The 72,089-nt window shown below is 37.3% G+C and overlaps 2 protein-coding genes across 2 annotated transcripts; one reads left to right on the top strand and one right to left on the bottom strand.

Moving 5' to 3' along the window:
* The first annotated feature begins 12,651 nt into the window (after positions 1-12,651).
* Positions 12,652-41,363, top strand: LOC582800 (low affinity vacuolar monovalent cation/H(+) antiporter). Its single transcript, XM_782738.5, has 20 exons — positions 12,652-12,813; positions 14,360-14,568; positions 15,988-16,096; positions 16,990-17,106; positions 18,405-18,466; positions 23,262-23,426; positions 24,064-24,177; positions 24,518-24,595; positions 25,205-25,304; positions 27,006-27,082; positions 29,033-29,097; positions 32,357-32,546; positions 33,119-33,271; positions 33,622-33,687; positions 34,855-35,011; positions 35,803-35,951; positions 36,468-36,562; positions 37,455-37,533; positions 38,801-38,909; positions 39,788-41,363. Exons 1-20 carry the CDS (start codon positions 12,732-12,734, stop codon positions 39,880-39,882), a joined length of 2,271 nt encoding a protein of 756 aa, XP_787831.4. The 5' UTR covers positions 12,652-12,731; the 3' UTR covers positions 39,883-41,363.
* A 3,471-nt stretch (positions 41,364-44,834) lies between these two features.
* On the bottom strand, positions 44,835-49,109 carry LOC105444748 (C-type lectin mannose-binding isoform-like). Its single transcript, XM_030988887.1, has 4 exons — positions 48,959-49,109; positions 47,522-47,671; positions 46,552-46,742; positions 44,835-45,092 (listed from the first exon to the last, which is right to left on the bottom strand). Exons 1-4 carry the CDS (start codon positions 49,107-49,109, stop codon positions 44,847-44,849), a joined length of 738 nt encoding a protein of 245 aa, XP_030844747.1. The 3' UTR covers positions 44,835-44,846.
* Between the last annotated feature and the right edge of the window lie 22,980 nt (positions 49,110-72,089).

Raw genomic sequence — 72,089 nt, 5'->3', positions numbered from 1 at the left:
TACAACGTTGTTTTACATTTTCAATTATAATTTCCTAGTTTTATTCACTCTCTACAGTCCCGTACTATCCCTTTTTCAGTCTGTAAACAACTTTGCAGCACGAAAACAATGATGAACAGGGTTTTACTTCTCGTATAAATTTATTAGAAGCGCCCTATGTCATTTTGCACGAAGTGATACAAAGGGCCTTTCAAATTTAAGTCTATTGAAAGCATTCCCCCACCTAGCCTGTATGACCGAGCAGAATCATTTAGTGCTCAACAATAAAAATCCACAGTCTTGGCTAAAGAGGTCCATTATTTGTTTGTTTATTTAGTTATTTTATTTAATGGACATTTTACAGTATTATTAAATATCAGGTATATTGGATGCTCTGTTTTAAATACAGTCAAAATTGTCGAGCAATGAATTACATCCTGCTTCTTGTCCTCAAACCATATCTTTCTGGTTTTTAAAACGGTATCATTTGAATTTCCATTTCCAAGCATTATTTTGAACTGTCCCGAAATTGTTTTCCTTTCTTTAAATGAGACTACAGCCCCAGTCTAAAGTGCTTGTCCTCCCAGACAAGGACAGAGAGCCTCTTCGGTAGGTTTAGGGACAATGCATCAAAATAACGCGGTCATTGTTGCAATGTCAGGAATGCTATTATTACCTCCTCTTTGGTAATCCTCGCATTTGACCAAACAAAAGTCGCTCAATGAAGGGAGGGTCAGGTTTGTTTTCAATTCACTAATTGATGCCATGTCAGAAAGAGCTGAGTAGTTTGTTACGTAACTATTCAAAAATTGCAGGTGCAAGCTATTGAAAACAGAATCGAATAGCCAAGCTTCCCTATTCATTGGTGCCCTGTTATAGAATTCGTAGCATATACTGAATTGAATAGACCCGTGTTCTATTCATTATGCTATGTGAGGGCAGTGGCCTCTTGTCATATCACTTTAAGTTTAAGTCAGCAGTTTGCAAATTAAATGAAATAAACATAAAACCTCACTATTATATCAGTAATATCAGTAACTGAAAGAAAAAAAATACGGGCAATCTTGACAACATCGGACTACAAAAATAATGATAATAATGCATCCCGAAAGCGTCAAATCAGTAAATCGGCACATTTTGTAAAGTCATTAGCATGCAGAAAGTGTTAACAACAAAAAGCGAACCAGTTATCACGGTGAGGCAAAATGGTCTTGTGGATAAAAGTGATCACTTCACAATGCAATGTACTCGGTTCGAGTCTCAGTTTCTCCTTTATACCCCATGTTATTTTTTTTCTTCTTCACTCCATAAAATTGACTTGTCATCTCCTTTTTAAAGGGGACACCCCCCCCCCCCATCAACAAAGAAAAAAATAATATGTAATACTCTTTCTTTAACAAGCGACTCTCTGAATTAGTCAGAAAACATCTTTTGCTACATCTACAACAATATAGTGTAAGTATGAAGAATACATTGAGATTATCAATGTGACACTTTAGTCTAGTGGTATAGGCAATCGCCTGATAACTGGAAGGTATCGGGTTCGACCCCCAGCTGTTGCGTTTTTTTCTTTTGCTACATCTACAACAATAAGTATAAGTATGAAAAAAAAACATGGAGATTAGCAATGTGACACTTTAGTCTAGTGGGTAGGCAATCGCCTGGTAACTGGAAGGTATCGGGTTCGACACCCAGCTGTTGCTTTTTTTTTTAATCTTTGAAAAAGAAAAACTGATGTTAAACCCATTTTGATCTCACTCAAAGTCCATATTTATTGCTATTCTCTTAATTGATCTATACAATGAGCTTGCAATTAACTTGTAAGCAAGGTAAAGTATTATATTTACGAAGTACAAGAAGGACAGGAATTCTGTTTTATCTATTTATCAAACATTATTACATTCAATACTTTTTCAGTCCCAATGAGAGAGAGAGAGAGAGAGAGAAAGAGAAAGAGAGCCAGAAAGAGACAAGTGAAGGGAACCCAATACACCTCATCAGTGTAATAAAGTCTGATGATCTTAATCTACATACTTACAAATAATTCAAATATTTCGCCGGGCAGATATTATTATTTATAAAAACAAACCAATTTTGGAGTTTTATAATAAATATTATTGTTGTTGTTGTTGTTGTTGTTGATGTAAAACAATGAGAAAATAGGGACCTTTTACGGGGGGGGGGGAGCAATGTATAAAAAAAACTACAGGGGAGCCTTGGGATTTTTTTTTTTGGGGGGGGGGGGTACCGGCGCGGACTCAGGATTTCTTAGGGGGGCCCAAACTTGAAATCACTTTTAAATTTAGTGTGCTGAAATAAAAAAAAAAAATCGTGCCGGCCGATATTTCACTCAGTGGTAGAGGGGGAAGGGGGGGGGGGGGTAGAGAGCACTATTGTTTGGCCCTCGAAAATTTGAAAAATAACCCCCCCCCCCCACATTAATCGCCAGGGGGTGGGGGGGGGGGTCCCATCTTGCCCGCCCCCTCCTGGATCCGCTGGCAATCGACAGCTAGCTGGCAATCGACAGCTAGCTGGCAATCGACAGCTAGCTGGCAATCGACAGCTAGCAGCGTAGCCTGGCGGCGGTAGCGGGTAGCCCCAAAGCCATGTCCATTTAAAAACTAGATTCAAGAGCCTCTTATTGCTAGGTTTACAACGTTGTTTTACATTTTCAATTATAATTTCCTAGTTTTATTCACTCTCTACAGTCCCGTACTATCCCTTTTTCAGTCTGTAAACAACTTTGCAGCACGAAAACAATGATGAACAGGGTTTTACTTCTCGTATAAATTTATTAGAAGCGCCCTATGTCATTTTGCACGAAGTGATACAAAGGGCCTTTCAAATTTAAGTCTATTGAAAGCATTCCCCCACCTAGCCTGTATGACCGAGCAGAATCATTTAGTGCTCAACAATAAAAATCCACAGTCTTGGCTAAAGAGGTCCATTATTTGTTTGTTTATTTAGTTATTTTATTTAATGGACATTTTACAGTATTATTAAATATCAGGTATATTGGATGCTCTGTTTTAAATACAGTCAAAATTGTCGAGCAATGAATTACATCCTGCTTCTTGTCCTCAAACCATATCTTTCTGGTTTTTAAAACGGTATCATTTGAATTTCCATTTCCAAGCATTATTTTGAACTGTCCCGAAATTGTTTTCCTTTCTTTAAATGAGACTACAGCCCCAGTCTAAAGTGCTTGTCCTCCCAGACAAGGACAGAGAGCCTCTTCGGTAGGTTTAGGGACAATGCATCAAAATAACGCGGTCATTGTTGCAATGTCAGGAATGCTATTATTACCTCCTCTTTGGTAATCCTCGCATTTGACCAAACAAAAGTCGCTCAATGAAGGGAGGGTCAGGTTTGTTTTCAATTCACTAATTGATGCCATGTCAGAAAGAGCTGAGTAGTTTGTTACGTAACTATTCAAAAATTGCAGGTGCAAGCTATTGAAAACAGAATCGAATAGCCAAGCTTCCCTATTCATTGGTGCCCTGTTATAGAATTCGTAGCATATACTGAATTGAATAGACCCGTGTTCTATTCATTATGCTATGTGAGGGCAGTGGCCTCTTGTCATATCACTTTAAGTTTAAGTCAGCAGTTTGCAAATTAAATGAAATAAACATAAAACCTCACTATTATATCAGTAATATCAGTAACTGAAAGAAAAAAAATACGGGCAATCTTGACAACATCGGACTACAAAAATAATGATAATAATGCATCCCGAAAGCGTCAAATCAGTAAATCGGCACATTTTGTAAAGTCATTAGCATGCAGAAAGTGTTAACAACAAAAAGCGAACCAGTTATCACGGTGAGGCAAAATGGTCTTGTGGATAAAAGTGATCACTTCACAATGCAATGTACTCGGTTCGAGTCTCAGTTTCTCCTTTATACCCCATGTTATTTTTTTCTTCTTCACTCCATAAAATTGACTTGTCATCTCCTTTTTAAAGGGGACACCCCCCCCCCCCATCAACAAAGAAAAAAATAATATGTAATACTCTTTCTTTAACAAGCGACTCTCTGAATTAGTCAGAAAACATCTTTTGCTACATCTACAACAATATAGTGTAAGTATGAAGAATACATTGAGATTATCAATGTGACACTTTAGTCTAGTGGTATAGGCAATCGCCTGATAACTGGAAGGTATCGGGTTCGACCCCCAGCTGTTGCGTTTTTTTCTTTTGCTACATCTACAACAATAAGTATAAGTATGAAAAAAAAACATGGAGATTAGCAATGTGACACTTTAGTCTAGTGGGTAGGCAATCGCCTGGTAACTGGAAGGTATCGGGTTCGACACCCAGCTGTTGCTTTTTTTTTTAATCTTTGAAAAAGAAAAACTGATGTTAAACCCATTTTGATCTCACTCAAAGTCCATATTTATTGCTATTCTCTTAATTGATCTATACAATGAGCTTGCAATTAACTTGTAAGCAAGGTAAAGTATTATATTTACGAAGTACAAGAAGGACAGGAATTCTGTTTTATCTATTTATCAAACATTATTACATTCAATACTTTTTCAGTCCCAATGAGAGAGAGAGAGAGAGAGAGAAAGAGAAAGAGAGCCAGAAAGAGACAAGTGAAGGGAACCCAATACACCTCATCAGTGTAATAAAGTCTGATGATCTTAATCTACATACTTACAAATAATTCAAATATTTCGCCGGGCAGATATTATTATTTATAAAAACAAACCAATTTTGGAGTTTTATAATAAATATTATTGTTGTTGTTGTTGTTGTTGTTGATGTAAAACAATGAGAAAATAGGGACCTTTTACGGGGGGGGGGAGCAATGTATAAAAAAAACTACAGGGGAGCCTTGGGATTTTTTTTTTTTTTTTGGGGGGGGGGGTACCGGCGCGGACTCAGGATTTCTTAGGGGGGCCCAAACTTGAAATCACTTTGAAATTTAGTGTGCTGAAATAAAAAAAAAAAATCGTGCCAGCCGATATTTCACTCAGTGGTAGAGGGGGAAGGGGGGGGGGTAGAGAGCACTATTGTTTGGCCCTCGAAAATTTGAAAAATAACCCCCCCCCCCACATTAATCGCCAGGGGGTGGGGGGGGGGGGGGTCCCATCTTGCCCGCCCCCTCCTGGATCCGCTGGCAATCGACAGCTAGCTGGCAATCGACAGCTAGCTGGCAATCGACAGCTAGCTGGCAATCGACAGCTAGCTGGCAATCGACAGCTAGCTGGCAATCCCAAAGCCATGTCCATTTAAAAACTAGATTCAAGAGCCTCTTATTGCTAGGTTTACAACGTTGTTTTACATTTTCAATTATAATTTCCTAGTTTTATTCACTCTCTACAGTCCCGTACTATCCCTTTTTCAGTCTGTAAACAACTTTGCAGCACGAAAACAATGATGAACAGGGTTTTACTTCTCGTATAAATTTATTAGAAGCGCCCTATGTCATTTTGCACGAAGTGATACAAAGGGCCTTTCAAATTTAAGTCTATTGAAAGCATTCCCCCACCTAGCCTGTATGACCGAGCAGAATCATTTAGTGCTCAACAATAAAAATCCACAGTCTTGGCTAAAGAGGTCCATTATTTGTTTGTTTATTTAGTTATTTTATTTAATGGACATTTTACAGTATTATTAAATATCAGGTATATTGGATGCTCTGTTTTAAATACAGTCAAAATTGTCGAGCAATGAATTACATCCTGCTTCTTGTCCTCAAACCATATCTTTCTGGTTTTTAAAACGGTATCATTTGAATTTCCATTTCCAAGCATTATTTTGAACTGTCCCGAAATTGTTTTCCTTTCTTTAAATGAGACTACAGCCCCAGTCTAAAGTGCTTGTCCTCCCAGACAAGGACAAAGAGCTTCTACATAATAGACTACGCTATTTGATATGAATATCATTTGTTGTATTTCGATACCATTACGTCATCTTTCCTACGCCTGCCCGGCATGCATTTCGAGCAACTTGCACGTTTCTATCGGTAGCGTATGAAGGTGCTAGGCTTGATGAACATGAATAAACATGATTATATGACGTCACGATCCGTCATCTTTATCGCTCAGCTTGCGTTGTGCAATGCAATAGACTGCGGTACAGTAGTTATGTAGCATCCTTATTGATTTACTGATCATTTTCGTAATATGTGTAATTTTCTAGAATTTCAGTCAGTGTTCTTGCTCCAGCATTGCACAAGCCTATATAACCAAAAGATGATATGGAACTGTGAACGACTTCAAAATAAAAATTCATAGAATTAACGATAGATATTATTCTATTGATATATTATAGAGGTAGAAAATCTAATGACAACCTTGCTCTAAATAATAAAATAGATGTTATTTCTATAGAGAGAAAGACATGTAAAAATTTAGTTCCTTGGTGTCTATATCAATGAAAAACTTGACTGGAGCGAACATGTAAAACACATCGTTACATAAATCTCCAGAAATATTGGCATACTGTATAGAGGGGGGGGGGGGGGGTCGTGACCAAGCTTCCCCACTTTTTGTTACACTGAAATGCTTAAAGTTGAACTTCAAAGAAAATCACAAATATGTCAACTAATGTATGACTAGAAACTGGTAAGCTAACAGATGGCCATCGTACAAGTTTTAGGTCAACTACATATCGGGTGATTTATAAAAATACAAATACAACCACCGGCATAGCAGCTGGGATATACGAGAGATTCGCCGGAAAAATAAAGATGTTTTAATGACGTCACTATATGGACCAATACTGCCCAAGCAGACGACATCCCATAGAGAATGAACATAATTGCAAAGCTTTTATTTGTCAAATTATAATGAGTTTAGTGTATATAAATGTGATGGCATGTCAAACCATTCAAAAGGGGATATGACCCGATTCCGATAACTAAAATCTTTTGCTTGTAAATACACAGGATAGGGGTTAATTAACAGTCAAAGAAACCAGACTTTCGAATTGAAAACCCCCGGAACGATGTTGAGGACGGCATTTGTTCCCTCTTGAAACGCCGAACATACCGCGGTGTGTCCAGCTGAATATTCAATGGCGTCTTATTTGTTTACAAGCGACAAATTCCTTTATTTTTGTATCGCTGCATTTGTCATCAAAATAAAACCATGTGCGGGGTTAAGAGTGAGGCAATAGATTATACATTTAGCCTGACGGTAGTGGAGTAAGAGAAAGAACTCAAGAAAAGATGAAAACACAGGCACTGAAAATGTGTGAGATGTCATGGGACATCGTCTGCTTGTGCAAGTCATGTCCATACTGTGATCTCACGCATCTCAGCAGCGTTCGGGGAGCTCTTCAGGTGCTATGACGGGGCTGTATTTAAGCGTTTTATAATTTATAATAATCATTATTTCGAATGTTTCCAAGCATTGAATTTTGATAACCTTGTCGAATCAACGTTTCAACTTTGCAATAATGAAATTAAGTTAGTTTTTAAAATCAATAAACATCAACTTTAATGAAAGGTTCGATGATAATTCCTCCAAATTGCCATAGTGTGTCACGGGGGTCTCAGCCATGTAGAAAATACTGTAAGCATGCGTGATCACGGGTTTTCGAGACACCCCCTAAACGAGGATTTCTTCTGAAGCCAAAAAATACCCTAAATGAGGATTTTGCGTGTTTTTTTCCCCCTGACTTCACACCTTAAATTGGTATTTTAAAAAAGTGTACTGCTAAACAAGTATTGTAAAATTGAATCACCTTGAATATTTTGAAGTGCTATAGTAATTACCATTTAAGTTGTTGACAAAATGTGGAATAAAGATTGCGCTTTTGATGATAAGTTCCCAATGAATCCAGACAATGATGAGTCAGTGACCTCGCTGTGTGGTCTAATCCCTTCTGGCCCAGTAGTGTTGACGGTCTTTAACATTGGCCGAGCCAATCTGCACTTATATTACGAGATCTCTTTACACTTATTTCCGTATTTTATTCTTCTCGAGTTTCTTAGAATCTTACCTAAAGACTATCACTGACAGTGCTATAGTTGGCCGATAACCTGTGCTCACAATTCTTCTCCAAGCGGAGGAATTAATTGAATAAGAAGAAGAGGGCAAAAAGAAGCTTAAGAGAATGAAAATATTTTTTTTTAAATGACAGGAAAAAAAGTCAGAGACCCGTATCACATAACAAACTTATAAATCGGAAAAAAATTGCCGATATAGTTAAGTGTTGTAGAAAACATAATTTATTAATTACTTTTATTGTTGATTGAGGAGAAAGAGGTAGAGGTATACTCCGCTGTCAGGGGCAGCTTATACTCTTTTAAAAAGGGCCTATGTGAGGGGTGACCTCCCCAAAGCCGACTCACCGATAGTTTTAAAGCTATACTGCCCCCGGCCATAGCCCCCTATTTTTTTTTTAGGAATTCATTGCCATATTGTGCTTTAGACCCCTTTGCCTTACATCAACAACAACCACAACCATAACTATTATGTAACTGCAGTATGCAACATTTGAAAACATGATTAATATGTGACTTTCCCGCCCGCCAAAATATTTAAATCAATTGTCATTATGTGGATTAAGTTTCTCAGCTTACTTGACTTTATTCGATTCATGTCGTGTAATTGCAAACAAGCCTCCCCCCCCCCCCGGCCTCTTTATATAATGTCTTTTAGTATACATTAATACAGCAAAACCTTAGTAGGGAAATCCATTCTGATTGATATATAGTTGGTTTTAGAAGAAGCAGTACAATGAGAAAAACAGGTTTGTGAAAGTTAAGGCGATTAATCAAACAAAAATTGGCAACTCCGTGAGGATACTTTTGAGCTCTCCTCCCCTCATCCCTGTAATAAATAACTTCAAAATTCAATTCACCCAATATTATTAGGTTTCTATACAGCGCTCAAAATACACGGGGGCGGTGGGCGATTCGCCCCCGTGAGCTACATAAACGCCCCCGTCAGGTTGCTCACGGGGGCGATTGCAAAATTAAAAATCGCCCCGGTGGAGTTATAAAATAAAGATTATCTTTTCTGTTATAACTTTAACACAATATTGAGTTTGAATTTTCAAACCTTAAACCAATGAAATGGAACTAAGATTAGCGTGCAACATTTCTCGTTTTATGAGTAGGCCTATTATTACCGTTTCAGCTCGCAGTGCAGTGCCGCCGTCAGCAGTGGTTGTAGGCCTATCGCGCAAGGGCAGAAACATGGTCGGAGAAGTTTTTCGTTGTCAGCAAGAAATGAACCTCGACCAGTAAATCAATATTAGGGACTTTTAGATTTGCACGTTGAGAACGTGGACTGCAACGTGTGACCTCCTTTTAAGGCACTGCCAGTGCTTAAAGGGACGCCACATGACTTGTGACTGTCAGTGCCTTAAAAGGAAGTAACACGTCCACGCAAATCTAAAAGTCCCTATTGAGAAGAAGAGGAAGACCAAGATGTCGTGGAATGATATGGTAACATGGGCAGATCTACGGGGGGGGGGGGGGGGGGGGTAAGGGGTTTAACCCCCTCCTCCCACCCCCGGCCCCCTTGGGCTGCCAAGTGAAAATGTGATATTAAAGCGGGGGGAGGGGGATGCTGGAGAGGAGGAGAGGAGGACTACTAATCTATTTTATTTTTTTCAGTGAAGCGCCGTTTTAGCATGACTTTCTGTTTAACTCTTACTTTCACCTATTTCAGATAACCCTAAGTTTTTGGTTGCTGCTTTATATGTAGTTGATAATGCATGATTAAAATAAAGAGAGAGAGAGAGAGAGAGAGAGAACCACCATCATTTTGCAATGGTTCAGGGTTCGTGTAATGTACATTTGAAACCATTTCTTAGCGTCTCAACCCTAACAAAATAGCAAAACTATTTTTGAGGAAAATCATTATACTGAATTAAATAAAGAATAATAGCTTTATATTTGATCATACTAATACTGATACGGGCTAAAGACAATGTGGTATTTGTATAGAGGTATTTCAAAATGACATTCTGATAATCAACATTAAATTTTTTTCTGGTATCATATGTATATACGCATAATACAACTGATCTTTATGATTTCTTAACGTGACATAGCTTCTTCTCCCCCTGCAAACAAAAAAGAAAACAAGGTTATTTAATAAAAGGATCATGCGACATAATCATTGTGATTCAAATTGATGCAAGGATTTCTTTTCACCAGAATCTTCTTTGTAAAAACGACTTTTACAAATCTCAGCCATGCAAATCTGCCACTGTGTTGTAAGATCACTTTCAGATTAGGAGAAGTGTATTCTTTAATGAGTATTTTACATTGAATGGAACGTCTCAACGCAGTAAGCATGGCAGAGATTTGTAAAAGTTGTTTTTACAAAGAAGATTCGGGTGAATAGCAGTGCTTAATATTCGCATCAATTTGAATCACAATCATTGTTTGTCGCTTAATCCCTTTTAATGACCTTGTTTTCTTTCTTGTTTGCAAGGGGAGAAGAAGATATGTCACGTTAAAGACATCATAAAGATCAGTGTTGTATGCGTATATATTATATACACAGGCCAGTAACAGCTATGTAGCTTGTAAATTTGTAAGAGGGAAAATGCTGATTGAAATGATAATGATGAAATAGCAAATAATTGAGGAGTATCATAGGTACCAATTCAATGGATATTTGTATAAAAAAGAGCCCCCGTCAGTACTAAAAGAGCCCCCGTAAGAAGGCTCACGGGGCTCTTTTTTGGGGGGGGGGGGGGGAAGAGCCCCCGTGGACAAAAAAATAATTTGAGCACTGTTTCTATACCACAGCCTGTATAATATGAAACAAACCTTTCCCGTCATAAACTTTAATTTTCTATGTTATTGATGACGGTATAGATTTGTTTCACACAGGGGTTGTATATTAGAAACATGTTTGCAATTAGTATGATTGATTTTCTTTTAAAGGAAAAATAAAAAAAATCTGATTTGTTTTCACTCCAGGGCAAATGAGAGCTAGAGAACCTCACAAGATTATGTCACAGATCTGGTTGACAAATTTGTGTTTGATTGATCTCAACTTCTCTGTCCTTTTAAGCGAAATCAACACTTATTTTAAGTTTCGTTTCGCCGAGGAATTCTATAAATATCATAAATTATCTCTACTAGAATTGAACAATAAATCTTAATCTCTCGTTGACATCTAATAGTTAAAGGAAATAAGTCAAAGTCCGAAGTGAAAGTGAAATAAAGTGTCATCGAAACGTTATTTATCAAAAATAGTTAATAATAATAACTTTGACATGATTAAAACGCAGCTGTGCTAACCATAACGAAAAGGCTTCTCCGACCTAACTAAACAGGGAACGGTCCCGCATTCATTATGCCTCAATTAAATCAATCAATTTCAAATACAAAAGAAGCACGTGCTTAAAGGTACTATGAGGCTGTTCACACCGGCAGAGATAGCGCGCGCTAGACCGCGCTATCTCTGCGGTTTGGAAGGTACAACGTCGTTTCGGTCCGCCCAACAGCGAGCCACGGCGAGCCAAAACGGCATGCCACTGGAGCACCTCTTAGGGGTGGTCCACGAGAGATAGCGCGGTCTAGCGCACGCTAGAAAAAAGGGGGTGCTACGATAGACCGCGCTATCTCATTGCGGTGTGAACAGCCTCTAAGTCCTACTTGCAGGCCAAAAAATGAAAAGGTTAAATTCTCCCGGCATTTGAAAAATAATATTAACTTCCCTCAAAACGAAAGGGCTTGAAAAATTCTTTTTGTGGGGGAAAATAAACCGTTAGTTGTCGAATCGACTTTAGGGATTGCAATCCTTTTAGTAAGTAGTCTGATTTTCAGACCCGTGTACCGAATGGTGTACGTGTTATGCTGTACAAAGATTGTTTAATAGTTGGCAATTACAAGAAGTGGGGCATTGATGTAGACAAATGCTCGTGTAGCCTACCCTTAGACAGCTCATTTCATGTATGTTATTACCAAAGAAAAATGAAGTCAGTCAGTGACTGCAGTCACTCAATTATAGACGGCCTGACAGTGAACTGTGAACTAACACGTACGGGTTTTAATTGCATGAGTTGAATACTGCTTGGAGACTGCTAACGTTTAAATTTTACAGATTATATTCATAACTCCTGCAAAGTACTTATACAGAATTTGATATTGGCTGCAAATGGGACATGGTACCTTTAATCACCCCTCTCAAAATAGGCATAGGCCTAACTTATAAGCCTAGAATAATATGTCCGGGGACGCCGTCTGAAATATTTCCAACAGTCTAGAGTCCCCAAATCTATGAATAGGTTGTAAAACATATTTTGATAATAATGCATATGGTGTCCAATATACCGTCTGCAAATCCGGCGGCCACGTTCAGGGACCGTCTCAAAGTTATGTTGAAACACCCACTGGGCTCTGTAGTGACAAATATAATCTGATCCCCAAATTTCTATGTCAAACATTTTCATCACCCTATATTTTGTGTGTGTGTTTTCAATAAATGTTTTTGTCTACCCTTGTTCACCTGATTCCCTTTTCATAAACCTTCGCATTTTACTGGCCACCTGCATTATTATAGAAATTCAAGTACTTCATATCAAAGAAATTATCAAGTCGAGGTCGAAAGCATTTCACTCAAACAAATAATATGTAGGCTAATAAATGCGTCCGCTATATACATTAGCAGACGATAAATAGCAGACGCCATCTCAACTTAACCTATCACGTGATCTAACTAATCACATGATACTAAATTCACGCTACACAGCTACTTGAGATGCTAGATGAGCACTGCGAGGGGACTTTTCACGTCTAAAGTCAGTTTAAATCCCCTTCAAGATGTCGTCAGGAAGAGTCAATGATAGTGTTGTGCGTCACGATGCTGATGTTTTACAGATGGAAGATGGGGCTGAGCATGATGGTAAAGTTAAATAAAATATAAAGAATAGAGACAATTCTCAATACCAACTTCTCTGTATTTTTCTACGACTACGAGGCAATGACAACAACGGGAACCAGCGGCACCGCCTGCCGGAGCTCGGGTGTACTGATGCCACGAAGTTCTGTTTTGAGCTCGCGCTCGCGGGCGCTGGCCAACATATAATCTTACACTCGTGTACACTACTTTTCCTTTGGCCAAAGTTTGGTTTATAAATATCAGAAATACTCCACAACATGAAATACCGAAATTATTGTTGTCTTGTGCTTGTAGTCAATGTATTTGACTGTGTGTGATTTTAAGGTACTTTGTCTTTAGATCTAGATCTAGAGTAAAGGAGCCGGTTTTCGGCCACTAAAAACAAAATCCTATTTTTTGGACCCTTTACTTCCTATTTATTATCATTTTTTGTTCAAATCATGAAGCAAATATTATTATTATTTAAACAAAACAAGAATCCCAGAAAAAAAATCCCGAATTGCCATGACAATATTCATTTCAATTTTCACTGTTTCGGAGTCAGTTTTCGGCATAGCGTACCAGTTTTCGGCCGCATGTACAAAGTCAATAGGAAGCACGCGCCGTGCGTTTCCGCGCTGATCTATAGCACTAGCGGGCGGGGCAGATATCCCACGCCGGAGCTCCCCGGAGCTCGCCAGTCCGAAAACTAGTACTGCGGTGATCGGATATTGGAATCTGAATTAGACAGAGATATCGTGTGAGCGTTGCGGTGTGCGGCTGCATTGATTTAATACATGCGATGAGATACTTTTGAGCTTGCGACTAGCACAAAATCGGGCTCTAAATCTGAAAAATACTTGAAATAAAGCTCATTTTATGGAACCCATATTTCTTACAGACACGCGTAAGATACTTGATTTTTCAGATTCGGGTAGCGGGACCGCCGATGACATCGCTAAAATGTGATATTTTAGGATATATTTTTCATTGCAAATGTGGTTCTTCAGTGACACTGGCATGATATGGTATGTGTGGGATATGTGTTATGCTATTATATTTTACCTTGCATCCAACCAATCGGCCGAAAACTGGAGCTAGCCGATTACCGGCTCCTTTACTCTAGTTTTAGAGTTTAATCTTTATTTTACGTTTTTTAACCAGGCAATAACATTTAAATTTTAATTCGTAATTGTCATTGCAAAAATATCGAAAACAAACAGAAAATCGCAAGCTTGCTCCTCCCACAAATATCTTATAGCATTGAGTGAATAGAGAACAGCGATAGCCAATCTGAGCTGTAGGGCCCATGTCGGCTAGGCCAGGCGCCAACTTTATGATAATGAGGCTGACATCGGATGAGCGATCTGCGCATGCGCTAAATGTAAGCTAAAGTTCTTCGTATATCACCTAGTCTGGCTTTATTTGGCTTAATCGTCATGTAAATGTAAACAATGTGCAATAAACGGTACGGTAGGGCAGAAATTTAGTCATTTAAGTATTGCTTTAGACCTGGTTCAACTTTGCCTGTACCTTTATAAACAACCCTTTGATTTGTGTTGCTATACAGGAGATGGTCTTTCATGTTCCTCGGTCCACTCCCACCAATCAGGACCAGTCCCAAGCCCCAGTCGCCAGAACAGCCATGGAAACCCTTCATCCTTCCTCCGTCATCGAGCGAGGTCAAGGACGAATGAAAAGACAGAGGAGGAGGAGTTTGTGTTTGTTGAAGCGCCAGAGAATGAGGTGGAAGCCCAGAGGATGGAACAGAACTATATGGTTTGTATTAGTGAAGAAATCAGGGAGGGGGAGGGGTCGGTGGGTGTGTTTGTGTAATACACCCTTTCACGGTTACAAGAGTGCCATTTTAAATTACGAGTAAACAAACTTGTAATTTGAAATAGCGCACATGTCAGTATGATGTAAGCGCGCAGCCAGGCAGTGACGCTACAATATATGCGCATCTGAAAACATTGATGGAGCAATGTTTACTCGCAAATTAAAATGGCGGCCTTAACCCTAATAAGGCCCAGGGGGGGGGGGGGGGGTATTCCCCTCCGCGTTTTTTCTGATTGTTTGGGTTCACATTCGGATGGTGCCCCGCCGCTCGCTGACTTTTTGTGTTCGAGTCTTGCGCAACTTTTAAAACAATTTTTTGAAAATCAAACTTACAGTTACAAAGTCATGTGACCTTTTGTCCTTGCATGTTAGCCGGAAAATCGCTCATTTTCGTGATTTGTGTACAAAACATGGAGTTTTTCCTGAAAGAGGTGAATTTTATGATCTTATTTGCATAAATTACCATAAATGTGCAATATCTTGAGCTAATTTGTCGAGCTCGCATTTCGAGTTTCAAGGTCGAGTCTCGAGCTGATGAAGACGCGATTTGTAACTTCAGAATTATTTCGTAATAATTTGGCAATGTCAAGTAAATATACCACTAGACCAACGCACACCTTCATTCTGTCTTTTAAAGGAAATTTTCCTACAGACCTTCTTTCATTTCTCTTTTTTAACATTAGGGACTTTTAGATTTGCACGTCGACACGTGACTTCCTTTTAAGGCACTGCCAGTGCCTTAAGAGGACGTCACACGTAGCAATCCCCTATGTCCACGTGCAAATCTAAAAGTCCCTTATAACAAATGCTAAAACTGTGACAGGTTTGAATATCTATGTGCATGTTTGAATATCAGCAACAGGTTAATTTTTTTCATTCTCAATTGTGGTGGTGGTTATTTTACTTGACTGCTAAGACAGCATAAATGCTTGTTAGTAAGCAACCAGACGGCCGACGGCTTTAGGTCCTCTCCGAGGGACCTGGTAATGAGGATTAATGCCTTACCAAAGGGCACCAGCGCATCGACTTGGTTTTGTCCCGGGCCACCGAATTACAAGACCACTGCTCTACCGACTGAGCTATTGCGCCTCCAACCAAAACTGATAAAATATCAAAGAGTAAAACAAAAAGAAAATTAAGGATCAGGGCAGCGTTTTATTAAACCGTCATAAGTACAAGTTTGCCAACATACCATTAAAACGTGTGTTGATTTTAATTCATGCATTTCAATGGGATGTCGGCGAACTTGTACTTATGATGGTTTGATGAAATGCTGCCCAGGGATACTGATTAGCATGGCAGAGACTTTACAATTTGGAAATTGATTATTATCACCATGGCTTTCTGTTGTCATTTCAGTTTGGATTTAAGAAGTGGAAGAGTCATGTGACGAAGCGCCCTCTACAAGAAAGGTCAGAGGTCGTCCAGGAGCTCTACAAACCACCGCTAGAGATCAAACCATTTTCATGTTAGTATGCAACATTGACCTAAAATTACTGAAGATGTTTATCTGATTGCAAATGGGAAGTGGAAAAATTAGTTCTTTCTTCACAAGGTCTGGAAGAAAATCTCCAAAGCCTTTTTTCCATGTACCATTTCATATTTTGGTGACTAATAGTTCAATGTACATATACTATTTTCTAAATCAGCATTAAAAAGAAAAAGAAAAAAAAAAATCAGATTTGAAGATGATGCATTGATAAATTTTAGGAAACGGTTAGAAATAGAAGAAAATAACGGGAATATGCTATGATGTACACTGGTTGTAGGAATCTGTTACTTGTAGGAGCTATCGCAATCCATATCTGTAGTTAAAATCAAAATAGGTGATCACAAGACTTCCCCATAAGATCAGTATCTAACAGCTATTTATTTTTAAATGTTAAAATCAACAATAGATATTCAAGTGGGTTAAGGAAATGACTTGCAATAGAGGAAGGTACATGTAGAGGGTAAAATGCTGCATCACTCACGGAAATAAGCTATTGAGATCAAAATAGATGATTACAGAACTTCCTCTTTTGATGTATTTCTTCATGTTGATTGATGCATTGTGCAACATTTCACTTGGCCACATATCCAAGTGTACTAAACAATATTACAAACAGGGCATCATTATAATAGAGAATAACCAGGCTTTTCAATTAAACAATGTCAAGTATGATAATATCGTACCACAAGAGATATCAACACTCAAACTTGAACTGCAGAGCTATTTTAAGGGGTTTATGTGTTATTTTCAGGAAATCATATATTTTTAATGTATCATAAAAAAAAAAGAAATGGGTGATCACAGAACTTCCTCAAAATAGATGTTCACAGGATTTCCTCATATCATCAAATTGCTTCCTCTAAATTTAGATCCCACGCTAGGTGTTTCCAACGTGGTTTATGCGTTGCTTATTGGATGGTTCATGGCTCTGATATACACCCTGGTAGGGGTTCTGATGCTTATCACTGTCGTGGGATGGAGACATGGTAAATATCTTATTCCAGTCCTGATGAGTTTCTTACTTCTTGCAGTGTTTTCTTTCCTTGTAACTCTTCCCTCATTTCTTTATCTCAAGATAAGTCCATCCAATTCGGTTCTGTTCTTCCTGAGCTGTTTATTCCTCTCTCGTTCTCTTTTTCTCTCTCTTTCTCCAATCCCATATCTTTATTAAAGCCTTTGTCCTTTTTGAAGAAAAAAAAGGACAGTGTATATAAGGCCATCTTCTGAAGTCTTTTACCTCCCCTGCCCCATACCCTTGTCCCCCTCCCCATTTGTATATTCCTACTTTTCCCTTTTAAAATCACCCTTTCTTTCCTTCCCATTCAATAACTTTCTATATACTTCAATATCACACAACATAGCAATTTCAAATCTTTTGATCCTCACTGCTTTCACAATGTATAACTTACTTTATAATTGACCCTACTGCCAATATGATGTTATACAGTAAAGGGCGACCTTCCTCCTACACTGCACAGGTCAGAATATGTGCAAATAAGATAACGGGGAAGCCGATGGAACAATGTTCCGGCTTTCTTAGAGAATGTAACGCAGTGTTGACAAATTCCTGATTTTACTTTAATATATTAATAACCACCAACAATAATAATAATAATACTTCACAACATTTATTAGGCGCTTAATACGGTTGTTCCTAAGCGCACCATTGTCTGTCTACAAATTACCAACCAAAACTTATAATAAACACACAAATTATAAATCTGTTCTTTATGATTTCATAAGGCACCATCATAATCTGTTGCTTATATTGTATTGGCCAGGCCTGATAAAAACCTGATTTAAATCGGTTTCCTGATTTTTTCCCGATTTTTTTTTTTTTTTTTTTTTACCAATTTTTTTTCTTCTTCCCTATTTTATCCTGATTTTCCAGATTTTCCTCTTATTTTCTCTATTCTTCCCTAATTTGCCCTATTTCCCCCTCGATTTTGTCCCAATTTTCTTACTCGAAATGGGGGAAATGTTGCCATAGATGCCATATTTTTCCCGCGAATCCTCTTTTTTTTTTTACTCTAGGGGGGCGTGGTTGAGGGGAAAACAAAAAACCTATTTTTTTTAGTGCTCACTATCACCCCTGATTGGCTCCAAAATTTCATTTCTATCAGACTTTCTAGTTCTCAACTCATTGTAAATGTATAGTTTGTATGGGACCCGGAAATGCCATTGCCATTTTATACCCATGGCCTCTGCCTCTATGGCTGAATACTATGTGATAGCGAGAATTTGCAGTAGTCTTATTATATCATTATCTCTTTTGTTTCAAAAGGTATCTACTGTTTCCAGCTTGGGCGCTACTTTTTATGGCCATTTGGATATTTCGTACAGGAGGTATGTAACCCCAATAACTCAGGTTTTTCCAAACAAATAATAATGGTGGTGACGATGATAATAAGGATGATGGTAATAATAATAAAACAATGTTTGTGTAACCTCAATTATTCTCAAATATAGAATTATTATCCTCATATTGTTAGTTCTCAAGGACCAAAAATACCCAAACTAAAATAAAATAGACTTTAAAAATCAGGAATCCATCAGTAAATATTCTTAAATCAAAGATATAGACCGGTAGGGGTAAAATTGCGGTTCAAGGGTTTGGGTGCAAAATGTCCATTCAATATTGTTTAAATATTTCCTTCAGAGGTTTAGATGTAAAAGTAGAAATATGTGCCCAAATGGTCAATGTTAAAGTGCATTCGCGATATCTATCCAAGCCCGATCAATATGATAATTTACCAAATATATCAATTAGTAGGCAGTTTCCCAGCAAATTTGTATCATCACGCATTAGTAAAAACACATTCCTTCACACACCCCAGTATAGTACGATAATACTCTGTAAAGAGGTCTGTACTCAAAAGGAAGAAGAAGAAGAAGAGCGTCCATTTCATTTTTTGAAAAGGGGGCTATTTCCAGAACTGGTCTATACCTTTGAATTAAAGAATACTGATTTTTAAAATTTTAATTAGTGAATAAATTGTAGGTTGAATCTATAATCCTTTTTGACCTGCTAGTTATGTTAAAAAACAATGCAAAATCAGCCACTCCATGAATTATCTGTGGTTTTCAAATCACATGCCAAATGACCTCTTTTTGTGTTAGTTAGTGGTCAACACAATAAACACCAGATATCAAGGAACGTGTATGGAGTTTGCAAGTCAGAGTTATTCTTTCCCATCAGTTAATGACCACATCTGTTCAATTCGATTCAATTCAATTTATTCACTCATTAAAACTAACATAAAATACAAATACGGTACAAGTAAAAATATGAAATTACAAACATCATGACAATAAATGCAAGTAAAGCTTGGTTTTGAAATGAGTTGGGACAAATGAAAAATGTCATCCCTACATTGAAAAAAAGAAAATTACAAGTTACTGTTAATACCCTCTAAAAAATGAGGGAGAAAAAAATACAATAAACTTCACCCCCAATGTCATGTGTCTATGATCTTTAATGCTGTTTTAAGACCTTTGAACATGTAATGTTGATTCCTTGGGGGATAATGAGTAGAGGAAGAACAATATTGATAGAAGGGTTTTATTTGCACACATCAAAATTTACAATAGGCTGCCTACCATAGCTGTTATGCTTGAAAACATAGTAAGGAAGAAAAGAAAAGTCATCTGTGGTTTTCAAATCACATGCCAAAATGACCTCTTTTTGTGTGAATCAGTGGTCAATATAAAAAATACCAGATATCGAGGGATGTGCATGGAATTTGCAAGTCAAAGCTATTTTTCCCATAAGTTACAGACCACATCTATGATTTTGTCATTGTTTTAAGACCTTTGAACACGTGATGTTGATTCATAGGGGGATAGTGAGTAGACAGGAAGAACAATATTGACAAAAGTGTTTTATTTGCACATAGCAACATTTAAAATTGGCTGCCTAGCTGTTTGCTTGAAAACATAGTAAGGAAGAAAAGGAATGTCCTTGGTATGATTTGAAGGGGATGTTTATATGTTTGGAGATCCTTGAGCTTAGGCACTACGTGTGAAAGGAAACTGAAACTCAGTTGGCTGATAAATGACAAAGGAGTTTCGAGCATAATGTTCGAGAGGTTACTCATACTCAGTGTTATAAATATGCCTTTATTGAAATAAATGATCAACCCTTGTCATAAGAACAGAACAAACACAATTGATAAGAAATACAATCAAGAACAGTATATACATGTATTGGAAGTTTGGAACATAATTCAGTTCTCACTATTCCATTGCTTTGTATGGAATTCAGTATGATATGTCATTTTTGTTGTTGTTTGTTATGGTATTGGGTTTTAAATGAGATTGAATGTAAAGTAATGAATACTGGGTGTGAGATGAAACACATTTCTCTCTTGCCATGATGGATAACTAGGAGCTAACATAGTACATACATGTGTACACCTATTGAAAGGGAGAGGGTCGTTTGTTTCCATGTGCAGCAGGTCGTAATTCACTGATACCAGACTTGATGTGAATACCAGTAATGGGTGTACAAGTCTGCACACGGCAAACCTATTGTCCTACCAAGAACTACACCCCTAGTCTATTGGAGAGTCTTTGGGTGAGGGAATAGTAAGATAATGACCAGATATGGCAATGGGTGGGAAATGCAAAGCATTACATAGGTTGTGTTGGTCATGAAACTGAAGGCTAATCCTGGTGATTGATTGATTGATTGATTGATTCAAATTTATTCCATTTCATATCAATTGTTTGCACATTAAAGAACATAGTTGACAAAGAAAGTCCAAAATTGTGAAATGAAACAGGAACCTACTGGAAAGCAGCTTGTTTTTGTAGGTTCCCAAGAATAAATATAATATGAACATTGTTTTCATAAACCTTTTTAAAGTGTCTCAATAATCACAGTGAAATAGATACAATATAATAACATATTTTCATAAACCATTTTAAAGTGTCAAAATAAACAAAAGAATGACAAGACGGGACACAAAGGACAGGAAACTGACATAATAAGATAAAACAGGACATGACAAAACAATTCATAACAGGACAAGATAAAACAAGACATGACAGGACAAGACAAAACAAGACAAAGCTACAGAAATTAGAAGAAGAGAGAGAGAGAGAGGGGGGGGGGTGTGAGAGGTCTTCCCATATGGTCAAATCTCTTGTTAATCTGGTGGTTTAAGGTCGAAAACATACCCCTTATCCCCGCCTTGAAGTTGTCGAGTACGGTTGTATTAAGGCAATAGCTGGGTCCTTATGCTGGGTTGTCTTGGACGTCCTAGGGTCAGCATTTGTGCACGGTGGCTAGTCCTAGGTTGGAGTCACCGCCGGGCTATCATATGAACAAATTTGATCCACATTCGGCCAAAAGATCAATGAGGCATTTTGTGTACCTCCCACACAGACGACGAACGTTCGAGTGCACTAGAGCGTAACACCAAGGTACCGGACTCGTCGATATTTATGAAATAGGGGTTTATCGTAGAAAACTGGTGAGAGTGTGAATGTCAACACCGCTGTGCAAGCGTGACTTGTCAACTCTCTCCCTCTCTGTCTCTCTCTCTCTCTTCCCTCTTCTTCTCCCCCCAAAAAGAAAACAAATCAGGAAATTATATATGTTAGTCTAGAAGATGCAGATGCACATCACAATGCATAAGTCCATTGTCATCCCTCCGTCTAAGATGGGCGGGATCACCCTGCAATATGAATAAACGATTCCTTCACTACCAGATCGACCATGAATATTTAGATCTGCTCATAAAGCGAGTTCAGAGTGCCACTAATTTGCTAAATTTCAGGAAAACTAAAGAATTCAGTGTCTCATGAGAGATATAATCTAATCCCTACACATCTTTTTTGTAAAAGATCGTCAATAATATCTAAATTCCTTTCAGTAAATTGCTGAAATCAACATAAAATGTGTCTTTTCCATCGCCGCGGAGCTGAGTCAAATTCGATGGTCGAAATACGCACGGCTGCGAGCACGGTGTGTAAGCCTCATTGTCCGCTGTGTTAAAACCTCGCTTACGCACAATGCATAAATTACGGAGGTCGATGCGTAAATTTCAGAAAGCTTCTTTTTATTGGATTGAAATTGGCCCTAATTTCTCGACAACCAATCAAATTATGTGTTACATCAGACGACACGGGATTATATACCCTATGATTTGGCGCCCGAGATGGCCCAATAACAAGTCGCAGTTACGAGCATTAGTTCCTTGAAGTACACAACCCCAGTGAAAAAGGCGAATTTTCCTGTGACCTCCATAGAGAAATCACAAATTGAATGATTGTTGTCCATTTTTGAAGACGAAAAGGCCCTATTTTTCAGTATTCAAATCAGTTCGAAATTGGTATCAGTGGAAAGAACAGTATTTGAATATGTGATTTCCACCCAAGATGGTGTGTAATCAAAGTTTGTTTACCTCGTAGGAGCATTTCTTTGCACACTTAGCGCATTTTCAAAGACGATTTCACGTGTTGTAGACCGCTGAGCGAGACCGCGTGAGCAGATGCCCAAAATTTGTTCATATGCAGTTGAGCCTGCCACACCCAATTAGTCTAAATCATCGTTTTCCTGTATATTTGATCGATTATTTTTCCTTTGATAGTTGAAAAATGCATATTTTTCATGAGGATTTTCTATGGAGGCTGTCAATGCGTATCTCAATGGCCCCATCTATCCATCCTTTTACATAACCCCTGTTTTGGGTAAACGCCTGAATGGTGTTGAATTTCCCATGAGAGCGCACTTCCAAGTGTCATTAAATAACCACAATTTGTAGAAGTGCGAGACTGAATTTATTTGCCCAGTGCCATTTGATTGTAGCCCAGATCTGCCTGTAGAATGTATCAATGTCAGTGACATGCATAATGTAACAATATGTTTTTGTCTTTCTGTAAAGTACATATTTACACCAGAAAATGTTATATACTTATTCAATATAATAGTTCAATTGAAATGAACTCCTGCTGTAACATATTATTGAGCAAAACATACTTGTACAAGCACATTTAAGGTTTTGTTTTGTTTTGTTATATAAATACACACAGCAAATCAATGTTTTATGCATTTTTTTCCTGCAAAGCCATGCCATTAGAATATGGAGCTTACTTGATATTGAATTAAATAGTTTTGTTTTGTTTCTCCTTACAGCAAACTGAATATAAGTTTATAGAGGTCGATGAATCGACAAGCATAGGTGAAGATGGTGTGGTAAACACGGCTTATAACGTCCGAGACCCATCGGATAACGAGAAGCTGGTGACATCATTGACCGGGAGTGACACTTATCACCGAGTTGACAACAGTAAATACTGGGTAAGATCATAGGCGGGGGCTTAATTAGCCCAGGGATGTCGGTTAGGGGAGGGGAAGGAGGACGGTGGGAGGGGGGAATGGGGTGGGAAGGTCGATGAAGAGTGACACCTGTCACAGATCAGACAACAGTCAGTTCTAGATAATATAATTGGTTGGCTTTATTATTCCGGGGATGGTAGGAAGAGGGGGGGGGGGGGGGAATGGGGTAGGAGGGTCATGGGGGCGTGTTCAAAGGCCAATTGTTTGATAAAAAGCGTGTGATGTTGCAAACGTCGTCGACTCGTAGTGATGCCTTTCACAGATCAGACATCTGTCAGTACTAGATAATATAATGGGTTGGCTTAATTTGCCACGGGGGGGGGGGGGGGTCTTTTATCTAAAATATTTCATTCACCTGTTATAAATAATTGTTTTTTCAATACTAATCTGAATGCAAAGTGAATACTTTAACTTTTGCTAGATAGGATGAACATTATGGCTTATTCCATTACGAAAATGGCCTATTTAGAGGGACCAGAATATTTACTGTTTACAAATATTGGGAAAGGGGAGGGGAAGCTACTGCTCAGTCTGGTGAAGATGCATATAATGTTATATTGGTTTTAATTCACTTCTTCTTCTCCATTGCTGTTCACAGAAAAGGCCATCTACGTATGTATGGCTTATTCTAGGGATGCCGTTTGTTTTCCTGCTTCATCTTTTGGTGTTTTTAATCTCATGGATGCTTATTATATCCTTGCCAGTAGCAAAGGTAATGCAAGACTCTCACATGCACATATTATTGATATTATTATTATTATTATTATTATTATTATTATTATTTTTATCATTATTATGATGGTGAATATCATCAATATTGGCCGCATGTAGTGAAATTGCATAATCACTATTTTCATGTACAAAGAAGCATTTTTGTGTTGCATTTGTAAATTACATTAAAATATATGTTATTCAAAATATTTTTTCTTTATATTGTTTTGATATACACTGTATATCAAAATGAATGTATTATTGAAAATGAAAATGTAAATGGTCAATATGGATCACTTGATCATGATTTTAAATCTGTGGTGTGTTTTGTCTTTCCACAGCTCAACATGATAGCAATCAAAAGGCTCTTGATTCTACCTCCTGAGAAGCTTAAAGTCAGCAAAACAACTGCCATCAAGGTAAGTCAAGTTTAAAGCCCATATGTACTAGTTTGGCCAGGAGGGATTAGACCACCCAGCATGGTCGCTGACAGGTGGTTATCTCATCAACTCAGCTCTCAATTAACATAAGAAAAAAAGAGGATCATGGGGTACTAATGGTCACTGATTATGCATTTTTTTATATATAAAGGGAGCAACTACAAGTAGTGTAGTGGGGCTTCAAAGTGAGAGAGTTTTCAGTTTCTTCGTACAGAAGGTCATAATTCGCTGACACCAGACTTAGTGGAGATATTATTAACGGGAGCACAAATCTGCACTCATCAAACCCGTAGGCCAATCAAGAAATACCCCCCTCGTCTCTCGGAGAGTCTTCAGGTAATGCAAATGTCAGATAAGGACTTTACCATATGAGGAAAAGACATAGCATTACATAAGGCCTGTCAGTCACAACAATTTTGTGTTTTCAATAGACATGAATGAGAATGTTCTCTAGCTTTTTAGTCAGTGGGTTCACATTTCATGAAGTTTTATGAAACTCAGGCCTAAGTACTTTTTTATTAAAGCCGACACTTAATCTCATTGGTGATAATACTATATTTTGTGTTTCTTTCTTCATAACCACCATAGCCTGGAGAGCAGTCCCATGAAGTGATTATGTGTTCATACCAAGCTGCTAACTTCTACTCATACAAGTACACAGTAGATGGCATGAACATCTTCTTTGTCAGTATCCTTTTAATACGGAAGATATCCCTAGCTACTGTTGAAGTGTTTACAAACAGTGAATGCAAACGACTGTACTATTAATTGGTAATTAAATATGTTATTCTTCCTAATCGATGTAAAGCAGCAATATCTTTAGTTCAGTTCAGTTTATTTATTTATTTATTGCATTTCTAAAATGAAAAATCACTTTTACACGTACATAAGAAAACATATTTTCCATAATAAGTTATTCATTTTTGTATTAAAAAATAAAAGGTGAATATCAATTAGGGTATAATGTATCGTCAGAGAATAGAATAGGAGAACTTAATATGAAACCTGAGTTGGCCTTCTAGAAAAACGGTCACTACAACTTTATTAAGCCGAAAATGAAACATATGGAAAGACATTTAGGACACATATCTTTCCCAGGGGAATGCTCAGTACTCTAACAACTACTTTTTAAGAGGGCTCAGTGTAATAGAGCGGTGGTCTTGTAACCAGGAGTTCCAGGGTTCCAAACCAAGTGGATGCGCTAGTTTCGTTTGGTAAGGCATTAATCCTCATTACCACGTCCCTTGGAGAGGACTTAAAGGACAAGTCCACTCGAAAAATAACTTACTTTCAATAAAAGCAGAAAAATCAGACAAACCAATCAAAAAAAGTTTGAGCAAAATCGGATAACCAATAAGAAAGTTATGAATTTTTGAAAAAGTATGTAAAACTATGGAACAATGAGAATCACAACACAAATTGCCAAGATGGTTATCAGTTTGTGACGTCATGTCCTCACAACTTATCAATTGCTTTATATAGTTTAATCCCTTTAATTTCCCTTTTTATCCCCCAAAACTAGATTTCCCCATGCCTTTGCCCAGGTTATATGATTTGTATCATATTGCGTGCATGACATTTCCCAAAAACCTATAAATTTTGAAAAATTGATACTATTTTCTGAATATTGTATATTCATAATTATTGATTTTTATATAAATAGTTTATCAAAATTCAATTTTTCATGATTTAACTGGACAAAAATCACTCTTTATTTGTGCACCCACACAAAAACATATTACTAACAATCTAACTTGGATGCTGGTGTGAAGAAATAAGATTCTTAGGGTGAAAATAGGAAATTTATATTATCAATATAAAGAAAATGGATAGTGAGGACCATACGTCACAGACTCATGAGTGAGTTGCCAATTTGTCTAGTGATTTTCAAAGTTTTTCATGTCATTAAAAATTCATAACTTTCTTATTAGTTATCCGATTTTGCTCAAACTTATTTTGATTGGTTTGTCAGATTTTTCTGGTTCTATTAAAAGTAAGTTATTTTTGGAGTGGACTTGGGCTTTAATAGCTGTCGGTCCACTGGTTGTTTACTTACAAGCATTAACATGCTTTCTTAGCAGTCGGGTAAAACAACCATCGATCATCATCTATCATCATCTGTACTAATATTACCCTGGCTTTATCCCGTATCTGCCCAGAGGTACCTGGAGCATTCAAGGAATAAATTCCTACCAGCGACCTATTTAACACACCTGGGTGGAGATAGGCAAATGTAGCTTAGTGTTTTGCCAAAGGATGTCCGTGCCGTATCGAAACAAACCATGTGATCCAAATTCTGGTGTTTTAAGCAATGTTATCCATGTAAATAATAGATACCTTTTTCTTGGACTTGAATACATGTTATGTTTCCTTAAGTTTCTTTTCCCAGATATGCTTCTATTTGTCGTCATTGCAATAGTTGTAGGATTTGCAGACACGAACAACAGGTTCACTACAGCTAAAGGGGTATGCTATTTCCTGTTTACCATTATCCCCATATACTGTATCTCTCAACCCCCTCCCCCCACTATTTATCTGTACATTACATATACCGTATTCCAGTGTGCTCTGTCTCTGTCTCTGTCTGTCTCTCTATCTCTGTTTGTCTGTCCTTGTCTCTTTCTGTCTCTCTGTCTCAGTCTCTGTCTCTGTCTCTCTATCTATGTCTGTCTGTCCTTGTCTCTTTCTGTCTCTCTGTCTCTGTCTCTGTCTGTCTCTCTATCTCTGTCTGTCTGTCCTTGTCTCTTTCTGTCTGTCTCTCTGTCTCTGTCTGTCTCTCTATCTCTGTTTGTCTGTCCTTGTCTCTTTCTGTCTCTCTGTCTCGGTCTTTGTCTCTGTCTCTCTATCTATCTCTGTCTGTCCTTGTCTCTTTCTGTCTGTCTCTCTGTCTCTGTCTGTCTCTATATCTCCGTCTGTCTGTCTGTCCTTGTCTCTTTCTGTCTGTCTCTCTGTCTCTGTCTGTCTCTCTATCTCTGTTTGTCTGTCCTTGTCTCGTTCTGTCTCTCTGTCTGTCTCTCTATCTATCTCTGTCTATCCTTGTCTCTTTCTCTCTGTCTCTGTCTGTCTCTATATCTCTGTCTGTCTGTCTGTCTGTCCTTGTCTCTTTCTGTCTGTCTCTCTGTCTCTGTCTGTCTCTATATCTCTGTCTGTCTATCTGTCCTTCTCTCTTTATTCCTTTCATTTCAAGCCTGCAATTTAACCTGAAAGAAAGGGGGAAGAAATACTTGCAATCAATTCATGCCAATTTTGCGAGCGATCTAGTTTCTTAATTTATGGAATGAATTACAGTAGTGAACATTTGCAATACATGTAGATATGTTTTTCAGGGGCAGAAATTATTCACCATTTGTAAAAGTTTATATTTTTATGATGAATGTTATTGTGAATTCAGATCACTTAAAGGCATCGTTTAACAATGTTAAATCTGAGATGCACGGCCCTACGTGTTATCATTGTCTGTGATATGGTGAAATATTGAAGCCCTAAAAAAATTGCACTTCAAAATGATCAAGAAGTGCCCCCCAAAAAGTGGAAATATTTGAGTGACCGGTTTTACAATACTCTTTTCCTCAATAGCTGTATTGTTAGGAAAACGCGAAATTTGAATTGATTTCCAATCATAAATATCTTGATAATCAGCGATCGGCATGTAAAAGTCATGGGGTTCCTGACTGACCTAAAGGTTTATAATTATCATTGCAGCATGAGCTAAATCCAGGTATTTGTTTCAGAATCTAAGACAAAGTTACCCAATCCCTTTAAAGGTACTATGTCCCTTTTGCAGGCCAAAAAAATGAAAAGGTTAAATTCCAATGGCATTTGAAAGATAATAGTAATTTAGAACTCCCCTTAGAGAAAATGGGGCTTGAAAATGTCGTTAAGTGGGAAAATAACGACTTTTAGTTGTCAAATCGACTTAGGAGCTATAGAGCCAATACGTAATAGTCTTGATTTTCAGACCATTGTACCGCATGGTCGTACGTTTTATGCTGCGCAAAGATTCAATCAGTTTAATTTTGGCCTTTACAAAAAGTGGGTTATTGTAGTAGACAAATCCTTTACAGCTCAGTTTATGTAAGTTATTACCAAAGAAGAAGAAAAAGCCAGTCAGTCACTCAATACTGACAAAAGTGTCTGACAGTGAAGTCTAGCAAGTAAACGGGTTTCCTTGCATAATTTGAATATAAGGACACTGCTAACGTTTAAATTTCACAGATAGGATAAACATGACATATTCAAAATTTCCTGCAAAGTTCTACAAAATTTGAGGTTGGCTGCAAAAGGGACATAGTATCTTTGATATACCTGTTTTTCAAATAATTTATGAAGGGAAAAAATACCAAACCAATCATCACAAATGCACTGAGAATATAATGTTAAAAATAAACTCATGATTATGTACACATTATTTTACAGAGATTTGCAATGGGTCTTTTGGCTATTATACCATTGGCACACTACATTGGGATGGCTATTGCAAGGTATAGTTGAATTTGTTTCAGTTTTGTAAACTTGAGGGCATTCTTTATCTCTCTTTGATATTAGACTTTTTCAAGGCCAAAATACTCACTTCATATTAAATAAAAAAAAAAATTCTACAGTAGACCGGTTTACTAATATACCGGTATTCAAATTTATGGATGTTTCTTTCCTTGGTACCTATTGACAAGATATTCCGTTAACCTGTTGTTGATGAATGAACTTCAATACCGGTGCGTGTGTGTGTGTGTGTGCAGGTGTGGGTATGTGAGGATGCGTGTGTGGGTGAGGGTGTGAGCGTGAAGGTGTACGTGTGGGTGGATCTTTGTGGGTGTGTGAGGATGCATGTGTGGGTGAGGGTGTGAGCGTGAAGGTGTACGTGTGTTTGGATCTTTGTGGGTGTGTGAGGATGCGTGTGTGGGTGAGGGTGTGATTGTGAAGGTGTGCGTGTGTTTGGATCTTTGTGGGTGTGTGAGGATGCGTGTGTGGGTGAGGGTGTGATTGTGAAGGTGTGCGTGTGTTTGGATCTTTGTGGGTGTGTGAGGATGCGTGTGTGGGTGAGGGTGTGATTGTGAAGGTGTGCGTGTGTTTGGATATTTGTGGGTGTGTGAGGATGCGTGTGTGGGTGAGGGTGTGATTGTGAAGGTGTGCGTGTGTTTGGATCTTTGTGGGTGTGTGAGGGTGCGTGTGTGGGTGAGGGTGTGATTGTGCGTGTGTGGATGAGGGTGTGATTGTGAAGGTGTGCGTGTGTTTGGATCTTTGTGGGTGTGTGAGGATGCGTGTGTGGGTGAGGGTGTGATTGTGAAGGTGTACGTGTGGGTGGATCTTTGTGGGTGTGTGAGGATGCGTGTGTGGGTGAGGGTGTGAGCGTGAAGGTGTACGTGTGTTTGGATCTTTGTGGGTGTGTGAGGATGCGTGTGTGGGTGAGGGTGTGATTGTGAAGGTGTACGTGTGTTTGGATCTTTGTGGGTGTGTGAGGATGCGTGTGTGGGTGAGGGTGTGATTGTGAAGGTGTGCGTGTGTTTGGATATTTGTGGGTGTGTGAGGATGCGTGTGTGGGTGAGGGTGTGATTGTGAAGGTGTGCGTGTGTTTGGATCTTTGTGGGTGTGTGAGGGTGCGTGTGTGGGTGAGGGTGTGATTGTGCGTGTGTGGATGAGGGTGTGATTGTGAAGGTGTGCGTGTGTTTGGATCTTTGTGGGTGTGTGAGGATGCGTGTGTGGGTGAGGGTGTGATTGTGAAGGTGTACGTGTGGGTGGATCTTTGTGGGTGTGTGAGGATGCGTGTGTGGGTGAGGGTGTGAGCGTGAAGGTGTACGTGTGTTTGGATCTTTGTGGGTGTGTGAGGATGCGTGTGTGGGTGAGGGTGTGATTGTGAAGGTGTACGTGTGTTTGGATCTTTGTGGGTGTGTGAGGATGCGTGTGTGGGTGAGGGTGTGATTGTGAAGGTGTGCGTGTGTTTGGATCTTTGTGGGTGTGTGAGGATGCGTGTGTGGGTGAGGGTGTGATTGTGAAGGTGTATGTGTGGGTGGATCTTTGTGGGTGTGTGAGGATGCGTGTGTGGGTGAGGGTGTGATTGTGAAGGTGTACGTGTGGGTGGATCTTTGTGGGTGTGTGAGGATGCGTGTGTGGGTGAGGGTGTGATTGTGAAGGTGTACGTGTGTTTGGATCTTTGTGGGTGTGTGAGGATGCGTGTGTGGGTGAGGGTGTGATTGTGAAGGTGTATGTGTGGGTGGATCTTTGTGGGTGTGTGAGGATGCGTGTGTGGGTGAGGGTGTGATTGTGAAGGTGTGCGTGTGTTTGGATCTTTGTGGGTGTGTGAGGATGCGTGTGTGGGTGAGGGTGTGATTGTGAAGGTGTATGTGTGGGTGGATCTTTGTGGGTGTGTGAGGATGCGTGTGTGGGTGAGGGTGTGATTGTGAAGGTGTACGTGTGGGTGGATCTTTGTGGGTGTGTGAGGATGCGTGTGTGGGTGAGGGTGTGATTGTGAAGGTGTACGTGTGTTTGGATCTTTGTGGGTGTATGAGGATGCGTGTGTGGGTGAGGGTGTGATTGTGAAGGTGTATGTGTGGGTGGATCTTTGTGGGTGTGTGAGGATGCGTGTGTGGGTGAGGGTGTGATTGTGAAGGTGTACGTGTGGGTGGATCTTTGTGGGTGTGTGAGGATGCGTGTGTGGGTGAGGGTGTGATTGTGAAGGTGTGCGTGTGTTTGGATCTTTGTGGGTGTGTGAGGATGCGTGTGTGGGTGAGGGTGTGATTGTGAAGGTGTGCGTGTGTTTGGATCTTTGTGGGTGTGTGAGGGTGCGTGTGTGGGTGAGGGTGTGATTGTGCGTGTGTGGATGAGGGTGTGATTGTGAAGGTGTGCGTGTGTTTGGATCTTTGTGGGTGTGTGATTGTGCGTGCGTAGGGAAACGCCAGCAACCGCGGACCACTCCATAGAAAACTACCTCAAACCGCGGACGTACCTGCAATGGGGGACCGTCCACGGTTGCGATACCGGTTCCGCCGTATCAAATTTACGACGTAGGGGGCGTTTGAATATTAGATGTCACAGCGTGTAGGCAACATCGACTGGATCAGTCCGATGTGTATCGCGAAATGTCACAGCGCCCCCTTTTGACTGTGCGGGAGAGGCGCTCGCTACCTGGATCATCCCATAGGAGGTACGTCCGCGGTTTGATGTAGTTTTCTATGGAGTGGTCCGCGGTTGCTGGTGATTACCTACGCACACACACACAAGTACTAAACTTTGTCCACGGTTGACAGCATTTCCCTGTAGTGGTGTGTGGGTGAGGGTGTGATTGTGAAGGTGTGCGTGTGTGCGTGTGGGATGGTTCTGCTTGTTTCAGTTTCCCCTTTGGTGGTCGGGTGATTTTGGTGGTTGCCCAGATGGTGTAGATGAGAATTGACTATTGGTCGCTCGTCTGTATAGGTAGGGTTGGTGTCTGCAGAGGTCCTCTGTTTCACCTTTTTTGTCTCGGGGGGGGGGGGGGGGCTTCCATTTGTACAATATTTATTTTGTTACTTTTTAAATTTTCTTCCATTTAAAAAACTATTTTGTACTATTTACTTTATTTTATTGTTTTATTTTGTTCGGTAATTTGGATTCGAATTATGTAAATTAATTGTAAATATTGTGATTTCTTTTGATTTTCCAATAAAATCACAAATTAAAAACAAACAAAAACAAAAAACAAACAGGCACAAAATGACTAAATACCCTACATTTTCCTATTAAATGTAATTTCACTATTCATTCCTGCAGTATTTCAGCCCAGAGTAACCACGTTGTAGGAGCAGTCCTGAACGCAACCTTTGGATCTATCGTAGAGATCATCCTCTACATCTCGTCTCTCCTCAAGCAGCGGGGTAATGTACCGCAGGGTATCTGCTACTCTGAGATAGTCAAGTCAGCCCTGACAGGAACCCTGCTTGCTACCATGCTCTTTATACCAGTAAGTTCTCATGAATAATCGATTTGCATGAGAGTCCTCATGAATAATTCATTTTGTAAGATGCTTCCCAAATTGCAGGGGTTTGTAAGTAAGATGATCATGACTGCATTGAAGCAGGGGGGTAATGTACCGCCGGGTATCTGCTACTCTGAGATTGTCAAGTCAGCCCTAACAGGAACCCTGCTTGCAACCATGCTCTTTATACCAGTAAGTTCACATGAATGGTCGTTTAGAGCCCTCATGAATAATGGTGTGTATTGCAAGGTTTTGGAATCATCAAAATTATAGGAATTTTGGCCCAGTCTTGGTAAAGTTACAAGCACTGTACACAGAAAGATGTATATGGGACTACACGAACATGTGGTGTAAAAATCTGTCCTGATCTTTATCCTGTTACATGCAATATTTAGAATATAAAGGCATTTAAAGAGCCATGATTTTCAGGGAAGATTTTTAATATAATGTTCTTCCACACTTGCATAATAAGCTCACAAATTATTTTTCACCTCTTGCCCAGAATTCAACCATCTCTTTAATACTCTGTACCCTATGGTTTTCACCCCTATCTCTAGGGTATTTGCATGATGGTTGGAGGACTGAAGCACAAAGAGCAGCGTTTCAACGTTCGGTCTATGTCGGTCAGTGCAACGCTTCTCTTCATATCGGTAGTGGGAGTGTTCACTCCTACGATCTTCACCATCACGCTAGGAGGCTTTGAGTGCAGTGTGAGTAGGCAGGCCTGATAATTACCCAATTTAAATTGGTTTCCCCATTTTTTTTTTTCCAGATTTGTTTTTTCTTCCCGATTTCCCCCTTATTTTCTCTATTCTTCCCAATTTTCTTACTCAAAGGGGGGAATGGGGGGGGGGGATTAACAAAGTTGGGCTTAACAATTATGGAAAGCCGTTAGCATCTATGAAAATATTTTGTAAAAGTTATTTTTAAAGGTATAAAATGTTGATTTGAATCATTCATATTTGCTATTATCAAGGAGATTTCATGTTCTTGATGTGGAATTTATCAAAAGTCTAAAATGCTTATATTTATTAGAGGTTTGCCTTGTAATCCTTTACAGCAATGTTTCAACTCTACAAATCATACGGCACTGCTATGCTCGGGATGTACCTATGTCTACAAACTTGTAAGTCTTTTGATTTTTCTCTTTTGTACCTGAATGCAATTCTTTGCAATTCAGCTGTTTAGGTTGCATTTCTAATCTTGCAGAAATGGCACTCTACATCTAGATCTGTTGTCATATCTGTATTTGTATTAAGTAAACATGTTTTTGTAAATGTAAAGTAAATGAATGGAGTACATAAGGCTTTAGAGCCGGACAGCATTACTTGTAGTTACTTGCGCCCTCTATATAGCAAATAATGCCTAAGTGGTACCAGTTCGTCCCCCATGGTCCCCTTTTTCATATGTTAATTGAGAGTTGATTTGATGAGATAACCACCTGTCAGTGACCATGCAGGGAGGGCCAATCCCTCCTGGCCAAACGAGTGCAGATAGGCTTTAATATTTCACTGTTGTTTAAAGAAATTTGTCTTTGTTATATTTGTAGTATAAATAGTACATGAAATATTAAACGGTGAATAGTTTTAAGTAAAAGAAGTAGCAGACATGTGCATTGATTAATTTATTCACAAGTCGCTTATATCTGTGCATAGAGATGCTACTCAGGGCATAGAGATGCTACAGCAAAGATATGCACTTTAAAATGCAAAGCACCGTAGTATTATTGTTTTCAGTTTCTAATTTAGTAATATCTTTTAAAGAAATTGTATTTTAAGATGAGATTTGCATAAAGTATACTGTCGTGGAACCCCAAACAAACATATGACAGAAATACAGTTCACAACTAATTTGTTCATACCCCTCGTAAATTTTATTCTTTTTGCATTTTTTCGTAACTCAAGAATAAAAGATGCACTGATAAAATTATGACCTTTGTTAATACTTTTAGATGTAAGCTTTAATATGTCACAATTTCAAAAAACATTAATCTAGTCAAATGATTTTTTCCTAACTGAATAAATTACAAAATTTGGTAAGGGTATGAATAACTTATTTGTCAAATGTATGTCTCTAAGAAAGGCTTTCTAGACGATGTAATCACAGAATGTGGAGCAACAGGGTATGAAACGGATGGCTCAAGACCGAGGAACTCGGAGAGACACTTGATATAGAAGTTTGATTGGGTTAATGAACCTGTCATAAACTGACAGATCACTATTGATGATGTCTCTAACATATTGCGATTCTTTGACTTGTATTATTTCTCTGCTTATTTCTCGCTCTCTTCTAGAATGAAGACTCTGACTTTCTGAATCACAAGTTGCGTCCGTTGGTCTATGTCTGTATCGCCTTGCTCTTCTTAGCCTACGTCATCGGCCTCATATTCTCTCTCAAGACTCATACACATATTATTCAAGAAAGTAGCTCCCATGCGGGAACATCACAAGGTATTTTGTTGTTTGTATTTATTTGTTTTTGTTGACATGACTTAGCTCTATCAGTTGTTGTTGTTTTTTATTAATTTGTTTTTGTTGACACAGCTTAGCTCTATCAGTTGTTGTTTTTATTTATTTGTTTTTGTTGACACAGCTTAGCTCTATCAGTTGTTGTTGCTGTTTTTATTTATTTGTTTTTGTTGACACAGCTTAGCTGTACCAGTTGTTGTTGTTTTTTACACAGAGTAGCTCTATCGGCCAAGTAAAAGAATTGAATGGTGTTCAGATTGTTGTGTCATGGTCTAGGGGTTTCAACATTTGACAGGTCTGAAAGTCGTTTGTTCAAGCCCAAGCAGGACACTTATCTTCCGCAAGACTGTTACAGTTGCCTCACTGATGGAGTAAATTGGTACCTGGTAGGAAAAGATTCATAAAACCTCTGTTTACTGCAAAATGTGTAGGTGGCCTATCGAAAGTTGAGATAATATTTGGAGTATATATCCATTTATATCAATCTATATCCACCTAACTCACTCACTCTCTCTCTCTCTCTCCCTTTCCTCTCTCTCTCCCCTCTCTCTCTCTCTCTTTATTTCAGGTAACTCACACATTAAAACCTGATGTACACTGGGGTAGAATCAAAAGCACCGTCATCTTAATGGTAGCTGTAGCGCTGATGTCTCCATCCCTCCATCCATCTATCTATCTATTTATCTATCCATCTATCCCTCCATCCATCTATCTATCCATCTATTTATCCATCTTTATCCAACTATATCAATCTCTTTCTCTCTTTATTTCAGCTAACACACACAGTAAACCTGATGTACACTGGGGTAGAATCAAGAGTACTATCATCTTACTAGTAGCTGTAGCGCTGATGTCTCTTAGTGCCGAGGTGGTTGTGCAGAATCTAGAGCCAATTATAAGTAGTTCTACGGTCATAAAACCTGTAAGTGTGTCTATTTTCTAAACGGTTGAACTTTCAAAACTGTGCTATTACTGTTGATTTAGCTATTTTCGTCTTTTGACAGTTGGTGCAAACTTTGCAAATTTCTTGGATCTATAATAGTCAAATTTATTTACTTTTAAAACTATTGTTATTAATTTTGTTGATACAATATTTTACATTTTTACAAATTCATCATTTGTGAATTCTGTTGTAATTTTTGTTTTTCTAAAATTACCTCAATTTTTGTAAATGTGTACATTTCTCTGTCATCAAAATTAAACCAATGAACATTTTATTGAAAACCATTTGGTCCATAATGCAAAGACATTTTCGTTTATTGCAATATATTCATATGCTGACAATTAAATAATAATACTCAGTTTTTACATAGCACTTATTAGAATCACTAAGTGCTTCCAAACTTGGACATTATTACCCCGGCTTTAGCTGTGCTGCCATTGCGGCGCTCTAGCATTTCAAAGCATTGATTAAATATATTTATATATTTCCTATCAGGTATTCATTGGTGTGACAGTCTTAGCTGTTGTTCCTGACTTACCTGAAATCATTAACGGCATCCAGTTTGCTCTGAAAAACAACATTAATCTCAGGTAAATCTTCTACGTCTTTATGGTGTTCAGGGGGATGTTTCATAAAGCTGTTCGTAAAGTTACGCATGACTTTACAAACAACTTTTGTATGAAGTGCCAGATAAGATGCCCAACATTTTTCCTGATGTTTTAGCAAAGTGTGACTATATTTCCAATAGCCTCAATTAAATTATGGAAAAAATATTCTTTGAATTAATTTTTTTTGTTATAATAAGAATGTTGATCTGCATCTCCATAGTTCAACTTTAGTTGATGCAGTTAAAAATGATCGAGCATCCCATTTGGCTTTTCATATTTAAGTCATTCGTAAAGTCATGCGTAACTTTACGAACAGCTTTATGAAACACCCCCCCTGAGTGCACTTACCAGAGACACCTTGCATTAAACTTACTGCTGATGGTAACTTTACCATCAGTAAGAACTACCATGGCAACGTCACTCAACAGCCAATCAAATCAAGGTTTCCATGGACGTTACCATTAATGGTAAAATTACCACCAATGCCAAGTTTTATGCGATGGGGCTCTGGTTTTCATGTTTTTAAGGGTCTTTAACTTTTTCTATTCCTAGATTTATCATTATTTAGTTACCGGTAAGTTTCTTTCTACTTTTTTTTCTTTATATCGTTGGATAATCTCATTTTGTGATTCTGGGTAAATCTATGAATTTACATCCATGTCTCTAGTCGCTGATTATTTCATATAATGGCATATTATTTAGTATCCCTGTACTATATTGTACGTTTGACCATATTTCATTGTTATTTTGTATGTTACCAAGTCTGGTGTCAGCTGATTATGACCTACCGCACATAGAAACTGCCTACTATGTCCCATTAAGTGACTGAAAGAAATTACCATTTTTTATTTCATGGCATGATTTTTGTTCCCAGCTTGGAGATTGGATGCTCAGTAGCTGTTCAAGTGTGTCTCTTGCAGATTCCTGTCTTAGTCATAGTGGATGCCATTGTGGTAAGTGAAGGCGTGATAGCTCAGTCAGTAGAGCAGTGATATCGTAATCCCGTGACCCGGGCTCGAAACCAAGTTGATACACTAGTGCCCATTGGTAAGGCATTAATCCTCATTACCAGGTCCCTCAGAGAGGACCTAAAGCCGTCGGCCGTCTGGTTGCTTACTAACAAGCAATAATGCTTTCTTAGCAGTTGGGTAAAATAACCACCACCACTAAAATAAAGACGTGTTCTCTTCAATAGTAAAGTTAACACAATCCTGATAAGGCACACTGCATTGTATGATGATAAGGACTGCACTTTGAAAAGAAATTTAGATAGATTTGGAGATGTGGAATTCTTTGAAATATCGGTCTTACATCAGGCCTAAAAAAAAAGATGTTGTATTGCCCTTTAGGTGCTAAAACACGGACTGTTCGGTCGCAAATCTTTTTTTTTTCCCCTATTTTTTTTTTTTACTCCCTTTTTGGGCTGATATTTCTCAGTTTTGAATACTTTAATACAATTTTTTCTCTAAAACATGGGGGGGGGGGGAAAATAAAAGTCGACCGTAGATTTCAAGATTTTGGGGTCGGTCGCAAAAGGCAATACATCATCTTTTTTTTTAGGCCTTAGTAATATCCCAATAGTCATATGAATAGTTCATGGAAGTTGTGTGATGCTGTAAGTCTACCAGATCAAGAAAATGCCTACCGTATTTGCCGGCGTAAAGGCTGCAGTATTTTTGGAAGAGTAAATATCAAAAAGTCGGGGTGCGGCCTATGCGCCGAAAGAGTAAACAAATCGTAAGTCAAAACCATGAAAAAACAGCACGAATTTGTACATATGGGACTACAATAACTATACCACTATGGTACAGGACATTTTCACACATCTTACTGACAATTTTATCTTGCATTGTTAACATGAAGACGAAAATAAACTTCATAAAACAACATCTGCCGATAGATCTTGATCTGAGTTCGTGCCAATGCATCGCAAAAGTAAAAGAAGGGACCTATGCTAGATATTTATGGATGGAAATCAAAATTTCATTTTTCGTTCTCCTGACGGTTTTTATAACACTATAGTCTATTGGGGAAAATTGAGTGTGGTAAAACCGGTCACTCAGAGATATTTACTTTTTTGAGGCACTTCAAGAACATTTTGAGGCGCATATTTTTTAGGGCTTCAATATTACACCATATCCCAGACACTGATGACATATAGGGCCATGTATCTCAGATTTGATATTGTTAAACAATGCCTTTAATGTATTTTGTCCGTAGAACCTAGGATTTAATCTGGTGTTCAACGAACTCCATCTCTGGTCTGTCATCATTAGCGTCATCATCATTAACTACATCTTTGTCGATGGAAAGTCAGATTATTTTCAAGGTAAGCCGTTCACTCTGATATATATAAGGGGAGGCGCGATAGCTCAGTCTGTAGAGTAGTGGTCTCGTGATCCGGTGACCCGGGTTCAAAACCAAGTCAATGCGCTAGTGCCCTTTGGTAAGGCAGTAATCCTTATTACCAGGTCCCTCGGAGAGGACCTAAAGCTGTCGGCCGTCTGGTTGCTTACTTACAAGCATTTATGCTTTCTTAGCAGTCAGGTAAAATAACCACCACCACATCCATTCAATATACAGGTGCTTTCCTAAGGTACATGCGGGGCCCAAAAGTTATATCCATGAACCGCCCCCGCCCCCCTCCAAGTTTAAACAGTGAAACCTGTCTATAGAGACCACCCACTCTTCATAAAAACATTTGAAACATACAAATACAGAATGGAATGATTAAAAAAAAGATCAAGATACCGGTAGTGATAAAACTTACAATAGCAATTTATGTGAGCATTTGGAATAGGCAGAAATGAGGGATACCTTAAATGAAGACCTACCCTACACATACAGGGAAAAAGAAAACAAAAAGAACTTACTTTCATGAACAATCAGAGATAAAAACACTAACAAGAGAGTGTAACAAATTTTCTTTACAAAAGTGTCAAAGTGCCCATGCTTTTTCCTGATTATTGTACATATTTAAAGGCACACTTTCCTACTTGTAGCTACTTGCTCCCTCTATATAGAAAACTTCCCCAATCGGTGCCTGTTGGTCCCCCATGATCCTTTTTTTCTTATGTTAAATGAGAGCTGAGTTAATGAGATAGCCACCTGTCACAGTGACCTCGCTGGGTTGCTGGGTGGTCTAATCCCTTCTGGCTGAAATAATAAAGCCTGCCTTTAACAGAACTTGTTTATATTTCATTTCAGGTTGTATGCTGTGTATCATCTATTTCTTTCTTCTTGCCATGTTCTTCTTTGCTGGTGATTCCACCAAGACAGACTGCAGCATACTTAATGGATAGTACTTAAAGCCCCACTGCACTACTTATAGCTACTTGCGCCCTCTATACAGCCAACAATGCCTAAGCGGTACCCGTTGATCCCCCATGATGCCCTTTTTCTGATGTTGACCACCTGCCAGTGACCTTGCAGGGAGGTCTAATCCCTCCATGCCCAAATAGTGCAGAGGGCCTTTAATATGTGAGGTGATTGAACGCTGTACACTCAGTGTGTAGAATTAATTAGCAGAACACGCCCTTAATTAGAAAATCCAATCACTGTGAGTTATCTCTTAATACGATTTGCTGGATAATTTACTGTAGTTTATTTATGTTTGTGTAATTATTTATGTTTTTATGGAATGTACAAAATTCTGCAATTCAGCCATCTAGCTCCAAAATAAATTTTCAATAAAACCATTACCATTAATACTGGACACAACATTGTATGGAATGATACCCATATTATTGAATTTGAAACATGCTTCTGGTCAAAAAAGGTGAAATTAAGCATCCATCTTGATAAAAAAGGTTTAATCCTTCACTGACTAGGGCTCTGGCTATGTATTTTCAACTATCTTCGCTCCTGTGATCTCAAAGCAGTAGACAGCAAGAAACTGTGTGAATATAATAACTGAGCTTGAGAAGGTCCACAAGAGTGGATGAAAGCTTGCCTGCGAGATGTTAAGGTCGATTGAAGTTTAAACTGCATGTTAGAATGAACCCATTTAGTGTCTCTATGGTTTTTCAACAATATATTTTTTAAATATTTCAAGAGAGACCAAATTTGACCTTCTATGCTTTGTTGCATTGTTGGATTGGGTATGAAAAATCCGAGTTCCATGAGAAAAATCTTCTGCTTACTTGCGCCCGTCTTTTATGCTAGCTGAACGTGAGATAGCTGTCAGTGTCCATGTGCAGCAGGTCATAATTCGCTGACAATGTATTATTGACAACACCTATTATTTGGTAAAAGCCCAAATTGTGTTTAATTACCCATGTGAGCCTTCTACAATGCGTCTTTAATTATTTGTGCTTATATAGAATGAATTTTCAGGTTTTAGCGTTTTTGAGAAATCTCATTGTATGATTCAAGACGTATTCATTTTAAACATAGTTCTCAAAGAATGAACTTTTGTGTGTGTGTACTAAATTGGACATGTACCTACAAATTGTTGAATATTGCCCCCGTTTTTTGTATAGTGTGCTTTAAACTTGTGTGATTTCCTTTTTATACTTTATATATGTAGGTCAGGGGTCAGGAGTGGATGGGGGAGGGAGTGCTCACACTCGTCCAGACCCCCTCCCCCGTTTTTTTTTTTTTAGGGGGGAGGGGGGTACAAAATCATGAAGCCACCCCTTTAGGATTTACACATGTATATGGGCACATTTATATTCTATACGACATTCCAGATTTTCAAGTATTAGTGTTTTAAAGATTTAAGGTGCTTAAGGGGGTATCTCACTGAGGGAAGAATGCTTGCGAACATAGCGAATTTGGGGTTTCGCCAGGGTTCGTAAAAGGTTGCAAGAAAGTTTGCAAACAGTTTTCATTGTCGCAAACATTTTTTCTTGTCTGCAAATTTATTTTATTATAATTTGGGGTTTCGCCAGGGTTCGTAAAAGGTTGCAAGAAAGTTTGCAAACAGTTTTCATTGTCGCAAACATTTTTTCTTGTCTGCAAATTTATTTTTATTATAATTTGGGGTTTTGCCAGGGTTCGTAAAAGGTTGCAAGAAAGTTTGCAAACAGTTTTCATTGTCGCAAACATTTTTTCTTGTCTGCGAATTTATTTTTCCGCAAACAGATGGAAGCGTTTGCAGAACAGTCGTAAGCCTTTGCAAACGGTTGTAAGACTGTGTCGCTCTTTGTTTCACCAATGCTAGCGACCACGTTACCATATCGTTCCTTCATAAAATTGACCCATTGAGTACCAGGGGTTAGCAAAAGGTCCCAAACGTACACAAATAGTTGCTAATCTTCGCAAAAACTGTCGCTGACATTTGCTTACAGTCGATAATAGTCGCCAACTGCCTTTTGCAAACACTTTCGGAAACATATGTTGCTAATTGTCGCTAATAATCACTAAAAGTCGCTGATTTTTGCCAACCTTTGTCAGAAAAGTTAGTGAATCCAAATTCGCAACGTTTGTAAGCATTTGCCGCTCAGTGAGATACCCCCTTTAGGAGTTGATGGGTAAGAAAATGGTTTTAAACTCATTACCCTAGTATGTATACATACTTTTGTATGCATTTTAGTATGTTCTTGTAAAAATCTCTTTGTAGCCCAGAGAACAAGGTCATCACTTTGAGACCCAGTTTTCTTTACAAAGACTAAGATCGACTTTTAGTTAGGCTTGACTATGGCAGTTCATTCATGCCACTGTTTGCTCTTACCATTCCGATCTTTAGATAATATTTTCCCTTCAATAATGTATTATCAAAAACTGTTAATACTGTAGATTTGTGACCATGATTTGAACGACCCGTGAGAGACCAATGCCAGTATTAAAATAGTGAGAGCAAACAGTGGCATGAACAGCCTGCCATAGTTAAGTCCAACTTAAAGTCAAAATTAGTCTTTGTGAAACACCCTCCCTCCCCTCATGTTTATGGAACCAATTATTAGCTCATATATATATACCGTCCTTTTTATAAAGCAAATAGTACCTGAATGTAATTCAGCACAATATATATTATCCTGTGATCTATTTTGTATTTCTTCTTCCTTACTCTCTCATTTTCATGGTGCGCTTGAAATAGATTTACTAGATAAAGATGCCGCAATATAATTGCGCGTTATTATTACTAGTAACACCATACTGAAATCTTTGATGGAGTCGGTATTCTGTATTAATGTATAGGACATAATAGCTTGCCTCATAACATGTTCAAGCAGCAGTGGAAATTGTACATGAACAGTACCTCAATTCATGATCATTTTTGTAAACATGTATTGTATTTATTCAATTTCATTGATGTACATTTATAATCTGTTCATAAACATATCAATCAATTTACAATGCAATGTAACTAATCAATATTCTGTTTGTAAACATATATATCGTATAAATCAATTTACAATGCAATGTATGTAACGTTAATCCCTTGAATGCTTTAGTGCCTTATCATGGCGGCTGAGTTACAACCGGGGTAATAATGTGATACTTTGTAATACTCGCAGTAGAATAATATTCACATAATAGTTGCGCTTTATGAATGGACATATCATTATTCCAAAAAAATATTCCTTTATTTGCATGTGGTATCATTATTAATACATTCATTTGAATTTTGCAAGTATTATGAGTATTTTGAAGATTTAAGGTGCAATTGTGTAGAGTATATTCATATAGTACCTGCACTTTATTGTAATCATTGCTCATATGATTCGTGCTAGGTGTTTCAGAATCAATAATTTGACTTACACCTTCATATGTGTTCTCCTATAATGTTTATTTTTCAATCTTTTTTCCAGAATAGTGTTCCTTATGAATAAATGTTCTAACATACTTGTATCTATAGCATTTTAATATTAATTAATTTCCCTTCTTTAAACAAAAAATGTATACAAATGTTTATATTTGATTGTATGAAGGGTAAAAATTACACTTTTATGTCCAAGAAAGAATTATGATGGAATAAGAGTGTATATATTTAAGAACAATCATTTTTTATATGCTAATAATCTACTTAACATAATTAAATTGTATTGTATTGATTGCATAAAGGGTAAAAATTACACTTTTATTTCCAAGAAAGAATTATGATGGAATAAGAGTGTATATATTTAAGAACAATCATTTTGTATATGCTAATAATCTACTTAACATAATTAAAATGAATTATGGATAATGGTTGACTTACAAAAATATATTCGAAATACCAATTTATCACAGATTTATATTCTTTAAAAGAAAAAAAAGTTAACATGATATATATTTTGTCAAATGGTTTATTAATCAACTTATACCCAATATGTATATATTGAATAAAAAGTGGATGCGTTGAACCTATCAGTACATTTCATGTGTTTGGAGCAAAAGGAGCTGTAACTCATAATTGTGTTCTGGCCCCGGCCCCCCCACTCAGTGTTATTTAGGGTACGCATATGCTCGTTCCCTCTTTTTGAAAGTACCCCCTATCTGAGGACAGCCAACATTTCCGAACCCCCCTTTCGCGGGCTTTTTGCGGGCTTTTCCTGCCTTGGAGACCCCCCTAAATCAGGAAAAATGCTCAATGTACCCCCCTAAATTCGGAATAATTTCTCAGGAGTCCGAAGAGATTAGAGAAAAAAAAGAAAAAACACCCCCTTTTTAAAGAAATATCCGGGTGAAAAGTCAAATACACCCCTTTTTTTACAATTCTCGGGCCGGACTTTGTCGCACGAAAAGTACCCCTTTACCGGACATTTTGGCAACACGCATGCGGTCATACCGAAACCTGAGTGGGGGGGCCGGGGTTCTGGCTCAGTGCCCCGTTTCATAAAACTTGTTGTAAAAATCAAATTTTCTCTCTACCAACCAATCAAATGCAATGATTTCAGTAGTTTATAACTTGTTTTCCAACATGTTATAGATAACATGTCAAGTTGAATGCAACAGGGCTCTGAACAGGCAATGTGTTATATACATGTACTTAGATTAGTATTATTGTTGATGACGCCTTTAAAAAAGATGTTATATTGCTCTCTGCGACCGACCCCCATTTTTTTTTTACCGTTTTTTAGAGAAAAAAAATATATTAAAGCATTTAAAACTTTTATATTTCAAGTAACCAAGCGGTCTCTTCTTTGCTGAGAAAAATTATAAGAAGGTTTCATACTCATACAATCTAGATCCACTACTGATCAAGAACCCTTACACAATTAATCACAACAAAAATCTAACTCCTAATTCTTCTACTTATTATGCAGTGAATATGTATTTCAATCGTTCAATCTATAATTCAGTATTGATTTTCATATTTTTGTACATATCTTTTTTTAGTTCATTCATGGTGACAGACTGCTGGAAGTTTGCAGATGAAGAACATTTCATGCCAACAATTGCGGTCATTCCAAAATAATGAGGGCAAACGAAAAAGATGAGCGCAGTCTTCGTTGTTATTAGCATTATTTGGTTCTTTCGATTTCCAGGCGGTGTAGTTGACTGGTGTCCCGTCAGACCAAAGAAATGGACCATTAGGGTCTGGCTGATACAGTCCGATCCAGTACCATTCACCATTGCAGGGAGACTTTAAGAAAGGGCACAGAAAATAATCTATAAGTATTATGAATCAATTTTGCATGAATAACGTACCGATATAAAAGAAAAATAGAAACGAAAATTGTGTGAACGTTACATGTTTTGTTTGATTAGAATCGTGCAGCTCTGGTTGAGTTCTGGAAAAGTGAAAAATAATTGTGAGGTTCTCTCTTTTTATGTCAGTGTCGAAGAGTATCATTAAACAAATTGTTCCCTGAAAAAGGCGTCTATTCAAATCCTGGACAGGTAAAGAGGAGGAGGCGATAAGTGATTCATCAGGGACCAGAGATTATTATAAAATGCACAAAGTGGACTTCTCCATGTGTTTAAAAGTTCGGTGGATATTTGGGGTCAATTGAACATTGTCCTGATTACGAACTAGGTCCGTCTTATAAAGAGTTACGATTGATCCAAATCAATCGTAAGCCCTCCAATCAATAACAAGTTTGCAGTCTTCTATCTCTTATGTACATAGTTGCAATTGATATCGATCGCAAATAACTTGCGCTTGATATCAATTGTTTATAACACGGGGGCCCTGGTATATTGGTCTCTTAAAGTAGAGGTGCTGTGATTCAGAGGAAAAGTCTACGGACAGTGAACCATTAGGTACAGGGTTCGAATCCCTGTCACAACACTGACATCCTTCGGCAAGACGTTGATCTTCATTTGCCACACTCCACCAAGGTGAGGTAGATGGGTTCCTGTTGTTTTATTCCTTGAAAAGCACTGTGCAGGGTATCAATTTCTAAAGCTCTTTGGAATCACCTAGGGACGTTATATCACAAAATGTTTTGCGCTATACAAGAACAGTATAGTATTAATGACTGCTTTGAGAGAAATAGTTGTTTTTATACGCTCTCGGGAAGGTTAGAATTGTGCTATTGCCCGTGGCGTGCCGAGGGCAATAGCCCAATTGTAACCTTCCCGAGAGCGTATAAAAACAACTATTTCTCGAATATTTAAGCAGTCATTAATACTTTTATATGCCGAAAACAAAAGAGTCAACTAATGAAACCACCTTGGCCTTTCTCTAGTTTATCTGCACGGTTGTTTTTTATGAGTAGACTAGATTTAGATTCTAGTCTTGCTGTCAGCGTGTCTTGCAATTGATAAGTTGAAACCTTGGGAGAGTTTCTTTAGTCATTTTTGTCTTGTTTGGAATTGTCTTGTATGAAAATACCGACCAATTCTTCGCACACGTACGGTATCCGCAATCGCTCAAACCATTTTTTAACATGTAAACCTATGGGTATTTTACCAAGACTGAACTATTTTTCCCAGTAACCATGGTTACTGGGATTTTAGAACTATTTTTTTGAACTATTACATGGGTTTGGAATTTTACCGGGAATTTTACAGGAATAGTTAAAGTTTATGAATGCAATTTCGACCAATCAGATGGCTGGATTTCTTAAGTGAGGTATATAATTTATTTTAATACATACTTGTTCATGACAGAGACTGGCGATGAATTCCTGCTCTTCTACACTATGAATAGAAACCAAGTCTGCATGGCATGACTGTCCGTTGGTCAGATTCCGACAGGCAGACATGGCCTGAGTAAAGTTGGCTTTATTGTCGAAGTATTTGTAGCAATTTCCTTGGAAAGGGGTCCAGGACGCATCCGGGCATTTCGCTGAAATAAATCCACCAAACAAACGTTCGCTGATACTATGTTGTTTTTTTTTAATAGTAGGCGAGCGTGAGAAATATATCCCCGTCTATACAAGATATATCTTTTACCCACTTATTTCATTCAATAATTATAGACAAATAAATTTCTTAAAATGACTACTGATTAATAATATCTTCTTTATCAATAGATGTTCATTTCTTAATGGGACAGACCGTACATTGCAAGTAATGTTATCATTGCTTAATCCATATCCAGGGTTACAAGAAAAGGTGTAAGAGCCGACTGAGTTCATACACAATCCATTGTCAGAATCACAGACCGATGGATTCGCAGAGCATTCGTCAGTATCTAGGAGAAGTAAAATCTGTGAGACATTCTTGTTTCACAATTTAAACAAAGACTGCGAAAGAAAAAGTTAGATTGAGCTCGGATGGTTTTGACAAGCACGGCCAAAATGTTTCTCTTTTCTACCCAAGTTCGTGGACAAGCCGTAGGATACCTCCCATACTCATCAACATTTATATCGCCAAATGCACAAGTTTTTGCAATTATCTATCAGGGATTCGTTTGTTTAAATGGCTCTGCTCACTCATGCATGAAGGTATGACTCTAGTTGCATATCATCTTAAGATGATCATGTTATGTTTATTTGATAAATGAATGACAAATATATTCATCATTAATTGAATATTTATTTGAAAATCCTAATATAGGTATAAATAGTGTCCACTTTTTCTTCTTTGTTGTTGCTGTGTGTATTTACAAAAAATCATGCTTACCAATCGCACAAGTTTGACCTTGAAAGCTTGTGAGACAAGTACAGGTAATGCCATCGAGTGTCTCCTTGCAGGTTCCTCCATTTTGGCATGGAGTAGAAAGACAGTCTGTTTGTGAAAGATAGATGATTGAGAGAGACACGGAGAGAGAAAGGAAAAGATAAAGAGAGAGAGAGAGGGGGAGAAATAGACAGTCAGACAGAGATAGCAAGAGAGAAAGGAGGTGAGGAAGAGCGAGAACAAGAGAGAAATATTAAAAGAAGAAAAGAAATAAGATGACACAAAGACATATAAAAGATAAAACAGAGACACAGAAGGGAGTGAAAGATAAAAAGTGAGAGAGAGAGAGAAAGAAAAAGAGTGAGACAGTGATGGAGGAGGCAAATTGAGTAAGAAAATGAATAGAAAGCAAATATCAATATAAATATTGTTTGCAAACTGTAACAGAATCTATATTGAGAAAGCAGGTAAAAGTTTTGATGAATCTTACAGACCCTTTATAATTATTAATGAGAGATACGCTATTTGATAACAAAGAAAATGCAATAAATTTGCAATAATTCATTGCATTTCCCTCAGTCCCCGACAGGAAAAATTCCTCTGTAGGGCCATGCATTATAATTCAAGGCATGCCCACATAAAAGATTTGTTTATGTAGGGGGTCGGGGCAAAATAAATTATTGAAAATTTATTGCATTTTCTTTGCTTTTTGTTTTTGTGGGGGCGTCGACGTACCCTAGCGCCCGCTGCGTACAATCATGATCCATTAGCTAAGCAATGGCCTCGTTACTGTGAGCTCCAAGGATCAAAACCATGTCGATGTGCTATATTAGTGCCCTTTTATGAGGTAATAATCCCCATTACTGACAATTATGACTTAAGGACGTAGGTCCCCAAGTTGATTAACATAGTCACGCAAAACAAACACGCCCCAATTGTCATTCAATAAAATCTGAGAATGTATACTATTATCTAGATCGATTGAGATAAATCATTGTCAAAATCATTCAATAAATTGGGGTAAAAATTATTATTCCACCATTATGACCAACAGTGTACTTATTATGACCAATTAAACTGTAATGCACTTGACATTTTTTAATGTTATAAAACAGAGTTCAGTAAACACCCGTAGGGCCGTTGTTGCTCGCAGTTGCCATCCATTAATACGCAAAAAAAAAAAAAAAAAAAAAAACAGCGGTTATTTCTGTTTAAATGAATATAATCGAGTTCCCACTTACTACATCTGGGTCAAGTTTGGTTAATGCAGGACTGAGTGCTGCGGCAGGGGTTCGAACCCTGTACCTTGCGGAGTTGTGGTTTACAGTCCGGAGACTTAGCCACTGGACCACAACACCATTAGAGCAGAGCCGTTGACACAATGAATTAAAAGCAATATAATTTTGAAGCCAATGCATCGTAGGAGCTTTAAAAACTCACATGGCAGTTTGCAGATGAGATGATTTGCAGCAATTCTCTTCATCTCTGGCCACCAGACATCCTCGCTGGTTACTGATTTGGTTTTCAAAGCAACAGTATCTCCGTTTGGAAGTGTGATGGTGCCGCATCTCGGCTCAGTTAGAGTGACCATTTTCAAAACTGGAAATCGATGCATACACGATAGGTGTCACGATTCAGGATTGATAAAAACATACCTTCGCAGCCATATGGGTGAATCGTGACAATGTTTTACAAATAATTTTTAAAAAATACAACAAAATAGAATGAAAAACCTTCATAAAAAATGTTCACCTTTCCCAGAACGCAACTTTGAAATTTCCAACACTTACTTTAGGACAATCGCCTATACATATGGTGGTCTCTCTCTCTCTCTCTCTCTTTCCCTCTTGAACTTTTCCTCCCTCCCTGTAAATATGTACTTTCATATAAATATGCAATTTTTCAATACCTGTTTTTGTGTGTGTGGGTAGATGAGTTTGTGTGGAGTTTGTGTAGAGTGAGTGTGCGTATGTGTGCGTGTGTATCCAATAGAAATCGTAACACAACAGATTTCATAAACCCAACCAAGGGTCAGGAGCGTCACCCAGATAGTACGATATTGTGTGGGAGCGTGAGTGCGTGTATGTGTTTTGTGTGTGTGTGTGTGTGTGTGCGTGCGTTTGCGCATACTGGATAGAGATAGAGAACATATAAGGTTGCAAGGGTGTAAAATTCTAATAAAACGTGGTTTACCCGAATTTTTACATGAGCAAAACAACTTTACATTTTAGAAAACTGTATTAAAATATAAAGTTGAACAGTTACTTTTGCAGATAGCTCTCTTTTAAATTGGAAAAAAGGTCAACTGAGGAAACACTTTGGTATTATAAATCTTGAATCGACTATTATGGAAATGACACACTTTGCTTTGAAACAAAGTTTTAGTTTAGGTTTGAAGGAACTTAAAAATAGTATTCTTTTTGTTCTTAACAATGATATTCCTGATCGAAAGTACAATATATAAGCCAATTCTTTTCTATTAAAAAAAAGAAGAAAAAGGGAAAGAATATAAAGTTGTTATATGTTGTATAGGAGGGTAATTAATGTATATGATATCAAAAAGAAATAAACAGATCAAATATATATACTTACTCAAAACGACGAAGCTGGTGCAAATAAGTTGTCTTTTAACGAATCCACTTTTCATCTTTGACAATGCACAGCCTTATTATAATCAATCATTTAATTCAAAAGATATTTGATACAGCGCTTTTTCCTTGCGGTTACAGAGCGCTGCACATTCACACCGCTCCACAATGTTTGGGCCACTTATATAGTTATACACAAAAGTTAGTCACTTCTCGGGGATCAGTTAAGTATGAGGCTGGTAATAAAGTAATTTCTAGCAGAATAGATGTGACCAACAGATGAGGAAGTCTGCACGGCAGCAACGACAGGTACAAGATATTTTGCTCGACTCTGTTTCGGAATTCGGTAATTAAAAATAGAATGACGAATGGCGGGCAGGGAACAATTGACGGGGATAAACATTCTGACTGAGAGGGAGGAGAGAGAGGGGGAGAGGGAGAGAGAGGGAGTGTGTGTGTGTGTGTGTGTGTGTGTGTGTTAGAGAGAGAGATAGAGACAGTGAGACAGAGAGACACACAGCAAGGGTGATGAACTAAGCTTCATGATGCAGAACTAGCTTTATAACAAAAACCAAAAAGTACTACCGGTATTCGGTCTCAAAATGAATTGATTAATTAATAATGAGATCAATGAGGTGGACTTTTTTAATACGGTTAATGGGTTTAGAGAAACGTGATCATTTTTGATGCACCTATCGAATAGTGACGGCAAACCCGGAGTATACATCTGGGATATTGCCTTCCCCTATATACACACATACGTGCCCCCACCTGCATTAGAAATGCTCATTAGACGTGAGAAGGCTCTTCAGTGGGCAAAAGCCTGGCAGAACATTTGAGAACAGATGATGGACACGAAAGAAGACGTGACAAAATGCTTCAATTACGAAAATAAACGCTTTTAAATTCGAATTTCCATGTCGAAAATATCGTTCTATATAAAACAAGAATGTGTTTGGAAATACTCTCATTTTTCAAATAAAAAAAAAGTAATTGTATTTACTGAGCAGGCAGTCTATTTAATGGACAAATCTTTTGGACTATGCTTGTACTCCCATCTACCCAAAAGCTTTAACGATTTTTAAAAAAGTTTTTGTGACATTCATTCATGATCTAATGATGTTTTGTAATGATTTTGAAACCTCAAAATACACAAAAATAATTATTTTCAAACTTACCAACATAATTTCGACAACCACACTCGATTCAAATAACAAATACATTCCGAAATTCTATAGGTTAGGGGAAGAAGTGAGAGGACCTATAGTCCCCCGACATTTTCTCAAGGGGAAACTTTCCCTCCGTCATGTATAAAATACCTAAGGTGTAACACAAAAAAGGAATAGTAAATTGTTCATGTGTTTTAGATATGAATAAATAAATATATATATATATATATATATATATAAATATATATATGTATACCTCTTACAGCATCAGTAGACGGACTAATGAAGTGAAAACATGAGTCAATAAGTAGACACATGGTCATTAGCAGGACACGAACACGATTGAACATTAGAATTACTTCCCTCTACATTTTCAGGCAGCGGAAACTTATAGGCCTCCCAAGAAACAATAGTTTTAATCATTAGTCATTAGTTTAATTAGTTATATTGTTTTCAATTTAGGGTTAGGGTTAGGGTAATATACCTGTTTTATGATGTCCGGTTAATGTACCACTTAGGTTTATATGAAGATGTCCTGTTAAATACAAGGCATGTAGAGTTAATTATATATTAATGTATATATGTATATTCCTGACAAAACCTTCCTAAAGTGAAAATTAAAAGTTTCAAACATTCCATTGAATCATTTATTTACTTTCAACCTGTACCATTTTCTGAAGTACTCCGTAGCAGACAAAATTCAAAATAATCAATGTTTACTAATTTTGTAATACCTGAGATGTGTGTGAGCTCTCTGCCTCCCACTCCCACCCCTGCGGCCTCGTAAACTAATACAACGAGTACGACAATGCATCCCAGCCCCCCCCCCTCCCCTCCCACCTCACCGTGACGCCAGCACCCACCTAATATCCTATTTTATAATGTAGCCTAGTTTATTCATATGCCTTTGTGGAGCGCCTCGATACGTATTATTTCATTCACCTGTTACAAATATACACAGCCGTGTTCACACGATGGCAATTTTGGTCGGCGTAAAGGTCGTGTTTAGAGCTAGTCGGTGTCAGTATGGTAAGGTCGGCGTAGTGACCGTCTGAATAGGCGCGTTAGCTACGCCGACCTTTACACTGACTGATTTACTCCTGGATTTTTCCAGGAGTAACGCGCTTACACGACTAGAGATAAGCTTAAGTTGACCGTGTGGATGCTCTTGTTTTTTCGATGCCTTAAGACGGAGTGATTTTCTGAACGGTTTAGGAATATGTTTGTTTACATTCGAAAATGTAAATGAGATTTCGCGCGGTCTAAATGCGAAAGCTACCGTCATCCTCGAAAGTCATCAAGTATTTATCACTAAAATTGCCAAAACTATACCGTGACATTTCAATGTTTATCTCCTGCTACCAATATCCCTAATGGCAGAGGCACATCCTCAATCCTCTCCGCATGATCAGTAGACCATTTTTTCTAATTAAATTTGATGCAGACATCTTTGTTATTGTGCCTCGCTACAATTAATTGCATTAATACCTAGGAGTCACAGACAAACCTCCTTTGTGAATTCGGGCCAGAACGTTGTAAAAGTTGTTGGGTGTCAACGTAATCAAGGCACCTTCCTGCACAATTTCTAGGTGGACTACTTTTATGCTGCAAAAAAATTGCTTCCATACAACAACTGTTGTACGATTTTGGAGATAAATTTTAAAGGGAACCTCATTTTACCTTGTGTGAGGTGTCATATGAAAGGGCATTAAATTTCCTACAAGATGAAATCATATTTAATAGGTTTGAGGATAATATGCATAATAACTTTGAGCCAGAAATGTGAATTTTACCGTTTTTCCCGAAAACATGAACTACCCCAAAATACCTATTTCTCCATATGTAAAGACTTATTATGACTTTTGACTAAGAACTTCGAGAAAATCTGTTCACAAGTATGGTATTTATGATTTTTTAATTCCAAGTTTATTGTATTTATCACAAAAAAGCTATAGTGCTCTAAAGTCGCATTTGATATTAGCTAATACGGGAAGTTTTGTTCTTAGGGCTGTCTTCTCCTTAGCAACGCTAACATAGTGAGATGAAAAATAGAGTTTATAGCGAGTAGATGCTAACATCAAGCAGATGCAGTGGCGTACGCAGGATTTTTTCAAGGGGGGGGGGGGGGGGTTTAAAATCGGGCCCGAAAAATTTGCTCCCGAAAATTTGAAAATCGGGGGGGGGGGGGGTAAGAGGATACTTTTTTTTTTTTGGCCTCGAAATTTCAAAATTTGACAAGGTCACCTTTTTTAGGTCAGCCATGAGCATAATTTTTTTTTTTTTTTTTTTTTTAATAATTAAAAAAAAGGGGGGAATTTTAGGGGGGGTTATAGGGGAGTTTACATACATAAAAATACCAATACGAGGTTTTGTCACCCCACCCACGATATATCTTTTATTTCCCGTTGCTTTGGTAATAATATGCCTGACAACCGACATATAATGTGTTCTCAAAAACAAAATTAAACTATCGGTCAAACAATATATACAATAAGACCCGATTCCGAGTTACAGACATGATTTGCAGGCTAAATCATGCATATAGTGCATGGTGCGGTTTAGAACTTTCAAACTACCATCTCCCTCCTTTGAAAATGCCCCTCCTCTCCCCCTTACCCCCTCCCCCATTAAGATCAAGCGAAATTTTGGGATGGGGGGCAACATGTTGTATAGGGCATTCCAGCAAAGCATAAAGAGTCAATGCTAATGCGTATTGACCTTTAGCACCGGATACTTGCTGTGAGACGGGAATTATTAGACCTATACACAAATATACACACCACACATTATAGCATAGACTGCACACAATCATGCCGATGCAGCTGTAAGCAAGGATTGACACTAGACTTACAGTTTGAATTTTGAAATCATTCTTTTTAACATCTGTAAGTTGAAGGAAAAAAAGTATTTTACTGCTATTTAGGTGTCATCAATTGTCACTAAAGTATCGATTTTGAGTGAAATCAGTTGAGTTTTGTACAGTGGTGTTTGAAATGTTGAGAATCAAAAACACAGCTTTTACTACACAGCCAGGATAGTGATGCTCCGATGTGTGATATAGGGCATAGTGTATGTTCAGAAACGATGTACCGGGTAGGCTATCGGTCGAGTGGTACATAAAATAAGATCTGGATCCAGGTGATAGTTACGATTTTCAGTCTTAATCATGAATACTGTATGGTGGTGAATTTATTAGCCAAATCGGACCCTACCCTGCTTCTGTGACATCTCCACCCCCCCCCCCCCCCAACTTCTGTAAATTCCCCCTTCCTCCTTAAAAACCAGAGCAAAAGCAAAACAATATTCATTAACTAAATTGAAAACGAAAAAGAGATCAAAGAATCTTCACACAGCATTTGAAATCTCCTGGTAGACTATTTTGAAAAAGGTCTGTCTGTATGTGGGCTATAATTCTTTACTGCCCCACTCCCTCCACACTCTTCATCTTCAAACTGTGGCCTAATCCAATAGTTATTACATGTATTGTTTTCGTACACACAGAAATGGCGATCAAAGACATATTTAATATGAACATGTCAAAACTGGATGTCTTTGGTTCAAAATTTGTACGCCTGCACATTTCTTTTTTAATCGAAAGTAAGATACTGGTGATCAAGTCATAAGTTCCTGTAACCCAACGCTTCTATCACTTCTATGAAATTCCAATGCCCCTACCCTTCCAACTCGCATACACTCTCGAAATAAAGAGGAGCTGGTGCAAAAAACAAATCTAAAATCAAGATCTACATTTATGTGAAAGAAAACGATTATCAGGACATCACTGACATAAGACATATTTAGATAACAGTAAGGACTTACACTGTGAAATAATTGTACATACTTGGTAATGGGGTTTATAATGTAGGAGCTCAGTATAGCTAAGTATGTAGGTTCAATCCAACACACAAGAAGTAGGTAGGTGTTACTCGGTTGAAGACTTGTGCTCATCTGCCCTGGGCTTGGCCCAGCCCTGTTTTTTTTTATTTATCTTCTTATTTGCACATCTTAGCATGTTGAATTCATACAACATAAATATTCATCTCAACTCTGAAATAACAATGACTGAGTATTACATATTCACAAGGAAAGGTCCAATCACATTAGAGAGTGTACAAAATAAATATTCAATAGCTATAAAATCAACCAATGGAGAAGAAGGATATATGCAAATATGTGAGGTTAAGCATAGTAAAAAGGTATTCTATAACAAAGAGAAGGATCAACTTGGGAATGTAAAGCATGAAGGAAGTATGATGATTATGTAGTGGTACGCTGATTTGGGCAACACATTGGCCTAAAGGGGGCGCTAGAGCCATAGAAGAGCCGGGTTGGGTTGATTAATTGTACGGTTATTAGTTTGACTTGGTATACATCTAAAAGTTAAACAGCATTAATTATGTTTCCAATAGTATGCCGGGAACGGGTAAACAACCCCTGGTTTTGAATTCTTGCATTAGATTAAAGTGTTCATTTCGATAAGCACGTTGGAATCTTGTAATTGGTTGGCTTCGTAAGGGTCCTCCTGGTTGGCTGGGTATATCATGTGATATCTAAGCCTCTTTGGGTGCCAGAGTATTTAAATGCCATGTGCGGGATTTTGTGGTCAGTTTTATTTCATTCCGTTAACATGTTTAGGATGTGTTGCTAGTTTACTGTCGATAGGGCCACCCAACCTCTGAGAGAAGCAGCTTATATTTAAAGTGTTTCTAAAATAATTACTCTTCGTTTTTAACGATTGGAGCTTTGGCTGACTTATATAACTAATAAAGTGGACTTCAACTGTATATCCGAGCTTCTTTTGTTTTCATTTATAGTTGAACTTGTCGTCTCCAACCCATTTACTGGCCCACCACAATATAAAAGCAAGAGGTAGCATGTGTTAATGAGCGTAATTCTGAGAGGCTATGGTACAGATGGAACTGAGGTTACAAGAGGTGAACACTGGCTAGGAGAAAAGTAAACAAAGTAAAGATCATTAACCCTGACAGCTGGATGTAAAAAAAATCTTATCGTGTACAAAATAGTTCACCACAATAACTTGCACACCCATCCCACCCCACCCTTCCGTGTGACATGCAGATCCACCCTCCCCTAGTTCAAAACAAGAGAAAATGATGCAAAGTACAATATCATTTTGAAAAATGAGTCTTAACTTTTGATGTCTAAACGATTGAGATGGTTGCCAATACCATACCCTTCTCACGTCCTTCCCATATTCCTCTAAATTTGACAAAAGTTTATTTCTATGAGTATTCCTCTTATTTTGTCATGTTTAATTGATTGATTTGTTAGATGCAGGGTGCAAGAAACCAACTGAAGTCATTATAGTGAAATAACATTAGATTTGGACTGGGTCGGTGGAAGTCGTGTTAACTTAATCGTGGAAAGTTGGTTCGAGTAAGAGCGTATGGACAAAAGTTGAGTTTTTTTATTTGGTCTGTTTGGAGCCAGAAGGGGGTTAACTTTGTGTAAAATGATATGAAATAATGCTCTTCTGGCTCCAAAACAGACGAGTGCGAATATGGGTCAGGATTCATAACAGTTTCGAGGGTGATTTTCTTCGTGAGCTATCAGCTAAATTACCATCACTATCATCCATACCATCATCGGCTACCATCATTAATGAATCTCATCAAGTATTTATCACCAACATTGCCATCACTAACGTGACATATTCATTATCATCTCCTGCTACCAATATCCCTAATGACACTGACACACATCCTCAATCATCTCCACAATAGACCATTTTGGTAATGAAATGAATGTGATGCATACATCTTTGTTATTGTGCCTTGTTACAATTTATTTCATTAACCTGCTACTAAGTAATAATATTCGGCTTTCCTATAGCGCTCAATACATCAACAATGTGTCTAAGCGCTTTGTATATATTACCCCGGTCATCGGATTCAGGCTTATCCGCACATAATGTATGCACATGTTCCACTCCCTAGGGAGCATTCTAGCCCGGTGTCATTTTTACAAGCGCACACTTGTTCATCTAACCGCATTAACTTTCGCATCTTACCGGGTACCCATTGAACACCTGGGTGGAGAGTGGCAAATATTTACGTCTTGCCAAAGGACATTTGTGCCGCGGTAGGACTCGAACCCCGTATCTTCTGCTGTCGGGTGACCTATCCATTAGACCACAACACCTCTACTAAAATAACTGTATTTCAATAGTCATAATGCTAATTGAAGACATTATTTGTCGCTAGCTAGGTCAAACATTACGGCTTGTCCTACATTAATAGTTGCTATAGGTAGAACGCTTATGTGCGTGCTTGATAGGGTGTTGGCCGGGGTAGAATGGATGATTAAAAAAATAACAAAAACAGATGATGGTGATGATGATGATGATGATGATAGTGATGGGGTTCATAATAATGATGGAAATAAAATGAAAAATATGTTCATGTAAATATTTCTATATAATTATCTACATCTGAATTATAATAATAATGGGAGCCCAATGAAGGCCCAACTAATAATTTATTGGACTCTAAAATGACGAGTAATTTCTATTATGTTCCTCTAATGTCGAATCTCTAATCTCATGCCATTCCGTATGTTCTAAGCAGTAAGTGTGCCAAAAATCTAGAGCATAAACATTGCATTTTTGATAATAATAATAATAAAAATACATAAGATTTATAAGGCACCAAATCCACTTGACAGTCAAATGCTCAAAGCGCAGCTTGTGCAAAAGATGAAATACGTACATGATACATTTATACAAAGTGCAATAGGAAAGGTACAGACATGAAAGGTTATGGTAATCAATTATAAGAAATGATGGCCGTGTCAACGTTGCAAAAACAAAGGTTCTAAAGCGCTCCTTCATTTTGTATACAGGACGGGATTTTTTGACGTGAGACAGGGATATCATTGCGAGGCTATGAATAAAATTTAAAAACATAGACAAACTATGACTGTTTTTTTTTTTACATGAATACGTATCGCTAGAGCCTTGATAACAGACGTCAATTTAGTATAATTTCATGTTTTGTTTGATCAGAATCACGCATTTACTCGTATGCGCTGACATAGTCACTCCGTTCAGTTTCAATCATCCCGACATAATGTACATAGGCTTAAACAATTAATAAATCGTACATTTTCATTTTGAATGATTCTTAACTTTTTCAGATCCTTCTTGCCAAGAGGGCTGTATCAAACATGAATATCACAATGAAGTATACATTATTTGTAATCCATACATATTTTTTATATCTGTACAAAACATTAATCGAGCATTAATTTACCTTTTTTTTCTTAAGAATCTGTTTGTTAGATCACTCATGAAATCCATTTCCAGATATATGATTAAATACGATCGCTAAGGCTTTCGAGAGAAAAATTAACCTCAGGCAATTTTAATAGCCTTCACTGCATTGTTTTGATATGTGTGAACTGTACAATGTCATTTCTAAATGCGAGACAGCGTATTATATTCCGTGTAACCAAGCGGTCTCTTCTTTGCTGAGGAAAATGATAAGAAAATTTCATACTCATACAATCTAGATCCACTACTGATCAAGAAGCCTAACACAATTAATCACAACTCCTAATTCTTCTACTTATAATGCAGTGAATATGTATTTCAATTGTTCAATCTATATTTTAGTATTATTTTTCATATTTTTGTACATATCGTTTTTATTTCATTCATGGTGACAGACTGTAGGAAGTTTGCAGATGAAGAATATGTCATCATAATTACAATTGAGGTCATTCCAAAAAAATGACGGCAAACGAATGTGGGCGCAGTCTTCGGCGTTATTATAATTATTTGGTTCATCCGAATGCCAGGCGGTGTAGTTAACTGGAGTCCCGTCAGACCAAACAAATGGACCATTAGGGTCTGGCTGATATAGTCCGATCCATGCACAATGCCCTTCATCGTTGCAGGGAGACTTTAAAAAAAGGGCACAAAAAATAATCTATCAGTATAATGAATCAATTTTGCATGAATAACGTACCGATATAAAAGAAAAATAGAAACGAAAATTTTGTGTAGGTTACATGTTTTGTTTAAATTAGAATCGTGCAGCTTTGGTTGATTTCTGGAAAAGTGAAAACTAATTGTGTGGTTCTTCTCTCTTTTTATGTCAGTGTCGAAGAGTATCATTAAACAAATTGTTCCCTGAAAAAGGAGTCTCTTCAAATCCTTGACAGGTAAAGAGGAGGAAGCGATAAATGATTCATCAGGGACCAGAGATTATTTTAAAATGCACAAAGTGGACTTATCCATGTGTTTAAAAGTTCGGTGGATATTTGGGGTCAATTGAACAATGTCCTGATTATGAACTGGGTCCGTCTTATAAAGAGTTACGATTGATCTAAATCAATCGTAAGTCCTCTAATCAATCACAAGTTTGCAGTCTCCTATGTCTTATGTACATAGTTGCGATTGATATCGATCGTAAATAAGTTGCGATTGATATCAATTGTTTATAAGACGGGTCCCTGGTATATTGGTCTCTTAAAGTAGAGGTGCTGTGATCCAGAGGAAAAGTCTCCGGACAGTGAACCACTAGGTACGGGGTTCGAATCCCTGTCACAACACTGACATCCTTCGGCGAGACGTTGATCTTAATTTGCCACACTCTACCAAGGTGAGGTAGATGGGTTCCTGTTGGATTTTTCCTTGAAATGCACTGTGCAGGGTATCAATTTCTAAAGCTCTTTGGAATCGCCTAGGGACGTTATATCACAATATATTATGCGATAGACAAGAACGAATTATTTAAATACATACCTGATCTCGACCGAGACTGGCGATGAATTCCTGTTCTTCTACACTATGAATAGAAACCAAGTCTGCATGGCATGACTGTCCGTTGGTCAGATTCCGACAGGCAGACATGGCCTGAGTAAAGTTGGCTTTATTGTCGAAGTATTTGTAGCAACTTCCTTGGAAAGAGGTCCAGGACGCATCCGGGCATTTCGCTTAAATAAATCCAACAAAGAAATATTGGCTGATGCATTGCAATATGTTTCCCCAAAAAATAGTAGGGGATTGTGTGAAATATATCCCCATCTATACAAGGTATTTCTTTTATCCATTTATTTCATTCAATAATTGAAGATAAACAAATTTCTTGAAATGACCATTGATTAATAATATTATCTTTATCAGTAGATTTTCATTTCTTGATGGGACAGACCGTACATTGCAAGTAATGTTATCATTGCTTAATTTATATCCAGGGTTACATGAAAGTTAAATGTCTATTTCAGATTAAACCGTTATTATTAATAGCACAGCAAGTGTACTGTCTTTAACAAAAGTGGGTGTAAATTTTCTAGTATCTTTTGGACTTGATGATCGTGTATAACTTGTAATTCAGAGCATTCTGGATCAAAAGATTTTTAACGACGTCACTTAGAGGTGACGGTGATTACATCCTTACCATTGCAAGTAATGTTATCATTGCTTAGTTCATATCCAGGGTTACATGAACAGTTGTAAGAGCCGACTGAGTTCATACACAATCCATTGTCAGAATCACAGACCGCTGGATTCGCAGAGCATTCGTCAGTATCTAGGAAAAGTAAACATTTGTTCACGATTAGCAGAGTTTTCTAAAAGTCTAGATGAATAATTTTTTTCCTTTTAATTTGGCAATAATTATTTGTATCTTCATTCTTTCAAAGATTAAACAAAATAAAAATGGATGTTAAGTGAAAGTGTGTAATGAAAAAAAACTGCGAAACATCAACAAGAAATTGCCAGCTTGTACACGAAAAAAGGGATTATAAATGTTACTCCCCATTGCTAATTTAAAAAGTTTAATGTCTATTTCAGATTAAATCGTTATTATTAATGGCACAGTGTATTGTATGCACCAGACAGGGATTAGTCTCTTTGACTTGATGATCATGTACAACTTGTAATTCAGAGCATCGTGGATCAAAATATTTTTAACGATGTCACTTAGAGGTGACAGTAACTTGACATTACATCCTTACCATTGCAAGTAATGTTATCATTGTTTAGTTCATATCCAGGGCTACATGAACAGTTGTAAGAGCCGACTGAGTTCAAACATACTCCATTGTCAGAATCACAGACCGATGGATTCGCAGAGCATTCGTCAGTATCTAGGAAAAGTAAACATTTGTTCACGATTAGCAGTCAAGAGTTTTTTAAAGGTCTAGATGAATCATTTTTTCCTTTTAATTTGGCAACAATTATTTGTATGTATCTTCACTCTTTCATAGAGTTAACAACAAAAAATGGATTTTAAATGAAAGTGTGTAAATAAAGAAAACTTCGAAAAATCAAAAAGGAATTGCCAGCTTCTACACGAAAAAAGGGATTATAAATTATACTCTCCATTCCTGATTGATTGAAAAAGTGAAATGTCTATTTCAGATTAAATCATTTTTATTAATCGCACAGTGTACTGTCTGTAACAGAAGTGGATTTAAATTTTCTAGTGTCTTTTGGACTAGATGATCATGTTTAGCTTGTAATCCAGAGCATTCTGGATCAAAACATGTTTAAAGATGTCTCTAAAGGTGACAGTAATTTGACATTACATCCTTACCATTGCAAGTAATGTTATCATTGCTTAGTTCATATCCAGGGTTACATGAACAGTTGTAAGAGCCGACTGAGTTCATACACAATCCATTGTCAGAATCACAGACCGATGGATTCGCAGAGCATTCGTCAGTATCTAGGAAAAGTAAACATTTGTTCACGATTAGCAGTCAAGAGTTTTCTAAAGGTCTAGATGAATCATTTTTTCCTTTTAATTTGGCAACAATTATTTGTATGTATCTTCCCTCTTTCATAGAGTTAACAACAAAAAATGGATTTTAAATGAAAGTGTGTAAATAAAGAAAACTACGAAAAATCAAAAAGGAATAGCCAGCTTGTACACGAAAAAAGGGATTATAAATTATACTCTCCCTTCCTGATTGATTGAAAAAGTGAAATGTCTATTTCAGATTAAATCATTTTTATTTATCGCACAGTGTACTGTCTGTAACAGAAGTGGATTTAAATTTTCTAGTGTCTTTTGGACTAGATGATCATGTTTAGCTTGTAATCCAGAGCATTCTGGATCAAAATATGTTTAAAGATGTCTCTAAAGGTGACAGTAATTTGACATTACATCCTTACCATTGCAAGTAATGTTATCATTGCTTAGTTCATATCCAGGGTTACATGAACAGTTGTAAGAGCCGACTGAGTTCATACACACTCCATTGTCAGAATCACAGACAGATGGATTCGCAGAGCATTCGTCAGTATCTAGGAAAAGTAAACATTTGTTCACGATTAGCAGTCAAGAGTTTTCTAAAAGTCTAGATGAATAATTTTTTTCCTTTTAATTTGGCAATAATTATTTGTATCTTCATTCTTTCAAAGAGTAAACAAAATAAAAATGGATGTTAAGTGAAAGTATGTAATGAAAAAAAACTGCGAAATATCAACAAGAAATTGCCAGCTTGTACACGAAAAAAGGGATTATAAATGTTACTCCCCATTGCTAATTTAAAAAGTTTAATGTCTATTTCAGATTAAATCGTTATTATTAATGGCACAGTGTATTGTATGCACCAGACAGGGATTAGTCTCTTTGACTTGATGATCATGTACAACTTGTAATTCAGAGCATCGTGGATCAAAATATTTTTAACGATGTCACTTAGAGGTGACAGTAATTTGACATTACATCCTTACCATTGCAAGTAATGTTATCATTGCTTAGTTCATATCCAGGGTTACATGAACAGTTGTAAGAGCCGACCGAGTTCATACATATTCCATTGTCAGAATCACAGACCGATGGATTCGCAGAGCATTCGTCAGTATCTAGGAAAAGTAAACATTTTTTTCATCAATAGCAGTCAAGAGTTTTCTAAAGGTCTAAATGAATCATTTTTTCATTTTTAAATTGGCAACAATTATTTGTATCTTCACTCTTTCATAGAGTAAACAAGTAATGGATGTTAAATGAAAGTGTGTATAAAAGAAAGCTGCAAAAAATCAACAAGAAATTGCCAATTTTGTACACGAAAAAAAAGTGTCACGAGTGTAATAATAATCGCAACGTGTACTGTCTGTAACAGAAGTGGATTAAAATTTTCTATTGTCTTTTGTACTTGATGATCATGTACAACTTGTAATTCAGAGCATTCTGGATCAAAATATTTTTAAGGTGACACTTTAATTTAACATTACATCCTTACCATTGCAAGTAATGTTATCATTGCTTAATTCATATCCAGGGTTACATGAACAGTTGTAAGAGCCAGCCGAGTTCATACATACTCCATTGTCAGAATCACAGACCGATGGATTCGCAGAGCATTCGTCAGTATCTAGGAAAAATAAACATTTGTTCACGATTAGCAGTCAAGAGTTTTTTAAAGGTCTAGATGAATCATTTTTTCCTTTTAATTTGGCAACAATTATTTGTATGTATCTTCACTCTTTAATAGAGTTAACAACAAAAAATGGATTTTAAATGAAAGTGTGTAAATAAAGAAAACTTCGAAAAATCAAAAAGGAATTGCCAATTTGTACACGAAAAAAGGGATTATAAATTATACTCTCCCTTCCTGATTGATTGAAAAAGTGAAATGTCTATTTCAGATTAAATCATTTTTATTTATCGCACAGTGTACTGTCTGTAACAGAAGTGGATTTAAATTTTCTAGTGTCTTTTGGACTAGATGATCATGTTTAGCTTGTAATTCAGAGCATTCTGGATCAAAACATGTTTAAAGATGTCTCTAAAGGTGACAGTAATTTGACATTACATCCTTACCATTGCAAGTAATGTTATCATTGCTTAGTTCATATCCAGGGTTACATGAACAGTTGTAAGAGCCGACTGAGTTCATACACAATCCATTGTCAGAATCACAGACCGCTGGATTCGCAGAGCATTCGTCAGTATCTAGGAAAAGTAAACATTTGTTCACGATTAGCAGTCAAGAGTTTTCTAAAAGTCTAGATGAATAATTTTTTTCCTTTTAATTTGGCAATAATTATTTGTATCTTCATTCTTTCAAAGAGTAAACAAAATAAAAATGGATGTTAAGTGAAAGTGTGTAATGAAAGAAAACTTAGAAATATCAACAAGAAATTGCCAGCTTGTACACGAAAAAAGGGATTATAAATGTTACTCCCCATTGCTAATTTAAAAAGTTTAATGTCTATTTCAGATTAAATCGTTATTATTAATGGCACAGTGTATTGTATGCACCAGACAGGGATTAGTCTCTTTGACTTGATGATCATGTACAACTTGTAATTCAGAGCATCGTGGATCAAAATATTTTTAACGATGTCACTTAGAGGTGACAGTAATTTGACATTACATCCTTACCATTGCAAGTAATGTTATCATTGCTTAGTTCATATCCAGGGTTACATGAACAGTTGTAAGAGCCGACTGAGTTCATACATATTCCATTGTCAGAATCACAGACCGATGGATTCGCAGAGCATTCGTCAGTATCTAGGAAAAGTAAACATTTTTTTCATCAATAGCAGTCAAGAGTTTTCTAAAGGTCTAGATGAATCATTTTTTTATTTTTAAATTGGCAACAATTATTTGTATCTTCACTCTTTCATAGAGTAAAAAATTAATGGATGTTAAATGAAAGTGTGTATAAAAGAAAGCTGCAAAAAATCAACAAGAAATTGCCAATTTTGTACAAGAAAAAAAAGTGTCACGAGTGTAATAATAATCGCAACGTGTACTGTCTGTAACAGAAGTGGATTAAAATTTTCTATTGTCTTTTGTACTTGATGATCATGTACAACTTGTAATTCAGAGCATTCTGGATCAAAAGATTTTTAAGGTGACACTTTAATTTAACATTACATCCTTACCATTGCAAGTAATGTTATCATTGCTTAATTCATATCCAGGGTTACATGAACAGTTGTAAGAGCCAGCCGAGTTCATACATATTCCATTGTCAGAATCACAGACCGCTGGATTCGCAGAGCATTCGTCAGTATCTAGGAAAAGTAAACATTTGTTCACGATTAGCAGTCAAGAGTTTTTTAAAGGTCTAGATGAATCATTTTTTCCTTTTAATTTGGCAACAATTATTATACTCCATTGTCAGAATCACAGACTGATGGATTCGCAGAGCATTCGTCAGTATCTAGGAAAAGTAAACATTTTTTCACGATTAGCAATCAAGAGTTTTCTTAAGGTCTAGATGAATCATTTTTTCCTTTTAATTTGGCAACAATTATTTGTATGTATCTTCACTCTTTCATAGAGTTTACAAATAATGGATTTTAAATGAAAGTGTGTAATTAAAGAAAACTACGAAAAATCAAAAAGGAATTGCCAATTTGTACACGAAAATAGTGATTATAAATTATACTCTCCATTCCTGATTGATTGAAAAAGTGAAATGTCTATTTCAGATTAAATCATTTTTATTAATCGCACAGTGTACTGTCTGTAACAGAAGTGGATTTAAATTTTCTAGTGTCTTTTGGAATAGATGATCATGTATAGCTTGTAAGCAAGAGCACTCTGGATCAAAAGATGTTTAAAGATGTCTCTAAAGGTGACAGTAATTTGACATTACATCCTTACCATTGCAAGTAATGTTATCATTGCTTAACTCATATCCAGGGTAACATGAACAGTTATATATTTTTTTTTTTTTATAAACCATCAATAAAATATATATGAAATTTTAAAGCAAAATTAATACACCAGCCTCAATTAATATCAAGTGTTGAACTTTCACGTTGTGATATGCACATTCACTTAACTGTTAGAATGTCCGTTTTTCATACGAAAATAGGAAAAATCGAGAAAATAGCCATTTAAATGTTAATGAACGTGTTTATCTGTAAGTCATTCTTGTTTAACAATGAAAACAAAGAATGAGAAAAAATGATGATTGAGCTCTGTATGGTTTTGACAACCACGGCCAACATGCCTCTCTTTTCCACCCAAGATCTTGAACAAGCCAAAGGATACCTCCAATGCTCATCAACATTTGTATGGCGAAATGCACCATTCTTGCAATTAACCCTTAGATACTCGTTTATTGTTAAATGGCTATGCTCACTCATACATGAATAGCATGATTCCAGTTGCATATCATAAATGAATGACAAATATTTATTATAAATTATATATTTATTTAAAAATACTAACTATAATTATTGTCCTCTTTTTCTCCTTTTTTGTTGTTGTTGCTGTGTGTATTTAAAAAATAAATGTCATGCCTACCAATCGCACAAGTTGGACCGTAAAAGCTTGTTGGACAGGTACAGTTAATGCCATCGAGTGTCTCCTTGCAGGTTCCTCCATTTTGGCATGGAGTAGAAAGGCAGTCTGTTTGTGAAAGATAGATGATTGAAAGAGACAGAGAGAGAGAAAGAGAGAGAGAGAGATAGGGAGAGGAGACAGACAGACAGACAAAAAGAGAGAACGGGTGAGGAAGATAGAGAAAGAGAGCAAGATGGTGAGGTAGAGCGAGAACCAGAGAGAAATATTGAAAGAAAAAAAGAAATAAGATAACGGAAAGACATATACAAGATTAAAAAAATAGATGGAGAAGGGAGTGACAGAGAAAGAGATAGAGGGAGTGATGGAGGATGCACATTGAGTAAGAAAATGAATAGAAAGCAAATATCAATATAAATATTGTTGCAAACTGTAACAGAATCTATATTGAGAAGGCAGGTAAAAGTTTTGATGAATCTTACAGACCCTTTATAATTATTAATGAGAGATCCGCTGTTTGATTTCTATTTTTCATACATGAGTATTGTGTACAGTGCAAATCTGTGACGGTTGGTAAAGGTACACACTGACTGCTTTTGTTACAACCATCTTGATTCCATAATGAATTTATCCGTAATCTTCTTCAATTGATCCCTTCCTTAGGCTTCCATTTAAGCCTATTTATGATTCAGTATCCGTTGCTAGATTAGGCTTCGTGCTGATATGAACCGGCAAAACAGTGGAAGTGTACTAATTACTAATAGAGTAAACTGTAATGCACTTGAAAAAACCTGTATGATATATAATATATATAACAGAGCTCAGTAAAGACGCGTGGGACCGTTGTTGCTCGCAGTTGCCATTTATTAAAAAACAAAAACAAAAAAAGGCCCGGCAGTTATTAATTTTAAAAAGAATATATCCAAGTTCCCACTTACTACACCTGGGTTAAGTTTTATAAATATAAATTAATATCTTGCGAAAGGATTTAGTAATGCGGCAGGGGTTCGAACCCCGTACCTTGTGGAGTTGTAATTCACAGTCCGGAGACTTAGCCAATGGACCAAAGCACCTTTAGAGCAGAGCCGGGGACACAATGAATTAAAAGACAAATAATGTTGAAGCCAATGCGTCGTAGGAGCTTTAAAAACTTACATGGCAGTTTGCAGATGAGATGATTTGCAGCGATTCTCTTCATCTCTGGCCACCAGACGTCCTCGTTGGTTACTCTTTTTTTTTCCAAGGCAATGATGTCTCCGTTTGGAAGTGTGATGTTACCGCATCTCGGTTCAGCTGAAGTGACCATTTTCAAAACTGGAAATTAATGCATACACGATAGGTGTCAAGATTCAGGATTGGTCAAAATATATCTTCGCAGCCGGATGGCCGAATCGTGACAATGTTTAAAATAATTATAATTCTAAAAAATAAAATATACAAAATCAAGGAATACAGATATATAGATATACAGTGTGAGCCAAAAAAAGGTTTACACCTAGAAAATTGCTAATTATTTTATAAATCATCTATTAACAGTAAATTATTATACATCCTATGAAAGAGTGTTTTTATCCCGAATCATTTAGTATCATTTTGTGTGGTATGTGTTCACGCTTGGATGAACAGGAGGCATTGTTTGCGAGAGTGCAAAAACGGAATTGCGCCAAAGTTGCTTATGTGATATGTTTGAATAAAACCATTGAGTTTTGGGTATTAATTCGGTCATTGCAGATCCAAATAACATCCCTAACAAAATTAATCATGCCACACATATCAAATATCGAATATAAAATATCAACGAACATTTGCGCACGAGCGCGCGTGTGTGTGTGTGAGAGTCTTTGCTTCTGCAAAAAGCATATGCAATGCATCTCATTTGATACATTCAATTCATTCTCTCACTTTAATCCCAACATAATATGCCTACATACTGTAGGCATCACTTTGACGCAAGTCGATTTTTGCACTGTCGCAAGCAATGCCTCCTGTTCATCCAAGCGTGAACACATACCACACACAAATTATACCAAATGATTTGGGATAAAACGTTCTTTCATAAAATGTATAATAATCTTCTGTTCATAGATGATTTATAAAATAATTAGCAATTTTCTAGGTGTAACCTTTTTTTTTTACTCACACGGTATATAATAATAATAATAATAATAATAATAATAATATGTCTTGTTTACCCAGGGTAAAATCCTTGCATATTTAACCAATTCCTATGTGAATACATTTACTTTATTTTATTAAGTTGAATAAAAAATGTGATTTAAGCGGATTAAACCTAATACAAAAATAAAAGAACATGTGCTTATTAGTTTAAGACAAGATAGGTTATTTCTTTACAATGACACAAATGAAATGAGGAAATGGCCCTCAACCAATCCTTAAAGTAGCCACACGAAGAATCAGAAGTGTTTTGAATGATGCAAAACTCATATCATTGCGAAGGGGAAGCCTTGCTGATCAAATACAACAACTCTTTTCTTCAAAATATGTTTGGGGCCCGCAGTAATCAACTCTCAAAAATGTTAGTTTTAAGATCCAGATTTTCTGCCTTAATCAGCGGTCCTTTATAGAGCGTCAATATTTGTGACGTCACATACGGGACACGGCTGGATAGCTGCAGACTGCTACACGGCACTGAGCTGTTTGTCCAGTGTGAGGTCACTATTCAGAGCTCGCTACGCTCGTGTGTTTGGCTTACGTTCGGGGGCGCTTGGGGGTATAAGAAGGGTTTTGAAAAATTGCATTTTACGCCTTTCCTTGATATCTATATTCAGAACTTTATTTCAGACTCAGCTGCACAAGGCAGTGGTCCATAAAACATATGTTACATAATTATAGATAGGGATAATAGCGGAGTATGAACATGATGAGTATAATAACAAGAAATTAACAACAAATCGTACAAATACTAAAGAATATAACAAACTAAAACTAAAACTATACTACGTATATACAATGTAACTGTAACATGTAACCTGTATCTGTAAAAATTGATAACAGAAGGCCTATAGCAATCTAACTCTAAGCTGTACCTGTAACTGCAATATTAAAATAAATATATGTATAACAAAGTGAAGTTGTAACTTAATTGTAACAATCCCTGCTCACTAACTAGAACAATTAATATACTAATAATAGATAACTAGATATTATAACAAGCAACAAGGACTAAGGACTATACTGCAACCATAAGAGGCTGGATAATCCTTGGTAACATCATGCAAAATATGATTAATTCCGAGGTGTAAGCAGGCTTTTAAGCCAAAATTTCCAGAGGCCCGATGTGTACCTAAGACTACTATACGAGGGGTTCACTAACATCTTTAAAATACTATTCTCAGAGATATCCACTCTCTGGATGAACTTATACATAAGATTTCGTAATACAGCCGAACAGGCTGGAACATTCAACTCAGCAAACATTTGACTAGCACTAAAGTATCTAGGTACCCTAAGAAGCATTCTCATGGCATCATTATAGGCCACAGTAAGCCTGTGCAAACTGCTCTTCTTAAAATTACTCCACAGATGCGCAGTGTACAAAGGTGTACAGTATGCCCTAAATAATGCCGACTTCACGTCCGGAGAACACATATGAAATTTCCTAACGAGCATATTACCTTGAGCATATAATTTACGACACTGTCGACTAATATCTTTATCATCACAAAGGTCCTCAGTAAAAAAAATGACCAAGATACATGACCTCTGTACATACATTGAGTTTAGCTCCACATAAATAAAAATCCGGGAATACTAATCTACGGTGTTCCTTACATCTAATTATCATAACATGACTCTTTTTTGCATTATATTTGACATCATTATCATATCCATAATCAGAACAAATCTTGAGCAAACTCTGCAACCCAGCAGTTGACGGGCTAATAATAACGAGGTCATCTGCATACATTAAATGATTGACTACTATACTGCCAACTACACAGCCTTTTTTACAAGCCTTCAAATTGTCGGATAGACCATCCATGTACAGGTTAAAGAGAAAGGGAGAAAGAATACCTCCCTGTCTAACTCCATTACTGACATGGAATGGTTCAGACACACTACTTCCCCATCTAGCCATCATTGTTTGATGGGTATACCAAAACACGAGTATCCTAATCAGGTACTTAGGAATACCTCCATCAGCCATTTGCGTAAACAGCTTTTCATGATTTACCCGATCAAAAGCTTTGGAAGCATCAAGAAAACAAAGAAACAAGGAAGAATTTCTGCTACGATAACTTGCAATAATTTCCTTTAGAGCAAATATACACATGTCAGTGCCATGTTTGGCTTTAAAACCGAACTGGTTATCTTTAGTAAGAATATACATCTCCAACCTACCAAGCAATATCTTTTCCAGCACTTTGGACAGGACACTAGCCAATGCTATAGGTCTATAGTTGTCCTTACTAGTAATGCGACCAGCTTTATTTTTAATGACCGGCACCAAAACAACGGAAATCATACTATCTGGTAAGATACCATGAATCAAAAATCCGGAAATGCACATTGCAAGCAAGGGCATGAGTTTCGGACTTGCAAACTTTAAATGTTCAGCTGTTATAGTATCAAGACCACATGACTTATTGTCATCTAATTTTCTAATAGCTTCTTTAACCTCCTCAGGAGAGATAACCATATTTACATCAAAGTCAACATTAGTAACATCCTGCACCGTACTCTGTACACAATTAAACAAATCCTTATAATGGCTACACCACAATTCACTTATTTTGTCATCACCAGAGATACCTTCAATATTAGTTGGAAGAGGCGCTTTACTATTATTAACACATTTAATTTCTTTCCAAAATTCATAATAACTTTTACCCTGCAATTTACGAGCAACAGAGTCCGCCCGCATGACTTTCTCATTATTCTTAATAAAACGGAGAGCATAGTATTACTTGAATCGTGCATTGGCCCTCTTTTTTAGCTCAAATAACCGTCCCTGTCTGTTTTTGCCAGCTTCAACCCAGAGTAGGTGAGCCTCACGAGCAGCAGAGTGGAGCTCTGACACATGCTCATTCCAGCCAGGCCTAGTATTATGAACCTTATTTTTACAGTGATATAGAGATTCACTAGCATCACATAAGCATTTCACAATATCATCATATGTATTACATACATAATAAACATGGTCATTGTTCACACAATTGGAATCTCGACATAAAAAAGCATCGTGTGCATGTACATTAATTCCCTCAAGCAATAAATCAGTATCACGGCAATAATTATTCCTACGATTTATATCAATCTTAGTCCAATCTAGCCTGCCTTTATGTACAGTGTTAGCCATGCCTGAATCACGTTGCCCAGGCAAATTGTCAACATCAATTGATAAATTAATAGGAATATGATCAATTGTAGCAAATCTATACATAATTTCCATCTTCTCTATAGAGGCATTAGCATCTGCTGTACATATACAATGATCCAACCATGACGTGGTATGCCATGCTTCACTAACATAAGTGTAACATAATATCATATGATTTCTCAGCAAATTATTCGTGTTTTTCAAGAGAAAATCTCTCCATCCATATGAAAT

Source organism: Strongylocentrotus purpuratus, unplaced genomic scaffold, assembly GCF_000002235.5.
Source record: "Strongylocentrotus purpuratus isolate Spur 01 unplaced genomic scaffold, Spur_5.0 spur5_scaffold_18, whole genome shotgun sequence".
In the NCBI taxonomy this organism is placed as follows: domain Eukaryota; kingdom Metazoa; phylum Echinodermata; class Echinoidea; order Camarodonta; family Strongylocentrotidae; genus Strongylocentrotus; species Strongylocentrotus purpuratus.
Note: the sequence above shows the minus strand (reverse complement) of the source record. Positions and strands in the feature narration are given on the sequence as shown.

What these genes read in the sequence shown, in the direction of transcription:
- LOC582800 (XM_782738.5), top strand. Translation starts at nt 12,732, where the DNA reads ATGTCGTCAGGAAGAGTCAATGATAGTGTTGTGCGTCACGATGCTGAT. An exon ending in TTGACAACAGTAAATACTGG is followed by an intron (nt 23,427 to 24,063) that starts GTAAGATCATAG and finishes TGCTGTTCACAG; the next exon opens with AAAAGGCCATCTACGTATGT. An exon ending in TCATAGTGGATGCCATTGTG is followed by an intron (nt 37,534 to 38,800) that starts GTAAGTGAAGGC and finishes TTTTGTCCGTAG; the next exon opens with AACCTAGGATTTAATCTGGT.
- LOC105444748 (XM_030988887.1), bottom strand. Translation starts at nt 49,109, where the DNA reads ATGGTCACTCTAACTGAGCCGAGATGCGGCACCATCACACTTCCAAAC. An exon ending in TCTCATCTGCAAACTGCCAT is followed by an intron (nt 47,672 to 48,958) that starts GTGAGTTTTTAA and finishes TTTATCTTTTCC; the next exon opens with TTTCTCTCTCCGTGTCTCTC. An exon ending in AGGTCAAACTTGTGCGATTG is followed by an intron (nt 46,743 to 47,521) that starts GTAAGCATGATT and finishes GATTTATTTCAG; the next exon opens with CGAAATGCCCGGATGCGTCC.